The 72,089-nt window shown below is 37.6% G+C and overlaps 2 protein-coding genes across 2 annotated transcripts; both read right to left on the bottom strand.

Moving 5' to 3' along the window:
• Nucleotides 1-44,313: 44,313 nt before the first annotated feature.
• Nucleotides 44,314-44,820, bottom strand: LOC142171851 (uncharacterized). Its single transcript, XM_075235555.1, has one exon. It carries the CDS (start codon nucleotides 44,818-44,820, stop codon nucleotides 44,314-44,316), a length of 507 nt encoding a protein of 168 aa, XP_075091656.1.
• A 3,109-nt stretch (nucleotides 44,821-47,929) lies between these two features.
• Nucleotides 47,930-50,500, bottom strand: LOC107784643 (3-ketoacyl-CoA synthase 6). Its single transcript, XM_016605800.2, has 2 exons — nucleotides 49,980-50,500; nucleotides 47,930-49,135 (listed from the first exon to the last, which is right to left on the bottom strand). Exons 1-2 carry the CDS (start codon nucleotides 50,375-50,377, stop codon nucleotides 48,043-48,045), a joined length of 1,491 nt encoding a protein of 496 aa, XP_016461286.2. The 5' UTR covers nucleotides 50,378-50,500; the 3' UTR covers nucleotides 47,930-48,042.
• Between the last annotated feature and the right edge of the window lie 21,589 nt (nucleotides 50,501-72,089).

Raw genomic sequence — 72,089 nt, 5'->3', positions numbered from 1 at the left:
TACACTTTGGCCTCAATTACATATTGTAGATTGGTAACCACCAATTTAATGTGCACTTGTATATAAGAAATTGACCAAAATCTGATGGACTCCTTTCTACCACTTGATATGTCTATATTCTGAATCTACCACTTGATATGTCTATATTCTGAATATATGACAATACATACATATATTAGTTCATCTCTTATTTTGAAGATTTAATCTTAATTATAATCTTATTCACCAGAAATTTTGTTTTCAAAGAGTAAAAAGATCGATCTGACATTTCACTTTTAGATCTTTATGTTTGCAGAATCATTAGTGGTATTGACTCTTACCAACTATTTTTTTTCTCTTTCTCACACATTTAATGCTCGTTTGGTATGAGGGATAAGGGATAATTAATCCCGAAATTAAATTTGAGATGAGTTGATCTCACGTTTGGTTGAAATAAAATTGTGGTATAACTAATCTCGGGATTAATTATCCCGGAATTGTAGTATTATTTTTATCTCCATGAGAGAGTGGGATAACTAATCTCGGGAAAATTAATCATGGAATAACTTGTTTCCTAACCAAACGACCCCTTATATACTTAAATATTTTCTTAGTTGTTGTTTAATAATTGGGTATATTTTTCAATATTACACGAAAAATTAATTAAAAAATATATTATTTGAGTAGGAAAATAGTTCAAATATAATATAAAAATATATTATGGGGATATTTTTTTTTCTCAATTTCAACGTTTTATGCAGTCTATTTAGTATTACTTTTATTTTTTCTTGGTATTGGATATTATGGAGTGGTAATGTACCATCAATATGGAGGATTCTTATGAAATTGAATTTATTAAACCTTCCTACACATTTTTCATAAGAGTTTAATAGATAAAATTTTATTAATTTTAAAATATTAAATATTGAAAAAAAAGTAAAATAGAAGGTCTTGTAGTCCCAAAAAATAGGTTATTTTAGTTATGTTCTTTCGGCCCTATGAGTTCTTCTATTTAATATTTTAGGACTATTTTGATCTATTAATATTATATTCGTGCTTTTATAATAATGTAGGCTCTCCTTTTTCTAAATGTTTGGACAATATAATACATTCTCAAATTAAATTATTAATAGGACATTATAATATGTTTTCAAATTAAATTAGTAAAAGAAGTTTTTAAGAAGTATATCCTAAAAGTAACAAGATTACATGACTAAAAATCTCTATCACAAAAGTAATTATGCTAATAGAAAATCTAACGTGTTCCTAAGGAGTCATTTGGTATGAGGGATAAGGTGGGATAAGATGTGGGATTAAATTTATACTGTGTTTGGTTGAAGGTATAAATTTATCCCGGGATAATTTAGTCCGCGTACCAAACGACCCCTAAAGGTATTAGGTTTACATGCTAACATGTAGTATTATATGTCTATGCTCGAAATTAATTATACTAATAGGATTCCTAAAGGTAATTATGTAGGATTCCTAACTTGTAGTATTATGTCCTAAAACTAATAGGATTACAAGGCTAATGTCTAGAATTTTGGTTATGTCCTTTTATTGTGAGTTATTATACTTAATATTATAAGGTTACACCGATATTATATCAATGTTTTTATAATAATATAGATAGATAATAAAAAAGTAGTTACTTTTTGTAAATTTTGTATACAAACTAAAGTCTAAAATGTCCCTAGCTTATAAAAGGAACATTTGCATAAATCCGTCGTTCTTTTAGGGGGTTTTGGCATGGTATAACAACATACACATATAATTGACAGAAAATAACCCTAGTTATAGATATTGGCATCAAATAGCCAATAAACATATATCACAATAATAATATGCATATCACAACTTTTTTTTTCTTCTTTGTCTATATCAACATGTATATTAAAATTTTATTTTCATTCTTTGTATATAAATAATATTATTCTTTGTATATCGATAATATAAAATTATATATATAATTATTGCTGCCTTTATATCAATGTATATCACAATAAAAATATTGTATTATTTGTATATCACAGTGTATAGCACATCAGACATGTGTATACCAAAATAGATATCATAAGTTTATTTTTCTTCTTTGTGTATATCAAAAATTAATTTTCTTTGTATACCAAAATATCATTTACTCTCGCAATTATATTTATTATTTTTATATTTTAGAACTTGCTTAAACATGCTATATCAAAACAAAATTTCTTTTTTGATCAATAATTAATAATTATATTATTTGTATATCATAGTGTATAACATAATAATAATGTGTATATCAAAAATATTTATTAAAATTTTATTTTTCTTCTTTGTATAACACATTTTAGATTGAAAACTCAAGTTCAAGACAACTCCACATGTGTATCCCCTACTGTAACCTGTGTATATCTCTATATACATCAGTGATATCTTATGTATATTATGTGTGTCTATGTATATCCATAAAAATTTGTGTTATATATACGATATACAATGTGATATGCATGGGCGTTCATAAAATAATTGTGTTGTATACACGATATACAAAGTGATATAAACAGACGTCCTTAAAAACTTGTGTGTGATATACACTGATGTACATGATATACACATGTCGCACTTGGATTTTTAGGTCTGATGTTTTACCTGAAACCAATCTAAATCACTTCTAATATTGCTCAAATTTTGTATATAGTCTTGCTTAGGCATTTTCAACCAATTTCAATAACACCTCACTCATTCAATCCAAACAAAAAAAGGAAGAGAGAAGAAAAACGAAGTTGAAATATACTTTTTCTCTCTTAGTTTTTGCTAATCTTGCTCAAATTTTATATATAGTCTCGTTTAGGTATTTTCAACTAATTTCAATCACACCCACTCATTCAATCAACCAAAAAAAGAAGAGAGAAGAAAAACAAAGTTGAAATATATTTTTTCTCTCTTAGTTTTTGCTTCTAATTTTCTCTGATGTGAGATCAACCTTATCTTTTTATCCCACTGATATTTTTTGCATAATTTACAAGAATCTTTGCTAAACTATGAGAGAAAAGATAAGATATAGAAGAAGAAATACAAGAAGAGAAAAGGGGTGGGAAGTCAAAATAAGCGTGTAGTTTTTTTTTAGAGAGAATATAAAAGAGAGTAGTTTTTTTTAAGATTTGGCTATATAATGCCAATTGTTTGGGGCTATCTTTTCCAAACCTAATATAAGGCTAAAAAATTATCAATTCCTGTTATGTGTTGTTATAGGATGCCAAGTTTTCTTCTTTTAGATTGAGGAGACGGCCCAAACCCATAAGGTGTGTTTGGTACGATGAAAAATATTTTTCGGAAAATATTTTTCAATTTTTTCATATTTGGTTGGCTTAAATATTTTAGAAAATATTTTCTTCATGAACTCATTTCCTACAATTGGAGAAAAATATTTTCCCTATCAAGAGAAGGGAAAACATTTTCCTAAACTCTTCTTCAACCTTTCCAACCCTATTCCCCATCACCACCAACTCCCCCCACACCCCACCTATCCCACCCACTCCTATCCTCCACCCCACCCCCACAACACCCCCCCACCCTCCCCCAACCCCGCCCCACCTCCACCCTAAATAAAAATAACATTCTTTTTCATTTCAACAAAATGAGTTTTTTTCGTGATTTAAAAAAAGTATTTTCTTTCATTTATACAAAACAAAGTACCTTTTTTCATGATGTATAAAATATTTTCTTCCATTTCAAAAAAATATAGTAAAAAATATTTTCTTTCATTTTAACAAAAATGAGTATTTTCTTTTCATGATGTTGAAAAAGTATTTTCTTTCATATTAACAAAATGAGTACTTTTTTCATGTTGTAGAAAGAGTACTTTCTTTTTCAACCAAAAAAAGAGTATTTTCTTTTTAGTTATGGAGCACAAATTTCAACGTTGTTTTTACGTGAAAAAGTAAAGCATCACATTAGTCCCTTTGGGTTTGTATGAATTTTTAAAAGATTAATTAAATTATTGAAGAAAATAGAGTTCTAAAAACGTTGGATATTTGGGAGGGGGAGGGGGTACATGAAACATGGGAATTTAGGGGAAGGGGGTGAGAAGAGTAGCGTTATAAAATATTTTCTTAGAAAATATTTTCTACTCTCTAAACAAATACTAAAAAATATTTTTCGAAAAAAATATTTCACTCACCAACCACACAAAAAAAAAAAAATGATAAAACCACTTATTTTTCAGGAAATATTTTTATATATTTTCTTTCGTATCAAACACACACCCATAGCTCTGCTCATTTTCCTTGGAGCCCAGCGTCCTACTACCGGATGAGTACAAGTTGCCTTAGAAAACTAGGGTTTAGCCCAATTTCTTAGAGGGTATCTCTATTTCATTCTCATATATACTTCCTTTATGTCAAGACTCAAGGTTAATATTTTTTCTGTATTACATCCGATTTTTCTTCTTACACTCCAATATTTTTTCTATTATTACTTTAAAATAAAAAAAGTTTTACCACATTTTTAGAACCACTTTAATATTTATGTTTAATAAATTCAGCTACTATGTAAGGTCATACCCGGTGAAAATAATACACTTAAATTTGGGCGGGAGTGCTTAGAAAGCCGTTTTTTCTGTTTATTTTGCTTTATCAATTTAGAGAGAGAACCTACGATTTGTTATATTCTATTATGAGGTCAATGTAAAATCTACTTTAGTACATCATATACTAGTATAAATATTAATTTCCGTATATTTTAGACCTATAAATCATTGGAAAAATTAATGACTAATTACTTGAATTTAAGTCCTCAAAGAAGTATCTTTTTTCCGAGTAAAATAATGTGTGCCAAAGTATATATAATGCCTGAGGCGGAGCTAGCATGTATCATACGAGTTTACGTGAACGTAATAACTTTTGTCCATCACTTATATATCTATTAAGAAATTCACTAAATATTTTTAAATAATTAATTATAAATTGAGTTATTATAGAGTATATTATCACAAATATAAAATCCTAGATCATTGTCCTATAATACATTAACACCTACTCTTAATCTTTATCAATCAAATAATGGATTGTGAACTCTCAAGAACCTTGCCTAGCTTGTAGCTTCATTAATGTCTCTCCCTACCACCTCAACCACAACACCGCCCTCTTTAGTGTTGCTTTTACGAACGTTTGGCAGACACATGTCTACTTGGATAGTAGCAATAATATTTGGTAGAACTAGTGGTCCTTGCCCACCATATGAAGAGTGTATAAGTAATTAAGGTGAAATAAAAAAGTATAAACGTGTGCAGCTAACAATTACATTTTCCTCCTAACCAACCTGCATCATTTAGTCAATATACTAGGCTGGTGCACACTGCTAGAATTAAAGCATACAGAAAAAAGTAGACACTAAATTGAATAAGGATTTGTATATATTTTTGGCAGCCGAGAATTTAAAGAAAATTGCCATCAAAAAATTGTTGCAAATCTTGACTTTTGTTCCACGAACTAAATGTTTTTAAGTGACCTGTGTGTTCTGATAGATAAACCTCTTTAAAAATAGAACATATCTTTTCTGGTACATTCAATATAAGTTACCTCTCTATTTTAATTTACTAGTCTTACGAAACGCGTGTTGTGCGTATACCCTATCTAAATGAGTAGCTTTTTAAACATAATCATATAAATATTATATTAAAAATTATATTTGAGTTATTATAAATAAATGTGTAAGTTCTTTAAAACAGAGAATACTAATCATATACTCCTATATAACTCAATAAGAAAAACATTACCACATAAAAAGTGTTCTCAGTCATCGGTTGATTGAAAATATCAATCAATATACAAATACTGAAGATGTTTATAAGAATTCCTATTTTTTTAATTTCTTAACTCTTAAGTTTTCTACCATGGAAATTTTCAACTATAAGTTCCCCATCAATAATCAATTTCCGTAAATAGAGAAGCTTTTTTTTTGACCAATTTATTTTTAAAAATATTTAATTGAATTGATAAAAGATTAATTTTTTATCCATTTATAAAGTTAGAATCTCCATTTAGTATTACGTATTCATCCTCCTTTTTATCTCTATACTTTCTTAAGATAGGATCAAAATTATCACTCAATGATGTGCTCTCTCGATCCATGCAAGAAAAAATGAGTACTATTTTTCATGGATTTCAATTGACCTAACACTTGACATTTTAGAACTTTATAATACAAAAATATGTGAGAAAAAAAGGACTTCCACAACTATAATCTTTGTGATCCTTTTGTTGTATATGTGATTCAACCAAATCATACATTATACTTTCGCTCATCTTATAGAAATCTCAAAAGTTGCCTAACTGCCCCGCTCCCATCAAACCGATTCCAAATCTTATATGCTATTTACCAAAACATTTAAATACAATATATTAGCAATACTATTGGAAACATGTGGTTAGAAGGAACCTTGTTTTAAATAAATTAAATATTATGTCCAATATAATAATTTAAGAGGCAAATTTCCAAAAAAAATGAAATTACACGGACAAAAGCACAAAGCATCCTATATAATACAAGTATATTGATAGCCAAAATATATCTTTTTCTGAACTTAATTAGGAAGAATGATGGTTGCACGTCATACAATCGAAATATATTTTTTAATTTGACTACTTTAAATTATGGATAACCTTCATAGTTCACAACACAAAATACATGGCACATTATCTATGCAAAACTTTAATTAAATCATGCAGAACGGATCATCTAAAAATAATAACTTATGATTTCATTTGATGTGAAATTAAAATTTTTTAAAGAGTAAAAATATCATTCAAAACTTTGTATAGGCACGTTGCATGTGTACCTTTTCAGTGAGTATAATTTTTAAAACTAACACAAATGCCTAATAATGTATTGAAATTGTAAACTAAAATTTAAAAGAAAAAATTCAATTCCGTAAAATAATGAAGGTTAATGATATTTAGCTAACTCGATGAAAGAGAAAATTGTACTTCACGAAGTTCTCTAATATCTTATTAAATTATGTACATATATTCTTATTTCCAGAAGGCACCATAGTTTTTCTTTATAATTTATTGTCATATTTTTTAAAATTTGAGTTGATTTTTGTTACGTATATTTTTAACATGTCAAATGATAGTTATTTCAAAATTGTGTTTTGGGGTATCGAATCATTTCTATGAATTGATAAAAACAAATTCAATTTACTATATGATTAATATTATTGTGATGACCCGATAGGTCATTTATAGTTTTACCTTTTATTTTTGTGTTTCAAGACTTCGAATAGCTCCTTTTAACCTTTCTCGATTTACGTGCATAATCCGTGTCTTTTTTCCGGAAGGTATTTATGAAAAAATTGATGAAAATGTAAAATTGTGCCCTAAAATTAATTTGAATTGACTACGGTCAACGTTTTATGTAAACGGACCCAAATCAGTATTTTGATGGTCCCAGTGGGTCCGTATCGTAATTTGAGACTTGGACGTATGTCCGGAATCGAAATCGAAAGTCCCTAACCTGAATTAACACAATTTGTTGAAAAGTAGCAATTTAAAGGTTTAAACGATTCATAAGTTTGACTGTATGTTGACTTTGTTGCTACCGAGTTTAGATTTTAATTTCGGAACTTGGTATAGTTCATTACAGTATTTATGACTTGTTTGCAAAATTTGGTTCAAAACAGAATTGATTTGACGTGATTCGGACGTCTGGTTGAAAAATTGCATCTTCTTAAGTTTCATTGAAAATTTCATTCGTTTTGGTGTCCGATTCATAGCTCTAGGAGTTATTTTGGTATTTTGATCGCGCGAGCGAGTTCGTATCATATTTTTATACTTGTGTTCATGTTTGGTTTGGAGCCCGAGGGGCTCGGGTGAGTTTCGGATAGGGTAGGGATGATTTTGAACTTAGAAAAAATGTTGGTTTAGTATTTTCTGGTTTCTGGTGAATGCTTCTTCGCTACTGGGGTAGATTTTCTCATCGCGAACGCGAGGTTTTGGTCACGAACTTGGAGCAGTTGGGAGTCTTTCCTTCGCAAAAGTGGCCGCTCCATCACGAACGTATAGTGTTAGGAGGCGGGGGCTGTGAATGGAACTTACTCTACGTGAATGCGAGCCCTGGCTAGCGAACGCGATGGCGAGGTGGGGTAAGCCTACGCGAACGCGTAAAGTGTTTCACGATTGCGTAAGCCAACTCCGCAGTGCCCTTTGCGAACGCATCAGGTATCTCGCAAACTCGATGAACACCTGATGCCCAGTCATTTAAACTTCCAAAAATCGATATTTCACCCATGCTCAGCATCTTCTTATTAGATCTCGGCCTAGAGGCGATTTGGGAGAGAAATTTCATCACCCTTTCATAGGTTAGTGTAGTTTGACTTGTTTTCTTCCATTTTCATCATCATCCATTAATTTCTAACCTTAATCTATGTTCTTTCATGGTAGAAAATTAGGGATTTGGAAAGAATTGGGGGGATTTTGTAAATTTAGGATTTAGACCTCAAATTGAGATAGGATTACAAAACTAATTACATAATCGAGCTCGGGTGTGAATGGGTAAATGCATTTTGGTCAGAATATCAGGTTTTGACTAAGCAAGCACGGGGTTAAATTTTTGAGAAAAGTGTAAAGATCTTAACTTTATGTATTGTAATTGATTTCCCTAGCATTATTTGATGTTATTGAGCCGATTTTGTTTAAATTTGATTGGTTTGAAGGCGGATTTTAGAGGAAAGGCCCCGATAGAGATTTGATTTGCTTGCGGAGCGTGGTAAATGTTAGGTCTAACCTTGATTTGAAGGAATAGGAACCATTAAGCTATGTGCTATGTGAATTTCATGTGTATCGGCGTATATGCGAGATGATAAGTGTATATACGCCGTCAATTACTTGTTTCCATGCTTTTCCGTATTTCATTAATTATTTTATTCCATGTCTTTACTGTTTCATGCTTCAATTTCTTCCTATGCCTTAATTTGCTACTTGTCATTTATTATTCTAGTATTAAAAATGTTAGTTTCTTCCGTGCTTCCATGATTAATTGCTACTTGCCTTAATTGTCTTACTTGTACACTTTAACTGTCAAATATTTGGCTTGACTTGTTGCACAATTTTAATTGTAGCATTTCTTAATTTGGTACGAGATTCTTTTATGGTTTTGCTTTCATATTCGTTAATTGTAGAGATTCTTATGATTCAAGTTGTTAAGTTGATTGCACTTATTGATTTTATTTATGGATCGGGTTGCACGCCGCAACAGGTGGAATAAGGGAGGATTGATATTGATGCCATAACAAATTTTATATGTGATTTTGATATGGTGAAATAAGGAAGAAATATGGTATTGATTCTGATTATATGGTGGGATCGATGATAAGTATAGATTTTGACTACTTATTAACACCTTTTTGCTTTTATTTTAGTCCGGAAGTATTGATTTATGTTTCCGAAACTAATGAAAGTGTGCAAATTGCAGGAATGTTGTAAATTTGAGCTCCCATGATGAAATCCGACTCAAAAAGGAGTGTTCCGACTCACAAGGCAAGAAGGGGCGCAGAACTTAATAAGTGCGAACCGCAGAATTCCATCTGTGGCCGCCGATCAAGTAAAAGAGCCCACTAGAGTTTTAGCCAATATGCGGACCGCACATGAAGTGTGCGGTCGTAAAACAAGGTATGCACTGACAAATGATTTAAAGTTTAGAGAGTATGCAAAAGAGCAAGACCTAAAGCCTTGCTGAAGTGCGGACCACACAAGAATTGTGCGGTTGTAGAAGATGTTTTTCAGTCGCAATCCAAAATTGTGCGGCTGTAGAATCAAAGACCCTACAAGCTGAAGTAATCTGCGGACCGCACATGGAATTATGCGGCCGGAGAACCTCCTGAGGGGCATTTTCGTCAGTGAATTTTGGGCCACTATAAATAGACGAGATTCACATTTTTAGGTCACGTTTCGAAGTTTGAGCTGCAGTAACCATTATATTTTGCCATTTTAGGAAGTTTGTGATTATTTTAGGCTTTCAACATCATATTTTATCATTTTAATCCTAGATTATGAGTTTAATTAGAATTTCTTCTTTGTTTTCTACATTTCTCACTATGAGTAGCTAGATTCTTACTAGGGTTGTGACCCAACCCTAGTGTGTAAACCTTATGGGTATTTAATTTAATGCTTATTTATGATTTGGTGTTGATTATTTAGCTTAGTTTATGCTTCAGTTTTAGAATTAATGGTTGCAAACATTGATTCATGCCTTTTTGACTTGGTCTCTACTTGAGAAAGAAGGACCTAGTCTAGGATAACTTGGCTAACAAGGAATTGAATTGAGGGTTTCATTAGCCTAATTAAAGGGCTCAAACTAGAGATAGTGATAACCCGATTTGAGCTCATATCAACTATTTAGTTTGATACCCATTTGGGCTTGAGAAAGCCAAATTGGGCAAAATCACTCTTTGACCGAGAGGCATTGAGTGGGTAACATAGAGTTGAGAGCTATAATACACCTGAATCAACAAAATAAGTGTTAACGTATTTAACCCATTAGGAGAACACCTAGGTTACAGTCACATCCCTAGGATTTTTAACTATTTGGAAAAACACCAAAAACACGCATTCGCTTCTAGTTTCTTTTCTTAGCTTATAATTGCTAGAGTAAAATTAAAATTAGAAATCAAAAACTGTTGTTTGGAAGCATAATTTAGTTATTCCATTTTCTTTCGTCAAGTTTATACTCCTATTACCCCTAGTAACTCCCTGTGGAAATCGACTCCGATCTTGTTAGGTACTATTCTTCCAACGACCGTTTTCACTCACTATTGAGTGCGGATTAGACGTGGATCGATATTTTGGTGCCATTGTCGGGGAGTTAAAATATTGTTAGCTATATATTTGGGTTTATTTTTGGAATATCTTCATTTTCTTCCGTGTTACTAACTTGTGTGAGAAATCTTAGATACAACCATGGCGAAGTATGAGCTCCAAAATTTGCCTTTGGGGGATTTGGATGAGAACGAGGAGCACGTAGAAAAGGTACCTCATGAGACATAAGACAATCGGAGAGGCCGGGTACTTCATGACAATGTGCCCGTTCCACCCCAGCTCCATCATGAGCGGCTCCACACCGGATATTGCCCAACGAAGGTTATTCTAGTGCAATAGTCCCTCCCCGTATTAGGGCGGGCAACTTCCAAATCACCACTGATGCTCACTTTGCTTGAGCAACGGGGTTTCTTTACCGGTGATCCAACACAAAATGCTTATAGACATTTGAAGGGGTTTGTGGACATTTGTTGGAGGAGTAAGCAAACAAATGTCTCCGAGGATGCATTGAGGCTAAGGATTTTTCCCTTCTATTACATGGGGAAAAGCTTTAGATTGGTTGGAACGATTTTTGAACCATTCAATTGACACTTGGGATGAGTTGGCAAAAAAGTTCATTGCTAAATGTTTCTCTCCCGGACACATGGTTGTACTTCGATATGAGATCTTGGCATTCAAGCAAGAGCCAAATGAACCACTAAACGAGATATGGGTGCGTTATAGAACTATGGTCAAGGAATGTCCCAACAACGATATGATGGAAAATAGGATTCAACAAACCTTCTATCATGGAATTAACATGACCAACCAACTTGTAGTGAACCAACTAGCCGGTGAGAACTTTATGACTACTCCTTATGCGAAGGAGTGTGAGATTTTGGATGAGATGGCGAACACGGTGTCGTCTTGGCAATCCCGGGCCAATGTTCCACAAGGTGATCTGAATATGATCCACCTTTACAAAGAATTACAAGACCATGGGCAAGCCATTTCCGAATTGACAACTACCATGACTCAACTAGCAAAGACCCAACTAAATCAAGTGCAAACTCCTAATAAAGTCAATGCTATGGAAGGAGTAAACATGATGGCAAATAAGAGGACAACCAAGGGTCCACAAGTGAAAATTCGAGTGGAGAACTATGTGCAATAAGATGGTGGTTTTGAGCAAGATGATTCCTATAATGAACAATAAGAGAAAGTGCAATATGTGAATAATTTTCAAGGGTAAAGAAACAACTTCCAAGGCCCAAACCAACAACAATGGCGACCACAAAACAATCAATACAATTAGAATTCTAATAATCAATGAAATTGGAGTGTAGGTAACAATCAAGGGAGTTGGAATAACAACAACAATCAAGGAAATTGGAGTAGAAACAACCAAGGAAATTGGGGAGGCAATAACGAATGTGGGTGGAGTAACAATCAAGGCAACTGAGGGCTGGGTTTTCAAAGGCCCCCAATGTACCAACAACCAAGCAACCCACCTCCTTATCCTTCCCATGGTTCATGTTCTTCAAACAATGAGATGGGGCATATTGAAAATATGTTCAAGCAAACGATGGAAAAGAATGTTGATTCGGATCCCCAGCTTGCATCACACAACACATAAATCTGCAACCTCAAAGTTCAAATGGGGTAAATCTCTCAAGTTTTAAATTCTCGTCATAAGGGGGGAACTACTAAGTGACAGGGTGGTAAACCCAAAGGGTGGAAATAACACGGGACATTCCATGGCGGTTATCATAAGAAGTAGAAGAGGCGGGAATGGACCCACCTCAAGTGGAAGGCAACTTGTTGATGATGTTCAAGTAATACAAGAAGAAGAGATCCCGAACAATGTGGTGAAATCAAATGATGAAGTTCGGGTTGATATTGATGATAGTGTGAAAGAGACTCAAGAGGAGGTGAACTCGTCTAAGGAACACATTATTGACATACCGGAACTGGTAGTGCAAAAGGCTAAGGCACCATTGCCTAAGCCTCCACCTCTATACCCTAAAAGACTTGCCAACAAAAATGATGAGAATCAATTTAAGAAGTTCATACAAATGATGAAGAGTCTCTCAATCAATGTGCCAGTAGTTGAAGCTTTGAAACAAATGCCCAGTTATACAAAGTTTATGAAGGATCTTGTAGTAAAGAAGGGGTCAATGAATTTTGAAACCATCAAATTCACTCATGAAGTGGGTGCAATTGTGCATTCAATGGCTCCTATGTTGGATGATCCCGGTGCTTTCATGATTCTTTGTACAATTGGAAGTGTCTAGTTTGCTAAAGATCTATGTGATCTTGGGGCAAGTATCAATTTGATGCCCTATTCGGTTATCAATACTTTGGGAATTGGGAAACCAAGACCCACTTCTATGAGATTGCAAATGGCCGATCATACTATGAAGAGGCCCTTGGGAGTGATTGAAGATGTTTTGGTTCGTGTTGATAAATTCATTCTCCCGACAAATTTTGTCATTCTAGATTATCAGGTTGACTATGAAGTGCTGATTATTCTTGGGAGACCATTCCTTCCTACGGGTAAGGCTCTTTTGATGTTGAAGACAGAGAACTCACTTTCCAGGTTGGTGATGAAAAAGTGGCATTCCATGTATGTAAGTCCATACGACAACCAAATAACAATGATGTGTGTTCTTTTGTGGACTTGGTGACCGATGTTATTATTGATGAAACAAGTGCTACAATCAATGTTGGTGATATGTTGGAGGTCGTCTTGCTCAACTTTGATGATGACAAGATAGATGGCTTCATGGAATGTGTGAACTCTTTGCAAGGAATGGGGTCGTACAACTATGTACCCCGAAAATTGTCCTTGGATCTTGAAAATAGGACAACTCCTCCTACAAAGCCTTCTATTGAAGAGCCTCCTACCTTGGAGTTGAGGCCATTGCCTCCACATCTTCGGTATGAATTTCTTGGTCCTTGTTCTACTTTACCGATTATTATTTCCTCTTATTTGACTAACGTGTAAGTAGATTCCACATTGGCATTGCTACAAAAGAGGAAGAAGGCTATTGGGTGGACCTTGGCGGATATTCGGGGGATAAGACCTGCCTTTTGCATGCATAAGGTCAAGTTGGAGGATGGTGCCAAACCATCTATTGAACATCAAAAGAGACTCAATGAGGCTATGCAAGAAGTTGTCAAGAAAGAGATTATCAAGTGGTTGGATGCCGGGGTTGTGTACCCCATCTATGATAGTTCATGAACTTCTCCGGTTCAATGTGTCCCAAAGAAGGGGGCATGATGGTGGTTACCAATGACAAGAATGAGTTGATTTCTACTAGAATAGTGATTTATTGGAGGGTGTGTATGGACTATCGAAAGCTAACCAAGTCACAAGGAAGGATCACTTTCCACTTCCTTTCTTAGATCAAATGCTTGATAGATTGGCCGGTCGTGCTTTCTATTACTTTCTTTATGGGTACTCGGGCTACAACCAAATTCTCATTTCTCCGAAAGATCAAGAGAAAACAAACTTTACATGTCCCTATGGTGGTTTTGCTTACAAGTTGATGCCATTTGGTTTGTGCAATGCACCAACGACTTTTCAAAGGTGTATGATGGCTATTTTCAAGGACATAGTGGAGGACTACCTTGAGGTTTTCATGGTTAACTTCTTGGTGGTTGGAGATTCTTTTGATGATTGTCTTGCAAATTTGGACAAAGTGCTGGCTAGATGTGAAGAAACAAATTAGGTTCTCAATTGGAATAAATTCCATTTCATGGTAGAAGTGATTTCTAATCTTCCACTCCCTACTTTGGTGAAGGGTGTGCTGAGTTTTTACCGACGCTTCATCAAAGACTTCTCAAAGGTGGTGAACCTACTATGCAAGATTCTTGAGAAGGATGCTATGTTTAATTTCAATGATGATTACATGAGAGATTTTGAATTGTTGAAGCTCAAGTTGACAACTACTCCCATCATCACCACTCCAAATTTGAGTGTGCCTTTTGAACTCATGTGTGATGCAAGTGACATAGTGGTTGGGGCTATTTTGGGGAAACACACCAATAAGATTTTTCATCCAGTCTACTATGCTAGTAAGTCCATGAATAGTGCCCAAGTCAATTATATCGTTACGGAGAAAGAGCTCTTTACTATTGTATTTGAAATTGAGAAGTTTCGCCCGCACTTGATGGGTGCAAAGGTTATTGTCCACACAGATCATGCGGCGCTTCGTTATCTTATGAGCAAAAAGGACTTCGAATATTGGTTGATGATATGGGTTCTCTTGTTAAATTTGATATTGACATCCAAGATAGAAAAGGTAGTGAAAACCAAGTGGCAGACCACTTGTCTCGTTTGGAGGAGGAGGGGAGGCCGCATGATGGCCTTGAGATCAATGACTCTTTCCCCGATGAATAAATCTTGGCAATTTCAATGAAAGAGGTGCTATGGTTCGCGGATTTAGCAAATTTTCTTGTGTGTGAAATCATTCCGGATAAGCTCTCTTCAAGCCAAAGGAAGAAGCTCAAACGTGATTGTCAAGACTACTATTGGTATGAACCATACCATTTCTAGATTTGTACGGATGAGGTGATTAGAAGATGTGTAATGGAAGAAGAGCAAGGTGAAATTTTTGGGGCTTGTCATTCTTCGCTATATGGTGGTCATCATGGTGGAGCGAGAACAGCAACCAAAGTGCTTAGTTGTGGTTTTTATTGGCCTACTCTTTACAAAGATGCTAGTTAGTTAGTGAAAAGATGTGATGAATGTCAACGGGCCGGTGGAATCTCAAATAAAAATAAAATGCCTCTCACAACCATTTAGGAGATTGATATTTTCGATGTGTGAGGTATTGACTTCATTGGCCCTTTTGTGAGTTCTTGTGGAAACACCTACATCTTGGTCGCGGTGGATTATGTGTCCAAATAGGTTGAGGCCGTTGTTTACACAACAATGAGGCGAGAAGTGTGGTGGCTTTCTTGAAGAAGAATATTTTCACATGGTTTGATGCTCCACATGCAAATTATAAGCGATGGAGGGTCACATTTTTACAACAAGGCTTTCAACACTTTACTTAGCAAGTATGGTGTTACTCACAAAGTCACGACTCCCTATCACCCACAAGCTAGTGGGCAAGTGGAAGTCTCCAACCAGGAGATAAAGCGTATTTTGTCCAAAACAGTGAATGCTAATCGGACGGATTGGTCCGAGAAGCTTGATGATGTATTATGGGCTTATCTGACGGCATACAAAACACCAATCGGAATGTCTCCATACCGGTTGGTATTCAGAAAAGCTTGTCATCTTCGGTGGAACTAGATCACAAGGCAATGTGGGCTATAAAGAAGTTGAATCTTGATTGGGATGCAACCGCTAACTTGAGGGTTGCACATTTGAATGAATTGGATGAGTTCTGGTACCATGCTTATGTGATTTTGTCCTTGTACAAAGAAAAGATTAAATATATTCATAACAAGTACATTTGGAATAAAGAGTTCAAGGTGGGCGATCTTGTATTGTTGTTTAATTCAAGGTTGAGGATGTTTCTCGAGAAGCTGAAATCCAAGTGCAGTCGTCATTTGAAATTGTGGGTGTGACACATTTTGATGCATTAGACTTGAAGAACAAAAACAATGAAATATTCAGAGTCAATGGTCACCGGTTGAATCACTACTAGGACAAGTTTGGAGATAGCCAGGGGGTGGCAGTCATTCACTTCATTTGAGATTTTTCTGCGTCGTGCCGCGACGTTAAATAAGGCGCTTCTTGGGAGACAACCCATGTTTCTTTTCCTTTTTCTTTTGTAGTTAGGTGTTATTTGTATTCTAACTTGATTTGAAGTGTGTTATAAGGGTGAGTGTGAGTTACAAGAATTGTGGACGAAAATATGGCTAAGTGTTCAAGAGAGTGCGGACCGCACATTTTTATGTGCCGTAGTAGATGAGCATTGCAGCCGCACATTTCTCTTGTGGAACGCACATTGAAATGTCAAAAATACTAAGTCTCTGAAGTTTAAGCTTGTCAGTGCGGAGGTCAATCTGCGACCGCACGTGAAATCTGTGTCCACAACAAGAAAATGTGCGGACACAGATGGAATTTTGTGATGAAGCTCCTAGGTTAAAGAGTGCGTACCACACATGAAAATGTGTGGCCACACTCGTCTCTGATCCCTTCTCAAATTGAATGGTATAAATAGAACATTAGGGCTCATTTTACCCTTTTTCCCACTTTGAGCAAAACATTGTTCCCCTGCTAAGTTCTCTTGGAGATTTCAACTGTCTACACACACAACCTCTTAGATTAATCACTTGGTGCACTCACTTTATCTGGTATGCTTCAATTTCATGTTATTTTAATGTTAGTTTAATTTGTAGATTTTTTAGTTCTTTTTAGGTCATCTGTTATTAGAGTTCTATTGTGTGTCCATGTGGGGTAGATCTGAACTGGGTTAACTTGATACATGCTTTATTGGGATTGGGTTAGTGAAATTTCATGCTTTTACAATGTTGCCATGCCTATTTGTGTAAGAAATTGAAAAATCTTAGAATAAAAAGTTGTTGCTCGTAATTGTTAGAATTATGCGGCCGCACTTGAATTGTGTGGTCCGCAGATATGGATTTTTAGAATCTTATGGGAGTGAGGAATCTGTGGACGCAAGTTAAATTATGCGGACAACAGATTTTCTCTTGTGGTCGCAGATTGACCATTTCTCTATCATCAGAGAGTTCACAACTTTGGGACTCATAAGTGCGGCCTCAATCTCAAATGTGCGGACCGCACTTCCCTTCTGTGGCCGCACAACAAAAATGAGCGGACTACGAGTTCCCATCTTCGGTCAAAGGTCAAATTTTGCGGACCACAGATCCTTTATCATACATGCATGAATAAACTTGATAACTCCACTATATCCAATTGTTTCTCCCTTACCTACATGACTCATGTATGTGTTTGAACAATGAATTACAACTAACAATTTTCTCTACTTGATACAAACAATGGTTCGATCAAGAGGCCGAGGTGACACTTCAATTGGACGAGGTGAATCTTCCCGGGGACGAGGTAAAAGTTCCTTTCCTCTTGGCTAGTCCAAGAAAATCAGAAATAAAACAATAGCCGGCAGAATGAGAGGTGCATACCTCTCCGAGTCCAACTCATATGTCCCATCTAGGGAGGTGTTAGAGGGAAACTTATCCTCTATTCAGGAGGAGCAGATGGCCACACAGTCAAGGATGTGGGGGAGATACTAACTCAAGGATGAGCCGTCTTCATGTCATAGCACCTTAGAGGGATCGAAGAGTGCTAGTCAGTCTTCTGAGCCATCAACTACACCAGTCTCAGAGGCACAGGTTACACATGACATCCCTGATTATGGCAATGGCAGAGGGGGAGATACTACAACTACAGGGTTTGAGAGATCAAATAAGAAAGAGGTTTTGGAGGATCTTTTTGTCATATTGACCGCCTTCACCAGTTTACGTATGTGGTGGCCAGTGAGTTCGCTAACTCTCGAGCGATAGTTTCTGTTGAAGGATTTGGAGAAATACAACCTAGCTATATTAATACAGTTTAGGGAACGAAAGGGGTAGATGTGGTTCACCGAGAAAGTGGAGGATGCAAAAGAATACCTCGTCAGAGAATTGTATGCCAATGTTGCTCATATCTAGAAAGGGATGAAGGTGACCAAAGTACGTAACCTCAAGGTGCGGTTTGATCAGCATACGCTAAATGTGTATTTGGGCTTCAAAGTTATTGAGCCGAAGGAGTATCTAGAGAAGTGCGCATTGAAGAAGGAAGTCCGACCTTGGTTGGCTGAGATTGTAGCACCACCAGGGACACCACCATTATGGATTACTGTTGGGGTTCCCATTCAGCCAAGTACATTGAGCTTTGAGGCAAAAGTGTGACTGACCTTTGTTTGTAGTAGTTTAGATCCATGCCAGAATGAGACTCACCTTCCTATCCCTCAGGTAGTTCTTGTGGATTTGGCCGATTACCCAATCAACATGGGTGCCGTGATATCGGCCAATATTTTAGTGATTGCACGGCAGGACAGCTCGGCCTACCCTTATCCCAACACTATCACAGAGTACCTTACTGATGCAAAGGTAGAGCCGAGAGATTTTGACACCAAGGTAAAGCCTAAGAAGCCATTCGAATGGTATTCTCTAATGGATGTGAGCAACCCAAAGAAGAAAGTCTAGCCTTCTACCACCACAGGCAAGTCTGATGAGCCAACAGTGGTAGCTTCTGAGGCAACTGATCTTCCATCCATCTCTGTTGAACCTTCTACCAGTGCCACTGCTATGCCTCTACCATCATCTTCAGCTCCTAACACAGCCCCTAGAGTCACTCTAAAGCCAGTGCTCGTGCCCAAAATTTCCCTATCTACTCTGCGAGTTTCCCATACATTGGCGAGCCTCAATAACTGGATACAGATAACTACATCTAAATTGTCTGACTTGTCTAGTACTGTTGCAGCGTAGTCCACCTCTTAGGCACCATATGCTTCTTCTGACATTGATGAGATATGGGATAAGACTTGGTACAACATGAGTCAGTGATTAAGGATCTAGGAAATGAAGTAAAGAAGATGAGGAAGTCTCAGGTCAGCAAGAAATCAATGGACAAGCTCCGGCGGGACATGACTAGACTTGGTACAGCTGGAGATCTTCATTTTGATATGTTGCTTGACCCGCACCAGTCTGTCCCAGATCCTTCAGTACCATCTACACTGGTAGCACCAGTTGGCCAGTTTGATGAGCCAGACCTTGCTGCTGACACTACTGAGGAAGTGCATGCGATGTTCGACAACCCAGCCATGTCTAGATTTGATAATGTTAAGATTCAGTTAGCTGACCCTGAGGGAGATGACATTGCTGGGGGCACTGAGATGTCCAAGGATCCTTAGGGAGTTTTCTTCACCCTCTCCTCTTTTACTCTTATTTTTTAAGCATTGGGGATAATGCTTACTTTTACTCTTAATGCCACAATTCTTTCCAAAGGTAGTTGTTTTGTGAATCGGGTGACTCGTCCCAATGATGGATGGCGTGACTACCTTCTTAAGGGAATGAGTTTGTTTCTGTCTTTTGGTAATAATAGTAGTAGTAATGAATAAAAAGACCTAATCAAGTCATTCTCGAAGAGTTAATCATACTTCAATTGGTACCAACACACTTAACTACGTGCTTATGGTTAGAGACAAGGTTTTTGAAAGAAATAGCTCTATTTAGTGACTTTGTGACTTTTGAGTTGACTTTGGTAATCATCGAGTGGTTTAATTGGACCATAGTGATCTTTAAACTTGAATGTGGTCATTTTAGGCTCTCGACTCTATCCTCTTTTACAATCTAGTTGCGTGAGGGGTGAGATAAATTGTTGCTAGTCCAAGTATCCGTGCGAAGGGTCTAGAACTTACCCCGAATGTGTTTCAAGTCGAAATCCTAAGCTTCACTTGGTTTGAGAGGTGATTGTAGGCTTTCCTTGGACCGTTTGAGATTTTTATGGCCAACCAATGATGTTATCCATAGCCAACCACTTTAAGCCTCTAGCCTTTCTCATTTGATAACCATGTTATAAGCCTTTACCCATTTTATCGTGACCCTCTCTTGGCACTTGAACTTTCCTTAACACTCTTGTGAAACAAATGGCTTAAAACATAAGTTTAGGGGAGAGATATGGAATTTGAAAAAGGTATCAAGGCACAAAAAGAGAAAAGAAATGATCTTTATGAAGATAAAAGACAAGAAAAGAAAAGAACAAAAAGAAAAATGCAAAACGTGAATAAGTGGAAGGGTTGATGGACTCAAAAACAGGTAATGATTCCTAGGACGAGCAATCAAAAAGGGAGAAAAATAATGAAATGAACAAGAAAGAGTGATGTTAAGTTTCTCTGGTCCTCAATGAAAATAAAATGCCTCTAAGAATTAGTAATTGTGAGATGAGAAATATAAAGGTGGAGTGCTTAAGTAAAGGTATAACCATTTACCCATATGGTATCCTACCCTAATCCAAAAGCCTTCATTATAACTCGAAAGAAGTCCTACCTGATTTCAAACCAAGTGAGCTTACATTAGCAGCGACCTACATGAGGGGAAAGCCTATGGTACTTGAAGTCGCACTTGTGTCATTCTCTTGTGAGAGATGAATGGAACTTTCATGAATCTTAAGATTGAGTGCTAATTTCTTAAGTGAGCTTGGCAAATGGAAAGTAGAGGAGGAAAAGTTTGGATTCCACCATGACCTACATGATAAAACAAGAGTCCTTGATGAGTAAAGTCAATTCTTGAAGCTCAAATGTCACATTAGAACTATATGTGCATGCAAATCTGACTTGTCACCTTATTGATAATGCATGAGTAGTGTGGGTAATTATTGGTCCCAACTGATGTGTGAATGTCTCACCATTGACTCACTAAAATAATCCTTAACTCTAAGGAGATGGGAACTAATTTATTTGCTTGAGGACAAGCAAAGCATTAAGTTTGGGGGAGTTGATAAGTGTGCATTTTGACTACTTATTAACACCTTTTTTGCTTTTGTTTTAGTCCGAAAGTATTGATTTATGTTCTCGAAATTAATGAAAGTGTGCAAATTACCGGAATGTTTGACGTTTGAGCTCCCATGATAAAATCCGACTCAAAAAGGAATGTTCCGACTCACAAGGAAAGAAGGGGCGCAGAACCTAAGAAGCATGGTCCGTAGAAGGATTTCTGCAGCCGCAGAAAAAAGTACAGACCGCAGAATTCCATCTGTGGATGTAGATCAAGTAAAAGGGCCAAATAGAGTTTTAGCTAATGTGCGGACCGCACATGAATTTTACGGCCGCAGAACAAGGTCTGCATTGACAAATGATTCAAAGTTCAGAGACTATGCAAAAGAACAAAACCTGAAGCCTTGCTGAAATGCGGACCGCACAAAAATTGTGCGGTCGCAGAAGATGCTTTGCAACCGCAATCAAGAATTGTGCGGCTACAAAATCCAAGACCCTGCCAACTGAAGCAATCTGCAGACCGCACATGAAATTGTACGGCCGCACAACCTCCCGAGGGGCATTTTTGTCAGCAAATTTTGGGCCACTATAAATAGACGAGATTTACATTTTAGGTCATGTTTCGAAGTTTGAGCTGTTGTAACCGTTATATTTTTCCATTTTAGGAAGTTTGTGATTATTTTAGGTCTTAAACATCATATTTTATCATTCTAATCTTAAATTATGAGTTTAATTAGCATTTTTTCTTTGTTTTCTTCATTTCTCACTATGAGTAGTTATATTCCTACTAGGGTTGTGACCCAACCCTAGTGTGTAAACATTATGGGTATTTAATTTAATCTTTTTAATGATTTGGTATTGATTATTTAGCTTAGTTTTTAGAATTAATGGTTGCAAACATTTATTCATGCCTTTTTGACTTGGTCTCTACTTGAGAAATAGGGACCTAGTCTAGGATAACTTGGCTAATAAGGAATTGGGCTAATTGAGGGTTGATTAGCCTAATTAAAGGGTTCAAACTATAGATAGTGAGAACCCGACTTGAGCTCATATTAACTATTTAGTTTGACACCCATTTGGGCTTGCGAATGCCAAATTGGGCAAAATCACTCTTTAACCGAGAGGTATTGAGTGGATAACATAGAGTTGAGAGCTATAATACACCCCAATCAACAAAACAAGTGTTAATATAGTTAACCGATTAGGCAAACACCTAGGTTACGGTCACATCCCTAGGCTTTTTAATTATTTGAAAAAACACCAAAAACGCTCATTTGTTTCTAGTTTCTTTTCTTAGCTTATAATTGCTAGAGTAAAATAAGAATTAAGAATCAAAACCTGTTGTTTGGATGCATAATTTAGTTATTCCATTTGCTTTCGTCAAGTGTATACTCCTAACACCCCTAGTAACTCCCTGTGGAAATCAACACCGACTCTTGTTGGGTACTATTCTTCCAAAGATCATGTCCACTGACTATTGAGTGCGGATTGGAAGTGGATCAATCGGGTGGTGCACCACAATGGACTTTACATATTATTATTAATAATGATATGGTCAAATAAGGGAGGATTGTATTTGTACGGTGGGATCGGGTTGCACGCCGCAACGGGTGAAATAAGAGAAGATTGTGTTTGCACGGCGGGATCGGGTTGCGTGCCGCAATGAATTATGTGTTTTGTATTCATTGTTGTATTGTGTTATCTTTCGATACTTTCATACGAGATTCTGAGTACTGGTGCTTCTATTTTTACCGATTCCGAGGATTGAGTTTATTTTCATAATTTAACTGCCTTACTTTCATGTATTCCTTTTCTGTTATTATATTATACTGCGTACAGGTTATTGTAAGTGACCTCACTTAGCCCCGTCACTACTTTTCCGACATTAGGATTGATACTTACAGAGTACATGGGGTCGGTTGTACTCATACTACACTTTGCACTTCTTGTGGAGATTTTGGAGTCGGTCCCAGCGGCGATCAGTAGATTGCTCGGATTGACCATCGGATGGAGACTTGAGGTACAGTTGCTCAGTGTTCGCAGCCTTGAAGTCCCCTTCTACCTTATCCTAGCTATTTATTTCTTTTAAGACAGTTTACTTTCATTCAGACCATTATCTGTATTATTCTAGTGGCTCGTGCACTTGTGACGCCAGTTCTGGGATTGTACGTTATTATGTTTTTCCATACTCTATTACAGTTTTATTTCAGTTATTATGTTTAATTGGTATCAGTTATTTTGTTTTGTTAAAAATGGCTAAAAACTATTCTAACGTTGGCTTGCCTAGCAAGTGAAATATTAGACGACATCAGGTCCCGAGTGTGAGAATTTCGGGTAATAACAAGTTGGTATCAGATAACTAGGTAGGCTAGGTCTCATGAGTCACGAGCAAGCTTAGTAGAGTCTGGAGGATCGGTACGGAGATGTCTGTACTTATCTTCTAGAGGCTATGGAGTTTAGTAAAAATATCACTTCTTTCTTACTTTGTCATGTGATTTGTTTTTCTTCCATTAATGATTGAACCCTTCTATTATTGTTCTCTCGCAGATGGCGAGAACATGCACTGTATCTATAGCCAGACAGGAGCCAGAGCACCCTATGGCATTTACTACCAAGTGGAGAGGTTGAGGCCATGGCCGAGCTACATGCCGTGACAGAGGCAGAGCTCAGCCTAGAGCTCGAGCAGCAGCACCCGCAGTGGGGCCTCAGGTGGATTTTGAGGATGAGGTTCCAGCTCAGACTGTACCAATCAGACCAGCTCAGGTTCCGGAAGGGTTCATAGCCACTTCAGTACTTTAGGGCGCTCTAGTCTATTTTGTGGGCCTTATGGAGAGTGTGGCCCTGACATGTACATTTTAGGTAGTACCAGCCATCTCTTAGGCTGGGGGAGGAGCACAGACTCCTGCTACTCATACCCCAGAACAAGTGGCTCCCTGGTATCAGACTACAACACCCCCTATCATAGTTGAGGTAGTTCAGCCGGTTGTTGTGGCACAGGCCGGTAATAGGACAGCTATGTCTTCTGAGGCTACGTTGAGGTTGGATAAGTTTACCAAGATCTTTCCTGTTCATTTCAGTGGTGCATATTCTAAGAACCCACATGAATTTTTGGACCGTTGCCAAGCTGTTACCCAACATAGGTATAGTTGAGACCAATGGGGTCAATTTTGCAGCATTTCAGGTGACTGGTTTCCGCCCGGAGATGCTGGAGATATTATATGTTGACTAGAGCAGCAGGTTCGCTTGCACTTACTTGGAATCAGTTCTCACAGCTATTTCTAGATAAGTTCATTCCTGTCGCCCTAAGAGAGAAGTAACGTAGATAGTTTGAGCGCCTCCGACAGCGTAGTATGATTGTTACCCAGTACGAGACTCAATTTGTGGACCTAGCTCGCCATACCACTATCTTTCTTCCTAATGAGAGGGAGAGAGTGAGGATATTTATTAATGGGCTCACTTACACTCTCAGGCTACAGATGGCCAAGGAGACCGGGAGTGATATTTCTTTCCAGACGATCGTAGATATTCCTAGGCGGATCGACATGGTTTGTGCTCAGGAGAGGGGGTCGGTATCTGATAAGAGGCCTTGTCATTCCGGTAGTTTTAGTGGCACCTCATCTGGAGGAAGGGGTACTTTTGGTAGAGGCCATCCTACTAGGCCATTTCTTGGTGTTCCCATGTCCATCATTTCTGATCGAGGTACACAGTTTACCACGCACTTCTGGAGGTCTGTACAGCGTGAGTTAGGCACGCGGGTGTAGTTGAGTACAAAATTTTATCCCCAGACGGACAGGCAGTCCCAGCGCACTATTCAGATATTGGAGGATATGCTTTGCGCTTGTGTTATGAATTTCGGGGGTTCTTGGGATCAATTCTTGCTACTTGCGGAGTTTGCCTACAATAGCATCTACCAGTCGAGCATTCAGATGGCTCCTTATGAGGCATTATATGCGAGGTGGTGTCGTTCACCAGTTGGATGGTTCGAGCCGGGGGAGGCTTGGTTGTTGGGTACAAATTTGGTACAAGATGCCTTAGATAAGGTCAAGATTATTCAAGATCGACTTCGTACCGCTCAGTCTAGGCAGAAACGTTATGTCAACCATAAAGTTCGTGATGTTGCATTCATGGTTAGAGAGAGGGTATTTCTCCGGGTTTCACCCATGAAAGGTGTGATGAGGTTCGGAAATAAGGGCAAGTTGAGCCCTATGTATATCGGACCCTTTGAGATTTTTGAGAGAGTGGGTGAGGTGGCCAACAGGCTCGCATTGCCACATAGTTTTAGTTGTCCATCCGGTGTTCCATGTGTCCATGCTCCGAAAGTATCACGGTGATCCGTCCCATGTGTTATATATCAGCTCAGTCCAATTAGACAAGGATTTAACTTATGAGAAAGAGCTGGTGGTTATTCTAGTTTGGCAGGTCCAACAGTTGAGGTCTAAGAGTTATCCCTCAGATCGAGTATAGTGGAGAGGTCAAGCGATCGAGGCATCTACGTGGGAGTCTGAGTCGGACATACAAAATAGATATCCAAACTTTTTTACCAGTCCAAGTACCTTTCTATGTCCGTTCGAGGACGAACGTTTATTTTAGAGGTGGAGAATATGATAACCTGATAGGTCATTTATAGTTTTACCTTTCATTTATGTGTTTCGAGACCTTGAATAACTCCATTTAGCCTTCCTCGACTTGCGTGCACAGTCAGTGTCCTTTTTCCTTAAGGTTTTTGAGAGAAAATTGATGAAAAGGTGAAATTATGCCTTACATCTCATTTGAGTTGACTATGATCAATATTTTATGTAAACGGACCCGAATCAGTATTTTGACGGTCCCGGTGTGTCCGTATCGTGATTTCGGACTTGGGCGTATGCCCAGAATCGAATTCGAAAGTCCCTAGCTTTAATTAACGCAATTTGTTGAAAACTAGAAATTTAAAGGTTTAAAGAATTTATAAGTTTGACCATAGGTTGACTTTGTTGCTACCGGTTTTAGATTTCGGTTCTGGAACGTGGTATAAGTTCATTACAATATTTATGACTTGTTTGCATAATTTGGTGGAAAACGGAGTTGATTTGAAGTGATTCGGACGTCCGGTTGAAAAAATACATGTTCTTAAGTTTCATTGAAAATTTCATTTGTTTTGGTGTCTGATTCGTAGTTCTAGGTGTTATTTTGGTGTTTTGATCGCGCAAGCAAGTTTGTATGATGTTTTTACACTTGTGTGCGTGTTCGATATGGTGCCCGAGAGTCTCGAGTGAGTTTCGGATAGGCTAATGAAGATTTTTTGAACTTAGGAAAATTGCTGGTTTACTTTCTGTTGGTTTCTGGTGAATGCTTCCTCGTGATCGCGAAGATACTCCCGCGATCGCGAAGAGTAGTTTGGTATTGGAGTGGATTTGATCATTGCGAACGTGAGGTTTTGGCCGCGAAGGCAGAGCAGTGGGGGATTTGCCCTTCGCAAACGCGGCCACTCCATCGCGAACTACCAAGTTAATTGGTAATTAATTAGAATTGGACAAGGTTGATGAATCTTACCACCAACGTGGCAGCCCAGGAAGTAGTTAAAAAGCCACTAAGTGACTCATATAATACATGGAAAGGTGTCAGATTATAAGAGTACACAACAAGGTTTATATTCTCCTTATACTTTTGAATGTAAATAACATATATGTATTCGCTTTAGCATTCTTTAAGCCTTTTGAACGTGATTTACACAAATATATGGACTTTAGCAATAGAAGCTAATCTGGCCGTGAGTTTCCATCTTCCTACAACTAGTTTGATTCATGTTTCATCAATATGAATTCATATGTTGCCTTAAAAATCCAAACTGAATCTTTTATAGAAGAGTGGCTGATCGTGAGCTCATGAAAGAGCAAAACAAATATGTACCAAGAATTGATAACGTTGGTTGATTGATTTTGTAAAGCGTAAATTGCAAATTCTACGAGAATCGATTCAGGTATGTTAAGGATATCCCTTCTTTTCCTTTGGCATGATCTATACGACACGAACGAAACGAACAAATGCACAATTTCCATAAATGACTCTATTCATAGAAATATTAGGGGTGTCTATATTCTTGATTCCCCATGTGAATTATTATTATATCTTATGTTCATGGGTCTCAGAAAAATGCGTATTTGATAAAAAGTATCCGACAAGCATATTATTTTTATGACATTCCGAGAAAATCTTATTAACGTATTTCTTATGCATTTCATGCATTTATACATGTACATTGACCCATGACCAGATGCGTTATATATGCGAATATATATGTACTTAAATGTATATGGGATATGGGAAAAGGCTACGGCATTATATACGCACCACCACCTGATCAGCTGGTATACGTTGATGATTTGGCCACAATGGCCAAAATCATATGATGGGATTCCCTCATAGGCTTGATGATGTTATGAACACATATACCTATGCATGTTATGATATTTATACTCATATTCATGATGTTATAAAAATAAAATAATTCACAGAGTTATGCAGACGTACATGTCGAGTCTTTTACTCCATGTTTCTCTCATGTCTATTATTTACTGATTTTCATTCCTTACATATTCAGTACATTATTTGTACTGACGTCCCTTTTGCCTGGGGATGTTGCGTTTCATGTGCACAGGTCCTGATAGACAGGTTGAGAGTCCTCCAAGTAGGCTATCAGCTCAGCGGAAGATGTTGGTGGGCTCCATTTGCTCCGGAGTTGCTTATGTGGTCAGTAAGAGTAGGACATGTACTGATTAGTATGGCGGGGCTCTGTCCCGACCTTTATGACATTTCTGTACCCTTAGAGGTTTGTAGACATATGTCGTATACGTGAAAGATTGTACGGCCTTGTCGGCCTATGTTTTGAATTTATAAATGATCACGTTGGACTATTATGCCCGTATGTCACGTGTATATGATGATGTAATAAGAAAGATACATTACGTTGATACTCGCTTGAGTAAGGTACCGGGTGCCCGTCATGGACCATCGGTTTGGGTTATGACACCATTATATTTGTGTGATTATAAAAGATTTTCATTAAGAGTAAAATAAAAAATATAAAGTTGGATTATTTTCAAATATAAAATGTGTCATTCTTTTTTGAATGAACTGATAAAGAAAGTGTGTTATATAAATTGAAATAAATGGAGTATTTTGTGAACTTCATTAACCGCCGCTAAAATAAAACATGATTTTTTTTCTAGTAAACCTTTTATCTAATAATTTTCTTAACTTCTCCAAACGTGATTCAGAAAGTCCACATTGAGGACCCAAATTTGATTTGTTAGAAAAAATAGTTTTTGGGCCTAGTATACCCATAAGGGTGGTTAACTAATAAGTTAGCCCATTAGTCAATCTAATCCTAACCCTAGGTGTAGTCTATATAAACACCATTACGTGTGTTTGGAGACTAATACACACAATAAAGAGTGATTCGGATTAGTAGTTCTCTGCATCAAAATAAAGAGGGTTTTATGCTGTGAAGATAAGAGTTCTATCCACCACGTGAGGATTCCCGTTGACTAGTAGTTCGACCCAGGTTATTGCACTCGATCCGCTTCCACTTTGGAGATGACTACCATAAGTATCCTAAACTAGCAATTACATTATTGGTATCAGAGCCGATGAGCTCATTTTCTGCTTGTGTAATTCGTTTTTGCATAGTATATGAATTTTAGGGGTTTTTTTACATGTTAAATATGTATATTGCATGCATTATTTTATATTTAAAACTGCTTGTTTTGTATGTGAAATCTTAAAAAAATTACGATATATGTTGAACATAAAATTTGGCCTTATAGCTTGTAAGTAATTAAAGTTTTAAATTTTAGGGTTTCATAAAAACGAGTTTAATCCTAAAAACTCAATACTCTGTATTTCATGCATTTTTTGTGAAAATCAAGTTGTATAATATGTAACCCATATATTTTTAGCAAAACAATATTACGTGGCTTTGCTAATGATTTACTTCTATTTTACAAAGGAGAGCTGGAATCAGTGCAAATGCTCTTCCAGTATTTTCAACACTTTTCACAAGTGTATGGGGTGATAGCAAATGTGGACAAGAGTTCAATATATTTTGGGGGTGTAAAACCTCATATTTAGCAAACTATCCTGCAAACATTAGAATTTACAAAGGGTGAAATGCCTTTTAGATACCCCAGGATTCCACTTAGCGCTAAAAGGCTATCTATTATTCAGTGTAAACCTCTCCTTGAGAAGATGTTGGCTAGAATTAAATCCTAGACTACAAGGTACTTTTCATGTGCTGGCAGACTACAGCTGATTAAGTCTGCCTTATTTTCTATACAAGTGTTCTGGTCACAGGTATTTGTATAACCAAAGAAGGTGATTCAACTGGTGGAGACTACTTACAGAAATATTTTATGGACTTGAGGGAGTGATACTTCAAAGAAATCACTTATAGCATGGGAAAGACTCTGTCAACCAAGAGTTGCTGGCGGCCTTAATATACTGGATGTCTACACTTGGAATCAAGTTGCTATTGGCAAACTACTATGGAATGTTTGTAGGAAAAAAGATAACTTGTGGGTTAAATGGATCCATACCTATTACACAAAGGGAGGTGCAATATGGGGAACTAAAACAGTACATGCCTCTTGGATGGTGCAAAACATCTTTAAAGCAAAAGTGGTATTTGAGCAAGCAGGCTTAACAGAAGATGTGGTAGCTAGGATGAGTACTTATTCAATCAAAAAGATCCATGGGCTTATTAGAGGTAAGTACCCAAAAATACCACGGAGAAGACTACTATAAAACAATGTTGGAGTGCCAGAGTGGCTTTTCATACTCCTTCTGGCACTACATAGACAACTTCAAACGAAGGAAAGGATTGCAGGCTGGGAAAATTTAGAAGATATGATATGGCCTCTATGCTTGAGAGAAAATGAGGATATTGATCATATGTTGTTTAAATGTGATTATGCAAAAGAAATCTGGAATAAACTGTTGCAATGGCAAGATGTAAGAAGGGGGGCAGGGGACCGACAAACTGAGGTACTATGGGCAATCAGATATGCAACTAGAAAGAAGGAACATCAAGAAATCTATAGAATGGTTTTGGCTGATGGTGTTTATCACATTTGGCAGGAAAGGAATGCGAGGATATTCAAGATGCAAAGAAGGGCAGCTCATCAGGTGGTAAAGCAAGTGATACCGGAGATTCATCAGAGATCAAGTAGAAGCAGTAGGCTCGGTAGATATCTGGAAATGTTAAATTTCTACCCATAGTTACAGGTAGGTGGTGTAAATAGAGGTTACTTCCGGGGTGCAAGTTTAGGACCAATGTCTAAACTGCACACCTTCAATTTTGTTGACACAACTATAAATATTTCCAAGTGGTAATATAAAATTGTTAGTTACCCCAAAAAAAAAGCTTTTGAATTGAGAATTTCCCTTCCTAATCAACTCTGAACTTCCCGAAATTCAATTCTGACTATGCGTACAAGTCATAAAACATAAAGTGAAGATACTCCAGCCTCAAACTGCCGATCGACGTGCTAGAGCTCGAAACGACCGGTCGGGTCGTTACATTCTCCCCTACTTAAACATACATTTGTACTCGAACGTGCCAAGAATCGTTCCAGGGTTGCTCATAATCGTTGTTTAACACCTCGTGCACCTACCCGTTCCACCACAACCCATGTGAGCATGTTAGCTTAATCCAAACTGAATATCCTTCCTGCGACCTTAACCCATAAGCCTTAGAACCAAATTCCAAGATTCGAAATTGTCTGCGAGACCTGATTCTAACTTTCGAACACCGTATCAATCTAAACATGCTGAACCCAAAACATGATCATCCACCCATGTTGTAATCACACATTGCACCGCATAATTTGTATGCGCATACTAACATCTTCCAACCATAAGAGCTGCAACTTCACTAACCTGATACCTATAGTATACTTCATAACACATATAAGCCCTATTCTAATCCTCGCAAATACTACGACGATGAAAGAGATGTGTAGAATCTCATAATCACCCGCCAAATCATTAACTCGTGGAATTCCCCCACTCAACAAGAACCCTTGCCTCATCCTGAACTAAATAGTGACATTTTCCCTCTAATATACCTTATATAAATCTGATTGCATTGGTTCCAGGTCCAACAACCTCGTGTCCCCCAGTACAAGGTGCTCGGCAATAAGCCACCTTAAACGCCATCTAAAATCTCATATGACGCCACCAATGCGCCAACAAACTACAACTCCAATATGGCCCTTAAGGAATAATGAACTCTAGCAAAGAACTACCCATCCCACATAACGAATAGGACAGCCAAACGAATACTATGTACCTATCTCAAAGGTGAGAAATAGCACACACAAGCTATGTACAAGGAACTGTACCCAATATGATATCGTTGCGGCATGCAACCCGATTCGAACATCATACCCGTGGCTGCGCGCCACCCAATCCACACATAACAATTAATAAGGAAATACCTACTGATCCAAACTGCTCATACCTACAAAATACCTGAATATCGACCACAACCACACCAAGTTTATAAACACAACCCTGGGGAGACGGATAGCATCATGCGCTACAAAAGCCAAGCACGACTAAGGTGCATCAAACAACCGACATCTCGAAAACTATCTCGCTTATATAATACCACAAGCTACGCTGTATCACAACACACGCGTGAATACTCAAGTCGCCTCACAACCCATATGACATAAAAGAGTAGCACCTAAAATAGAAAATGCTAGGAATATCATCCACTACACTCGAAGAATCATCCATAAGTAATGTTATGCTGACTAACCATATCTGACATGGCATAGAATATTCATTCACATTAGGCCTACCCACAGCCCTCAAAGTTGATTCCTATCATCTCCAAATTGTTATATAACCTCCCAAAGATACGCAATGACCCTATCCATGACACATACGATCGACCGTCAAATCCGGAACAAACTTCCATAGTCCACAACCAAAGGAATAGAGTGTCTCTTAGATATAAATTTTCCAATCAGCGATAGTACTAGAATCTCCATACCTAATTCAATCACTGCCCCTTAAATGACTGACACACCATACTTATATGATCACTCGTGAGAGATACTCCCACGACCTTCCGTACCAGGTAGCAAATTATGCACATCCATACCACCAATCGTACAAATTCTATAATGCAAATCAAGAATCTGCCAAACAATACACAATGCCTCTTACGCAAAACCATCAGTACAATTAACACTACATCGGCTCGAAACCTTTCACTTAACACGTTTCAGAAGAAGAATAGCCACCCACAACCAACTTCCCACAACCGCAGAAAATGCAAACCTCATGTCGTGGTCTAAACTGCCATAACTCTTCCGGGATCTATTTAGACATAACCAAGCCATCAAAATCAAATATCTTTGAATCAATCAAATCACAGTGGTTGTCAAGCCCGCATGTACAATCACGAATCACTTGTATAGCCTTACTACACCAAAGGATCTGATCATTTCCACAACCATGATGATTCAAACCATTACTAACTGACTCAACTTCTTCCAATTTACTCTTGACTTGCCTTCAAAATAATATCCCTAAAACACATAACTGACCTCAAACGACACTCATCCTGAGTGACCCAAATCACGAGACCATATCATCTCAATAACGATAAGCCATCTCATACCCTCCTCATGCACTCAATAATATCTTCCACTTGTCCTGAATGATCTTCTACAAATCTGAAGATGTTTCCTTCCATCTTTCTAACATCGCACCGCAGACCCGATGACAACATAGAAATTCTCTAAGTATCCTTCACACTCTACCGCAAAACCAGAATCCTCAGCCACAGCACGAACCTGAGAATCCTTAAGAACCACACCTTAAATCTTGAATCCATTAGTACTATTATTGAGAGTCGCTCACTCTAATTCAGTCCTGATTATATATAACTAGACAACTAGTGCTCCGTTAGCACATGAATGCTTCAAAGAAGCAACCAAATGAATCATTTCCCTTGTACGTCACACTCTCAAAGAAATAACAATTCTGAGTCATTCCCCAACCTTCACATAAACTGATAAGGCAAAAGTATAGCAAACACCCATAAAATCCCTAGCTCAAATCACCCCATACGTTCTCTTCCCTTAGTCACAACTGATCCATCAGCGTACCGATGACCGAAAATTTCACAGGCACACAACCGCGTGACCTAATCGTAGGCAGTGTCCCCCACTTAACTTTATGCTACAATCACATAAATCAAGACCCCATAATGACTTGATGATCCCACACTGTTACTCGACCAACTTCTCGCAAGCTCTTGTTGCACTAATCATAACACATCCCGAATTATCAACCACCATCGCACGCTCAACCTCCTAGGGGACATACCATATTCTTCGAATGATCCAAGCTCACATCATAATACATGTATCCCATGATTGACACAAAGTAGAATACTTCATAGGAACCTCGTCAAAACCACGCAACCACTAACCTACTCACAAAAGATAACACACCTGTACAACCCCATATCGACATCTTCTATCGATATTGCCATGATTACAACCACCACGAAATCAGTTAATTCTCCTAAGCCCACGCTCGCTTACTAGCTATACCCACTTGTTCGTTCCCATTAACATTCGCTAAAGATTTAGCGATATGTTCAAAACTCGAAGTCGTATTACATCCCGAGAAAACTCTTCCCATCGTATCCAAACTTCCAAAGCACAAAATCCACCATCTCAAACGAAATACATGACTTAGTACTTTGTTCACCATGACCATAATCGCACCAACCTTCCTCAAAGCATGTGGTTATCCTACCACAAAATCCATACGATACACTAACATTCTCACTCCGAGTTAACCATCTTATGAAGCGAACTACTTGACCTATGTTGATCATACTCGGCCTATTAGCAATTCAACCATTACGAGATATCTCCCACCATGTCCTTACTCCTACTCCGCTGTTAAAATACAGCCTCAAATTATAATCCATCTCTGATAAGCACTTCTTAGAAACCATTCACAACATCCTTCCCCGAAGGCAAATCAAAGAAAACCCTAACACCGACGAGCTTTAATGTATTCAAACAAGGACAACGACACAACATCACAAATGAGAATTTCACCAAGTTCAAACACCCCCCATCTCACAACTCCGTCAGCTAACGCCTGAATATCCATAGTCCAGTTACCTCCCCTCTGCCGGGATTAAATGCCGAACCTCTAAACCATAAGCCGAATAATCCTTCTTACAAGTCATTCACTGTCGTGACACATAAGTAAGCACCCGACCATTTAAACCAACACAGCGGGATAACAACGCATGAACATCATAATACACTGTGCATAGCCTTGAAACTGTAGGCAACACTAACATTGAGCTAAAAGGATAGGACACGCTTTCACAAGGCGACGATAATAGCCTGCCCGAATATGCAGGGAGAAATATCTTGCACCACATCTACAGTACCACTACAACTCCTCAATAACCAATTGATTACAAGAGCTCAACATCGTATAAGAATGAGTAGGAAGGAAATGAAGGCATAAGCTTCAATGGAATCAAATCGCACGACGAGGAATCAAGAAGAAAAGTGCTCTTAACGGCCCTGTAGCCTCTCGAAGATAAGTACAGGCATTTCTGTATCGATCTGCAAGAATCTACTAGACTTGCTCATGACTCGTGAGACCCAAGTAAACCTAGAGCTTTGATACCAAGCTATCATGACCCAAAATCCACTATAGCACGCGATGGCGCCCAACGTCGCTATTAGACAAGCCAACGGTGAACTATCACATTAGTTATTCATTTTAATTACTTTCAAAATCATAAATTTTATTAAGTAAAATGTTTAATCTAATACCATAGTTGAGCCCCTCGATAAATCAATAGACTCGCTCTATGACTGTAGAAACCAAGGCAGGTGCATGTCTGGACAAATTCACTGAATCTGACTGCATACTCTAACACTGTCATAGTACCCTGACACACGTGATCAAACTCCGCGTGTCGTGCATCCCTAAGGGTCTGAGGAACAAACTCTCTCAAGAATAACTCTAAAAATCGAGTCCATGTTAGTGAAGTTGCATCGACTCAGCTACCCTCCTCGTACACTCGCCACTACTGATATGTTGCTCCCTCAACTGGAACATAGTAAAAGTAACCCCACTCGTCTTCACAATACCCATGGTGCGGAGAATACGTTGGCAGTCCTCAAGAAAACCATGTGCATCCTATGAAGCCAAACCACTGAAAATAGAAGGGTGATACTTCTTCAACATCTCAAGTCTAAGCTGCTACTCAGATGTTGTTGCCATAACCTCGAGCTGAACCGGAATAATAGACTGTACTGGTATAACCCTGCGACTTGATCAATGTAGACCCGCTACTCTGGGGTATGGGCCGTGGGAGTCTGAACTCTTCCCTCAGCCTGAGGTGCAAGTGGAATCAACCCTGTCTAAGTTAAGGTACCGAATATGCTCAAGAACTGTACGAGGGTCTCCTAAAGTACAGGGGTGGAAACAGGTGCCTCGGGTGCCTGCCGCCCAACTGGAGCTATTGGTGGCTCCTCTGTCACAACTCGGGCAGGTGCTCTGGCTGCACCACATTCCCTTCCTTGGCCTCTACCCCGTCCTCTCGCGGCTCTAGGAGGGAGGGCGAGTGTCTGATCGTCGAATCCAACAGTGTGTGTCCTCACTATCTGTGAGAGAATAGAAAGTTAAAGATTCAGTTTTCTAAGTCAACCAATTCCCACGATAAGGAATCAAAGAAGTGAAATTTTCTTAACAGTTTTGTAGCCTCTCGAAGATAAGTACAGACATCTCTGTACCGATCCGCAAGACTCTACTAAATCTGCTTATGACTTGTAACACCTATGAACCTAGAGCTCTGATATCAACTTGTCATGACCCCAATTTCTCTTCGTAGGATGTCGTGATGGCACCTAGTCTCTACAACTAGGTAAGCCTAACATTTAATATATCTTGACAGATATTATTAAAAAAAATACTAAAGCAAGTCTGATAACTGATACAATCTTCTAAAATAGAATCTCAACAACACACTTCCCAAAACTTGTAGAACTAAGTCATAAGCTCTAAAGTAATACTAGAATGACTCTGAGGCATGCTGATGCCGAGCAGGTATACCATGAAGTCTCCGGAATGCAGCTAACAGTCGATCACTAATGTCCGGCACGAGCAGACGTACCTAGATCTGCACAAAAAGATGTGCAGAAGCGTAGTATGAGTATGCCACAATGGTACTTAGTAAGTATCAAATCTAATCTCGGTAGAGTAGTGACAAGGCAAGGTCAAGACACCTACTAGGATATAATAAATAGAACAAAGACATAATAACAAGAAGCAATGAAAAGCGGAGCAATAAGTAATATGAAGCAAGTTAATAACATAGACTAATGAAATGATTGCAAGTATAGAGATAACATAAGGAAGTAATTGAAAAGAGCCACAATGTTCATATACGGACAAGAACTAGCGAAACAAGGAAGAATAAAACAAAAAAGAGTGTTCCCACCAAATAACTCTTTGCAACATGAGATAAACAACAAGAATCATAATGAGGTACCGCCTCGTGCACAATAAGAATCACAACCGAGGTATCGCCACGTATATAACAAGAATTGCAACCGAGGTACCGCCTCGTATTCACATTTCTCAGTTTCAATCACAATCTTTCCTTATACCGTCGCGTGAGCCTTACATTTAAATAGTTTTGAAAACATTTTTCCCTAAATAGCTACACGCACTTTAGCCTACCTTATGACTCTGCATTGCTTCACGTAATTGTTTTACAAGAAACACGCACATAAGTCCCACCTTATGCCGTCGCATGCATATTAACCCCATATTCTTATATCGCCCCATGCGCGTCAATATCACATCACAATAACAACTCGCACCACAAGTGTTCATATGTCACAACTTACCAACAATCAACAATATCAATGTTTCCACAATAATATCCCATGGCTCCACCACAACATGTACAAGAATATAAACAATAACAATGAATGAAATTTCTCAACAAGAAAGATGTCTCAACAATTAATACTTCACCTCAACGTGATAACGACTTTCATAACTTCAATACCCATAACTCAACAATGAGTAACATAATGTGTAACCATGATACTAAATAAGAATAACTCACAGTATAAGAGATAACTTATACCGATGACTTCAAATAAGGATAATCAATAATGAAAGAGTTAATATGTAACAATGACTTCAAATAATGATAATCAATCAATGAAAGAGATAACATGTAACAGTGACTTCAAATAATGATAATTAACAATGAAAGGGATAACATGTAACAATGAGAAAGCCAACAAGTTCAACTAAAGCATAAGAGTAAAATATCAAGTAAGATGTGAACAAGTATTAATAAAGCCATTAAGGCACGTGAAGATAGACTAGCACAAATAAGAGTAGATTGACTATGAGAATTTAGAACATGATATGACAATTCAATTAAGGCATGGAAAGAGTCTAAATTTCCTAAACCGGTCAAATACCACATACAACCCGTTTACCCACTCGTCACCTTGCGTACATAGCTTTCATATAACACAAATGACAAAATCAATCCCAAATCCTAAGGGATAGTTCCCCTACACAAAGTTAGGCAAGATACTTACCTCAACTAGGCCAATTCAACTCTCAAAAATAGCCTTTTCCTTAAAATTCGCTTCCACGCGGCTCAAATCTAACCAAAATCGACTTAATATCATCAAATAATGAGAGAATATGAGATGAAATCCCAACTTCCAGCCCTTTTGATCAACTGCTGATATCGCAATTGTGATAAGTGTTCGCAAATGCAAACCCTCGCATTTGCAAAGAATTCATCGCAAATGCGGTCTTTGACCAGCATATAAGGACTTCGTAATTGCGAGAAATTGGTTCACAAATGCGAACCCTTTCCCTTCGCAAAAGGGATAGATTAGTCTCAAATGCGAGCTACCCAAAATCATAAATCACTTCGCAATTGCGAGCCAGGTATCCCAATTGCGAGCCAAGTATCGCAATTACGATACCTGAGGCCCTCTGTTAAGCTCGCAATTGCGAACCTCGTGTTCACAAATGCGATACCTGAAGCATTAGCACACCATATTCTGCATTTCAGTTCAAAACCTTTCGAAATATGTTCGAAACGCATCCGAGCCCCCGGGGCTCCAAACCAAACATCTACACAAGTCTAAAAATATCATACGAACTCGCTCCCATGATCAAAATACAAAAATAACATCTAAAACTACAAATCAAACACTAAAATGCATAAGTTTCAAAGTAAATTTCAAGAATCTCTAGAATTACAACTAAATATCTTAATCTTATCAAATCAACTCGAATTGATACCAAATATTGCAGACAAGTTCTAAATAGCATAACAGACTTATTTCAACTCCCAAAATTAAATTACGAATTCGATAGCTAAAAGTCAACCTATAGTCAAAGTTTTCAACTTTAAATTGCCAATTTCGGCAAAACAACACAAATCCACCTACGAACTTCCGAAATCAATTCTGGGCATACGCCCAAGTGAGAAATCATGATACGAAACTATCGTATCCATAAAAATACTGTTCCGTGGTCGTTTTTTATAAAAGTCAAAGTTTGATCAACATTTCTAACTAATGCTTCTAAGTCAAGAATCAAAGGGTCTGAATCAACCCGAAAGCTTTCCGGAATAAAATTAAACAACCTGATAAGTAATAAAATCATAAACCTACATGTGTGAAGCAACAAAAGGGGTAACGGGGTGCAATTACATAAAACGACTGGTCGGGTCGTTACATATTTGCATGGAACAACCTGAGAGTTTTATTTAAAAAGGCCACGAACATAAGGTTTGTAGTCTTTTAAAGTCTATTTGCTGTCTTAGAAAATATTCTAGGCAGTGGTATGTACACTTTCATAGTGTAATAATTTCTAGTGGCTTCACAATGATCCATGAAGATCATTGCATTTATACTAAAATATATATGGGAAATTTTTTAATTATGTCATTATACGTTGATGACATATTAATAGCCAGAAATAATATGGAGTATTTAAATGAGGTTAAAGGCCTGGTTGTTATTCCATTTTAAAATGAAAGACATTGGTGAAACAACATATATTTTGGAGTAAATATTTTGAGAGAATGTTCAAGAAAATTGTTGTCTCTTTCTCAAGAGAATTACATCATAAAGGTTCCTGAAGATCTCAATATGCATAATAGTAACCCTATTGATACTCCAATCAACAAAGATAATACCTTAAGTATTAAAATATATCCTAAGACCCCATAAAAGTGGAGAAAATGAGTCGTTCCTTATGTCAATATAGTTGGTAGTCTAATGTATGCAATATTGTGCACTAGACCTGATATCTATTTCGTAATTGGCTTGGTAAGAAGATATCAATCCAACTTTGGCCCAGCACACTAGAAAGCAGTTAAGAGGATCATGAGGCACCTGAAGGAAATTTCTAATTATGCACTTTGCTATGAGGGTAATGACATGTGCTTTGGAAGAAAGAAATTCCACCTCTAGATATATTTTTCTGCTCAATAATGGTGCTATATCATATAGTAGTAAAAAGCAATCATGTGTGACCTTATCCAATGAAAGCTGAATTTCTGGCTCTATCTTCAGCTACATAAATGAGAAAATGAGAGAATGATTTTAAGATTTCCTTCTTTTGTATATTCAACAGAAATCTGTGTTTTGTCACTGTACATACCTAGGATTATATACAAAAGGGACGAAATTGTACATAAAATAAAATACAAGGAAGAAAAAAATAATTAATTAAAAATACATTGTGTAATGTGCTAGCACTATGGGAATATTATGGAACAATATAGTAATGGAAATAAACAATTAAAGTACATGGTGTAATGTGCTGAGCACTGAGAACTAGGGGAATATTCTTGAATAATGTAGTAATTGTACTTCATAATTAGAAAGTCCTAGATATTTTTCTGCAAAGCTTCATCGTCTCCAACCCCCCCCCCCCCCAAGTTGGAGGGGGAAGGATCACACCCAACTTGCCCAATAAATCACGATGAAGAGGCCCTGTGAGTGGTTTTGTGAAGAGATCTGCCAATTGGGCAGAAGATCGAACAAAAGATAATGAAATCAGCCCGGCTAAATATTGTTCTCGCACAAAATAACAGTCGATTTCAATGTGCTTCGTCCGTTCATTAAAAACGGGGTTTTTCGCTATGGGAATTGCTGCTTGGCTGTCGGAGTGAAGGGTGACTGGAAGAGAAATAGGAATTGACAAATCCTCAAAAACACGAACCAACCATGTACGCTCTGCGACCACTCACCTCATGGATCGGTATTCGGCCTCGGCCGAACTGAGTGAGATTGAAGTTTGATTCTTGGATTTCTAAGAGATTGGAGAGGTGCCAAGGGAAATGTAAAAACCACTCACCGACTTCTTCGAGTATGGGCAGGTTTCCCAATCGGAATCATAAAAGGCTAGGAGTTTGAATGATGAGAAAGAAGACATAAAGATTCCAAGCCCAAGATCTTTGAGCAAATAGCAAAGCACACAGAATGCTGCATCTAGGTGTGGCTGTCTTGGGTCCTGTATGTATTGGCTGAGGTGCTGGACCGTGAAGGACAAGTCTGGCTGGGTGTGAGTGAGGTAGTTAAGTTTTCCAAAGAGATGACGATACAAGGTGGGATCCTTCACTGGTTCCCCTGTTTGCGTAGACAGACGAGTAGATGAATCAAGTGGAGAAGAAACATGTGGAAAATGAAGGGAGTCAAATTCTTGGAGAAGGTCTAAAGAGAATTTGCGCTGAGGAAGGATGAGTCCATCTATTTCTCGGATAACTTCCATCCCTAGAAAAATATGTAAGTCCCCGAGATCTTTAATTCTGAATTCTTGATTGAGAAATTCTTTCAACGCATGCAATTCTGTACTGTCATTTCCTGTCAAGAGTATATCATCCACATAGATAGCCACTATAGAAATGGAAGAATCTGACTTTTTATAGAACAAGGAATAGTCGATTAACGAGTGAGTGAATCCCTTAAAGTTCAAAGAAGTTGTAAGTTTAGTATACCACTGTCGAGGTGCTTGTCGTAGCCCATTAAGCAATTTCTTTAACTTGCATGCATGAGTAGGTGAAGGAGGTACAATCCCAGGTGGGAATTTCAAGTACACTTCTTCGTTTAGGTCTCCATGTAGGAAAGTATTATTCATATCTAGTTGGTATAGACCCCATCCTTTCTTTACTGCAGTGGCCAATATGCATCTGATTGTGGTCATTTTAACCACGGGTGAAAAAGTTTCATTGAAGTCTATGCCCTCTTTCTGTATGTCTCCTCTAATGACTAATCTCGCCTTTAGTCTTTCCACACTGTCATCTGAATGTTGTTTAACCTTATAAACCCGTTTTCATGGTAAAGCTTTCCTCCCAGGTGGTAATTCAACCACTTCCCAAGTCTTATTAAGTTCAAGAGCCTCAATCTCTTTATCCATTGCTTTTTGCCACCCTGGGTGATGTGCTGCCTGTAAATAGTTGAGAGGTTCTTGTATATTGGACAGTGTGTTTAGCATGTGTTGATTAGTAGAAGATAGTCCACTGAAAGATATACAAGTAGGTGTAACAGGTGTGAGAAAGCAAGAGTTGCTAACATCTGTGAGTTGTAGTGCATTACAGATATAATCCTTGAGATAAGATGGAGTTGTGTGTGGTCTGGTAGACTTCCTAATAAGAACATCCATCATATGATCATAATTTAGAGGAGGAAAAGCATGTACAAATGTATGTGATTGACTAGGTGATACTGGAGAGAACATAGAAGAAGAGCTAGAGGAAATAGGTGTGCTAGGATAAATTGAAGAAATGAGAAAAGAACATAAATCAATTGATGATTCAGTAAGCTCTTGGGAAACTTCAGTGTGAGGTCTGGTAGTAAAAGGTGAAAGTTCTGGAGTCTGGTTACTTACACTAACTTTAGTAGTGGGTAAAGAAACATCAGAAGAAGAATTAGACTTAATAGAAGCAAATGAAAATAATTCTTCATGAAATACAACATCTTTAGAAATGAAGGGCTTTAAATTCTTGAGCTTCAACACTTTGTAACCCTTCTTTCCATGAGAATAACCTAAGAACACACAAGGAGTAGCCCTTGATTCAAACTTAGTTCTATGATTTGAGAGAGTGGAAGCAAAACAAAAACATTCAAAGCATCTAAGGTTAGAGTAATTTGGCTTGCTTTTAAAGAGAACTTCGTAAGGAGTTTTAAATTTTAAAATACTTGAAGGAAATCTGTTGATCAGATAGGTTGCGGTAAGAAGGAAGTCACCCCAGTATGATTTAGGTATGTGTGATTGGTATAACAAGGCTCTGATGTCTCTAATAGATGCTTGTGCTTTCTCTCCACAACTTTATTTTGTTGTGGTGTGGACACACAAGTGGTTTGATGAATAATATCTTGTGACTGAAAAAATTCTGATTGAATGTTCCCACTTCCCAATTCAAAGGCATTATCTGACCTTATAATTTTAACCTTGCTGTTAAACTGTCTTTCTACCATGGCTAGAAAGCCTTTTAAAATAGTGAATGCATTGGATTTGTTAGTTAATAGACAAGTCCATGTTCCTCTACTGAAATCATCAACAATTGTAAGAAAATATTTAAAAACCATCATATGTAGCACTATTGTATGGTCCCCAGGTATCCACGTGATTTAATTCAAACACTTTCTTGGTAGAAATAGAACTAGAGGGAAAAGAAAGTTTGGATTGCCTTGCCATAGGACAAATAATACATGGAGTGGAAAATTTAGAATAATTGGATATAGAAACTGATGAAACATTATTCATATTGCTAAGGGATATATGGCCTAATCTGTAGTGCCACAACTTTTTCTTTACACTTGAATCAGAAAAACTAAAACATAACTGTAAACCATGATTGGAAACAGAATTCCTTCTTAGAATTAAAACTCTTCTAAACTTAGGTGAACTCTTAGACACTGTTGTTGTATGTATGGATCTGAGAATGTATAGGACTCCTTCCTCTTTACCAATCTCCAGTGGGATCTTCATTGAAGGGCCCTGTAGAAGGAAACATGAAGAGGGAGTAATTAAAACATATTGCTTGAGTTGTCTGCACAACTTGTGCACAGACAACAGATTATATTTAAAGGATGGAATGTAAAGAATATTTTGCAGAATCAGATTAGGCAAAAGAGAAATAGTTCTTGAATGAGTGACTTTAACTCTGTAAAAGTTTGAGAGTTTAACCATGAGCGGTTCAGGCAAGATTTTTAAATCTGTGAAAGATCATTTGTTGAAAGACATATGTTTTGTTGCTCCACTATCCAATATCCAAGAATCATCATTGATTTAAATTTAACATGCAAAAGAGTCAAAGAGATTGGTTATACCAGCACAACTCATATTTGCTGCAACATTAGAGGTTCCTGCATTATTTTGTCCCATTTTCACTTACTGAAGGAGCTGCAGTAGTTTAGCCACATTCTCCTTGGTAAGGTTCTGACCTCCTGTTGCATTTTCTACTCCCTGATCACTTTCCTTATTTGAAAAGAAAGCGTTGTTTGCCTGGGCACCTCCCTGAAACCTTTTATGCTTTGTGAACTTGAAATCTGCTGGAAAACCATGAATCATATAGCACTTGTCTATGTTATATCCAGGCTTCTTGCAATAAGAACAAATTCCTGCATTTTTCTTAGATTCAAAACTTGTTTTCTGCATCTTGTTCTCATTAAATTTCCTGAAGTATCCCGGTTGGTTTGTAACAATAAATGAGGCAGATTCCCCTGAGTATGCAGGGGTAGCATGTATCTCCCTTTGTTTCTCATCTTGAATCACAAGAGAATATGCATGTCCAATGGAAGGTAAAGGTGATGACAACAAAATGTTGCTCCTTACCCCAATAAATATGTCATTCAGTCCCATTAAAAACTGCAGTAGTCTCTCATCTTGGTGTGCTTTCAAGCTTTTGACTTTTGCTCCACACCCACTCTTACAAACACAAGTAGAAAATGTGTTGAGTGCATCTAGTTCATCCCATAGGCTCTTCATTTTGTTGAAGTAGTTTCCATACTTGAATTTCCTTGCACCACTGAACTTAGCTCCTTTTGTAGTTGGAACAACTTTGCTCCATTTGCTTGACCAAATCTGTCTTCTAGGTCACTCCATAAATCCTTTGCACTCTGTGAATAGAGAACACTCTCAGCTATCTCTTTGGACAAGGAGTTGAGCAGCCATGAAAGTAACATGTCATTGAATCTAGCCCAAGCTTGCTGGATTCCAGTATCAGCCTTAGGGACAACCAGGGTACCATCGATAAATCCCAGCTTGTTCTTTGCAGACAAGGCAATAATGACTGCCCTTCTCCAACCTCCATATCCGTTTTCATCAAAAGCTGAGGACACAAGGTTCATCCCTGGATAGTCAGAAGGATGAAGGTAGTAAGGGTGAGTAGAGTCAATCACTCCTGAAGCAATGGTAACTACAGGTGCAGGAGCATTGGTGGTGGTAGTAGCAGAAGCTAGAGTATCAGCCGACTGTGGTGAAGAATCCATAGCAGACAGGCTTAAGAGAAGAAGAAAAATGAAGAAGGAAAGATGATTTATGAATGAGAAAGAAGAAAATGATAGCAGAATCAAACCTGCTCTGAAACCATGAGAAAATGAAAGAATGATTTGAAGATTTCCTTCTTTTGTATATTCAACAGAAACCTGTGTTTTGTCACCGTACATACCTAGGATTATATACAAAAGGGACAAAATTATACATAAAATAAAATACAAGGAAGAAGAATATAATTAATTAAAATACATTGTGTAATGTGCTAGCACTATGGGAATATTATGGAACAATGTAGTAATGGAAATAAATAATTAAAATACATAGTGTAATGTGGTGAGCACTGAGCAGTAGGAGAATATTCTTGAACAATATAGTAATTGTACTTCATAATTAGAAAATCCTAGACACTTTTCTGCAAAGCTTCATCGTATCCAACAATAAAAAGCTATTTGGTTAAAAAGGATTCTTGGTGCATTTGATTGGTGATGCAATAAGTGCTGATCAAATAACTGTCTATTTTGATAGTCAATGTGTAATATATTACAAGCACCAATGATTCGAAATATCACTCTAAAACCAAACATATTGATATCAAGTTCAATTATAAGAGACATGGTAGCACGCGAGGAAGTGAACGCACAATATATCTGCACAATAAAAAAGGTTGCAGATCTTTCACTAAGCCAATTCCTAGATGTGTGTTTATTGAACATGCTAGATCTCAAGGATTAAGTAGGCTTTGATATGTTGCCATTGGTTGATTGTTTCATTTTCCCAAACGTTCGCAGATATTTATTCTTTTTAAAATAAAATAAATTTTTAATTTTGCATACACTTATTATTTGAATGTTTGTGTACATTCTGATTATGAATGTTTTTTGTACATTCGTATTATAAATGCTTATTGTGAATAAATTTACATATTATTGAAAGGTATGTCGAGTAGATAGATGTCAACCTTCTCATACAAGTGACCGCCTCCATCAATTTAGTATTGATGGGAGATGAGATGAGATTTTGAGCAAATTATCATACAAATAATTTCAGAGCGCACGAATTAAAAATCTTTAGCGCGGATAAAGGAATGGCTAAGGTCATTTATTGTTTTTAGTGAAAATAGATTTTACCTAATCTCCCTTGAGAGGCCAAATGAGAGTTTACATTTATTGAGTAGATCAAGGAACTCAATTCATATATATATATATATATATATATATATATATATATATATATATATATATATATATATATATATATATATATATATATATATATATGATGTCTGCTTATATAGTGCAATATTATCTTATGAGATAAAGACATACGCTCCATGAGAAAGGAGAAAATATTGTAGCACATGTTTTCATATCATGTATGCAGATATCGACCAAATAGGTTAGCGTAAGTTTTATCTCAGCATATTATTGTGTGAGAATCCCAATTTGAGTACCCTTACGACTCCTATTAGTGCCTCAAAGCTTGATTCGATGTTCGCTATCTTTGTAAGTTACCAAATGACCATGGAAGATTCGGTTTGGTGAAGTATGACTAGAAAAGTGAATTGAATTCAAGTTGACACACTCGTAAGAAGAGGAAGATCATTAATGGTATCTCATTTATTTTGTGTTTGTTGGTACCCGTTAGGACTTATGAGTCATATTGTGAACACAAGAAATTATGATGCATGAGATCTAGCAGGATACTTTGATTCAAATAATCTAAGGAACTAAGCATACTTTGTATGGTCTATTTGAAGTTTTTCATGACGATGACGAGAGGTTATATATTCCTAACAAATGTATAGCAACGTGCTCTCATAGTGTGCTGGTCGCACAACCTATTTATCCACTATGAATGATGATGAGAAAGAAAGGAAATATATTTTCGCTTAGTTTGATGGAGCTTAAGCACTCCTGTGAGTTGTGTGGGCCTAGTACACCCATAAAGGGTACTAGCTAATAAGCTGGTCTATTAGGCAATCTAACCCTAACCCTAGTTATAGTCTATATAAATACCATTATGAGTATTTGGAGACTAATACACACAACAAAAGGGTGATTAAAGTTAGTAGTTATCTGCATCAAAATCAAGAGGGTTTTAGGTTGTGGCGATAGGGGTTCTATTCACCACGTGACGATTTCCTGTAATTTGAGTTAGGTTGTTGCACTCGATCCGCTTCCGCTGTGGAGAACCACGGTAAGAGTCCTAATTAAACTAGCAAGTACATCATGATTCGATCAAAATTTACTAACACATACGAAATCAAGTAAGGAAAGGAAGGGTCAAACCAGCTAAACCTTCCTCCCTTAGCAGTAGGCATTTGCTGTCTCAATCTCTTGTACAGTTTTTTTTTTTTTTTTCATTAATTCTGTTCACCAAAGATTTGTACGTTTTCAGAATTTCACCTTTCCATTTCTCCATTGTTACTATCTGGCAGGCTCAACGCACGCATATACTTAGAACGATTAATTTAAGCTACTTGAGGAAGAAAGTTACAGTCAGTGTGCCAACACCCAACAATTTTTACTGGTGGAGGACAAATATAGCCAAGTAGAATAATGTCATTTTTATGCCCTCATACAATTAATTAAAGAGGGCCGAAGCTATGTTACTTTCGCTCAACACCCAACCATTTTTACTTTCGCTCATTTTCTATATGTCGCTTTAATTAAAAATTTTGGTATAAAATATTTATCACTTTAGAAAATAAAAAAGGTATTAATTATTTTTTTCCCATTTTCACGCTTACCACTGCAAAGGCATTTAACTTTAATTACCCATTTAAAGAATAAAGATAAGGAGAATTTAATCAAATACCCCTTATGATTAATTATTTTAAATAATTTTCTTAATTGGTATGCCAAAACCTTAAACACAAATAAAAAAGGATGAGAGAGAATAGTACCTTATGAAATAATAATAAAAACTACAACCTTTAGAAACATATAGTAGAAGAAAACCCTAATAACACCCTAAACTAACTGAATTGATGTTTTTTTTTTTTTTTTTGGGTAAATAAACTGAATTATATTGATGTTATTTTGTCCGAACATTTCTCTTTCAATTAACATGTTACGGTAAAAAAATAAAAAAGAAGAAGAAGAAAAAGAAAACCACGATATATAGCATATTTATAGTAAGGAAACTACTAACAGAGACCAAGGTCTATGAACAACCTGATATATTTTCTTTTGAATAACATATAGGTTTTGTTTTTAGAGCTTGACAATCTCTGGAATGTGCACTGGATACCTATCAATGCAATCTTGCCATGGTCCATCATTTGGTGTCTTTATTGTTCTATTACATTTCCAAACAGCACTATTACACTTAAATCCACTCCCAAATGCTATCTGCCAAACTCTATCACCTTTCTTCATTCTCCCTTTAGCTTCAATATAACTCATCTCATACCATAGTGAAGAAGATGAAGTGTTACCAAATCTATGCAAAGTCATTCTTGATGCCTCTACATGTTCAGCAGACAATTGTAGCTTCTTTTGAAGCTCATCAATAACAGCCCGACCACCCGCATGAATACAAAAATGTTCAAACGCTTGTTTAAAATCTGGAATATAAGGTTTCAACTTGGGATTAAAAATTTTCCGACTAATAAGTGTGAGGAGAAAAAGGAGTTGCTCTGATGCTGGAAGAACTAAAGGACCAATTGTAGTAATGTTGGATTTTAAAGCTTCTCCTGCTATAACCATAAGGTCTTTTGATAGATTAATACCAACTTTTCCTTGTGGATCTTCTTGTTCAAATACACATTTAAATGCCTTATCATCTGCACCCTTATGTGTTCGGACCACGTGCATTAATCTGTACTTGGCTCTGTATCTATCGCGTCTTTTGCTGGACAAGAGTATGGCTGCACCACCCATACGGAACAAACAATTTGGGAGAAGCATTGCTCTCTCTGAACCTTTGTAATAATTAGGTGTGATAATCTCAGTGCTTACAACTAATGCATTTGAATTTGGATGGACTTGAAGAAGGTCTCTAGCTAAATCAATTGAGATTAAACCAGCACTACATCCCATGCCAGAAAGATTGTAACTTTTTATGTTACTTCTCAACATGTATTTGTTCACTACCATTGCTGATAAAGATGGAGTTGGAGAAAACAAGCTGCAGTTGACAATAAGAATGTCAATATCCTTTGGCTTGAGTCCTGTTTTCTTCATTAGGTCATCCACTGCTGAGAATATGACCACCTCTGCTTCACCTCTAGCAGCTTCCATAGTTGGTGTTGGAGGGATATAATGAATAGCAGGAGGCAAGCAAGTTTCTTCTCCAAGGCCAGACCTGTAAGAAAAATATAGAAAATTTACAAAGTAAGAAGAAAGGCTTGAAGCCTGAGAATAACTTTGAAAAGATACTCCTTGTCTATTTGGAAAATAGTGACAAAACATGATACAATAAAATCATGATACAACAAAATAGGCTATAGTTTCTAACATCAGCTAATTTTGAAAACGTGTTTTCTTTCTCAAAAATTATATTTTGGTGAGAAGCAATTTGTGTTTGAAAAAAAAAAAATTGAGCAGCAATTAGTGTGCCAAACTTTTTAAAAAGTAAATCTAAGTGTATTTTTCCAAAAATACTTTTCAAAAAGTGTTTCAAGGAATAAGCTATATTTTTTTACTTCTCAAAAACTACTATTGCTTCTACTCAAAAATATTCGTTTTCCTTCCACAAACTTGGAAAAACACCTTAATTTTGAAAAAAATACTTTTCACCAAAAAAAATAAATACAGATTCACACTTCAAAAAGGCATGAACTTGTAGAGTTGAAAGAAAACAATTCACAAAGTTATCTTATTTCATAAACAGACATGTTAGTGTAAATTTAAAACCAAAATTTATATGTATATTTAAATTCATATTTTAATAAGATTAAAGATACCATTTTTACATATATAAAGTCTTCAAGCTATTTTTTGTTAGATAATCTCACTTCGACATCTCTATAATATCATCTCTATATAACAGTCATTCACTATAAACTCGTAACTGATTTTTATATATATTATGTAATAATATATGTTCTCTATAACAGTATTTCACTATAACAACCAAAAAATATCAGAACAAACGATGCTATTATATACGGAGATGTTTGACTATATTACAAACTATCTAACAATACCTTTCAAGAATACGCATTTGGAACTCGACGCTCTTGGGATTATCCTTCAAAATGAGCCTAGAATGTTCCATGAAAGTTGAAAATGGGACTCGGCAGGTAACCGGAGCTTTGTAACATGAATAATCTACTAGATAAATTGATCGAGGTTTGGACATGAAGTAAACAGTGGCTATGAAGATGATGAGAAAAGAAGAGCATAGGATTTGAAGAAGATCAAAGTGGAGTGAATTCCATATTCTTAGCAATTCTTCAGGGCCAAGTCTTAATACCTCTATGGTAACACCAACCATAATAGGCACAAGCAAAAATGTTAGAATATGATTAACAAGATATTGATAGCCAAGTTTGACATATTTGAGCTTCACTGAATTAGAGAAACTTGGGACTACTTCTGGCATTTTGTCTTAAAGAAGAAGAAGGAGAAGGAGAAGAAGAAGAAGGAGGAGGAGAAGGAGAAGAAGAAGAAGAGAGGAAGAGAGGATGAATAGTGGTGTTAGAGCTAATGAGAAGAAGGGGAAGATTGTGGTGATTTAAAGAGAAGAGGGAAAGGGAAATAAATGGAGGGCAGATGAGAGGATTAAATGAAGCAACGCTCTCTTAGCTGGAGTTTTTTCTTTTGTGTCCTAACCTCATTGTGATCATTAATCTTCCAACCACTCTGCTATTTAATTTATATATTTGTCAATTTGGTTAAGATCAAATGACGAGTAGATCAATTTTACTATTCATTACAATATTCTTTTAGCTATATGATCTTTTTTTTTAATAGGAGATTGATATAAAATATAATAGTGGAGTACAAAATATCCTTAAATAAAAGTCTTTGAAAGATTATTACAATATTTTATTCAAGTTGTAACTGGCCTTACTCTGAAACCACAATAAGTTTTCAAAATTATGTAATTCATATCTTTATCCATGTAGCGTCAAATCTATGCTCTACTAGCTACCTAAGGTAATTCTACCTTTGTTTATACACAAACACATTAATAAAAGGATTTTACTTCAGAACCACTAGAGAATTCTAATTGTTCATCTTTAAGAAGGATAATCTATTTGGTCTATTTCATGGTCCATGTGAAAGAAGATGAAGCTTACTTTTGGTTTTGTTAAACCAACCAAGTTAAAAAAGTTTAATTTGGGCAACTAGCTTTTGAAGTGAATATTGATGTCATTGCATACATCAATATGGTCATTTTTCAACTATAAATAGGTGCCTCTACCTTTATTTGTAATCACACCAAAACAAAGAGAAAGAGAGTGATTTACAATGTAAGAAGCAAAATACTCTCTGAGGAAAAATATAGAGAATTTGAGCAGTATTGTAGTGAGGTGAAAAGATCAAAATAGTGTTATTTCTTTTGAGTGTTTAGTGGTCTTGGAGTATTTTACTCGGTACCACAAATTATAAAATTCTCACTATCGTAAAATCAGTTGTTCATCTCGGGCCTTAGTTTTTTCCTTATTCAGAAGAATTTTTCACGTAAAAATCTCGGTGTCCTTGTTTCACTTATTATTACCATTGGTTACAGTATTTTAGTAATCCACATTTATTATAATCGTATACCGTGAATATTATTTCTATGCGAATTAATTTTCCCAACATAATCTAACCAGATAGAAGTTCCGAAACGGAAAAACTTCAAATATTACAGATTTACAGTGATGTATGGTCATGAGCTACATGTGTTATGAGCCTTTTGAGTTTTGACCGTGAAAACACGATAAAAATTAGGTCATTTAGGTGATGGAACATAAAGGTTTGATTACTTCAAAATAATATGAGAGTACGTACCCAAAATCATACAGAAATTAGTAACTCCACAAAATAAGAAACATATTTACGTTATACTATTTATTCAAGGTTGATATTTTATATTTCAATGCCACATAAGAGAGGTGATTTGTGTGGTGTTCAATTTTTACGTGCACTGATTATAGAAGGATTTGGTTCTCTTAAGTGTTCCTTAACCTACTGTTGCTGAAATAGTAAATGTGAAAAGTAAAGAATACAAGTATTTTTATGTGAAAAACACCCGGCTCAAAAGGTGAAAAAATCACGACCTACTACTAAGTAGGATTTTTTCCAACACTTCACTAAATCGTTGAGCCAAAACAGTATTTACAAAGACTCTTTGTAAACCTAAGGATTACCTCTAATCCCGTTATGGCAATCAGTCTCTAACTGTTGTGACAACTTCAAGTTAACTCTAACTTGAATACTCAGAGTACCTATTACAATTGTTTCTAGATAAAGCTGAAAGGTACAATTTAAAAACCACCTACTACAATTGAACTAGAATAAAAGACAGACACTTTTCTTCTATCTGGTTCATGTAGCTTCAGATTCGCACACTTGAATCACTCAAGAATTGCTTGCAAAATGCCTTCCTATTTTGTTCTCAACTCACGTTTAACTTCTGCTTTTGTGCGTACCTGTAGAATGAGAACATCCTGCAATATATAGAGTTAGTAGAATAAGAAACAACTAGAGTTCTAATGTTACTCTTCCTTGGTGGAAAAGTTCTAGTTATCCTCAACTTCTAACTCCTCCCTTATCTTGGATAGTGTTCTCTTTGAGTAAGGAGTCATTCTCCTTATCAAATATGCAACCTTTTCTATCAGGAGATATCAGATATAATAACTTAAGCTTATTTCCTTCACGTGCATTCCTCATGCTCGAATCTGCCCGTGTATGTGTGCACAGGAATGAACATGGTTCATGCTTGAGCTTCCTTTGTCAATCTTCAGAACAAAACTTCACTTGGGCCAATAAATTTCCTCTTTTTGATGATGACAAACTCTGTACTTTTCATAAGCTTAGGCCGTGTTTCAACTCAGCCTAACATCAACACAATGTTAGAACATTTTACCTTTTTAAAATCACTTATCATCAAGGACCAAGTTCATTAGGTTATAAACATCACTGTCCAATGTGAAATCACAACCTTTTTTCCTTTTTGGCATCATGGAAAAGTTGCATAATAATGTTAGATAACCAGATTTTACATAGAAATTACTCATAGCCACTGGGGCTACTTCACATGTAATCATGGATTATCATCATATATCAATCTAAGGATATTAGCCATATAAGAAATATAAACAAACAGTTAGAGCAAAAGACGGTGAATTTCATTGATTGATAAGATCCTACCACAAAGCATAAGAAGAAATAAAAATATTGGAACATGAGCAAAAGAAACAAAAAAAAATCCCGAACTAGGTCACTGGTTAATCTATACTAGGCTAGGAGGCTTAAGGCTAGGAAGGACCAGGTTCTTAATTTTTGGCTTGGAGTAGTTTCAGCATATCGTGAAGAATGCCATCATTCTTCTCCTTTTCTTTTGCCAGCTCAGCTCTGAGAGCATCTCTCTGTCTCTACTTCTGCCAACCTCTTCTTTAGTCTATCAATCTCAACATCCTTATCCCCACTCTCTTGCACCAAGGCTCGCACTTTGCTATACACTAGTACCTTTTTGGATGAACCGGGTTCTTTAGGAGTGCTTTGGACTTCATAGTCACAAGCAGTCAGAGTATTTGTCCCAAAATGTTCCTTGCTTGTACCAACCTCCCATTTCTTGATGGATACCTTGAAGTGTGCAAGTACAGCCGTGAGAATAAAGCCATAGGGTATGGCATGCATATTGGTGCAAGTCAGAACCCTATCGAGAAGCTGGATAATGAATCCAGGCCAATTGATTTGCCTCCCACTGTCGAGATATTCCATATGGACCAGGTCCATGAATGTGGCAATGTGCCTCCTTTCCTGCCTAGGCAGCACAACTTTGTTAACAAATTCGAACAGAACTTTGTGGGGTGGCTTCATCTCACTTTTGTAAATAGCCGTGGGCTCAAGTTCCTCTTCATTGTCACCAAATTTCCTAGTAATGTCAAGGGCAGTTTCTTATAATCATTGTACCCTTCAGCAGGTACACCCAAGATCTCTCCCAGCTCTTTCTCATCAAAAGTTACTTTCACCCCCTTTACCACACTGGTGACCCTACCACCTTTTATCTCATAATTGGCCATAAACTCCATAATTTTATTTCTGGCCAGCCTTCCATCCATCTGAAGGACCATGTCCTTCCAGCCTTGCAACTGTAACTTCTCCAAAAGCATCACCATTGCTTCCTCCTCCAAGTCCCTAAGGAGTCTGCCTTTCAAGATAGTCCTCTTTCCAAATTTGACCATCTTGTCTTTCTCAGCATCAGAATCATCTTCTTCTTCCTCTCCACTCCATTCTTATTCCTCCACAATTTTTACTTTCCTTGATTTCACAGTAAACCTGGTTCTTTTAGCTAAATTGGATGGTTTAGCGGACTTTGACTTTGAAACAGATTTCTTTATGGAGGTTTTGGCTTTCTTAGCTTTAGGAGTCATGTAATTATCCAACCAGTCATTTAGACTTTTAGAACCCTGTTCCCCTAAATAAAATTTCTCGAATGTGCTTTCAATAATTTACGACTTGCGGGGATGGTTGGTTCGGAAGCCGCAGGTGTGGTACACCTCCACAGGTGCGAAACCATTGATTAGCAGAATGGTTAAAAATCGGGGCTCAATCATTTTGAGCCCATTTTCTTCCATGTTTGGGCGATTTCAGAGCTTTTGAGAGGGGATTTCAACTAACAGCTTAGAGGTAAGTTAATTCTACACACCTTGAGTTAAATACATAGATTATGGGTAGATTATAACCAGTAAATCTTAGAAATCAAGGGTTTAGATGAAAAAACTAAATGTGTATAAAAATGAGATTTTAACCACGAAAATGGTTATGGAATTGGATAGAAATTATATATTTGAGTTCTTGAGATTATGCGTAATGTTTTCATCTAAAAATTTTCGAAATCCGGGCACATGGGCCCTAGGTGAATTTTAGGAATTTTACCATTTTGGATAGGATAATTTATTTAATAAGTGAATTTCGAAATATTGAACATGTATTAATTATTTTACATAACTTTTGGATACTTTCGGATTTTTCAGCGCATAATTGCGGTTTTTACGCGACATTTTGATCGGAAAGTGGACTTTGAGACAAGGTAAGTCTCTTGTCTAATCCTGTGAGGGAGAAATTTACCCCATAGGTCATTAAATTAATAATTATTATTAATTGTGGGGGCTACGTACGCACGAGGTGACGAAAGTCCGTACGTAGCTACTATCTATGCTAAAGTCAGGGTAGTTTAGGACTCAAAGCATGAATTATGTATGTAAATTGTATTCTTTATTTAATTAAATTATTTGAAATATATTGTGAATTGTTAGGAAAAGATAGTCAAAGATGAGAATCTCATATACTTAATTTTCTGTTTAAATTAATTCTGGAGGTACATAAGAAAATGTCCTCTTTTATTGTGGAGCGGGCCGAACAACTCGGCAATAAAGATGCATCTATGGATCGCGCCGCACATCCCTCGGCAGTGTACACGGTATTCTGGATCGGGTCGTACAGCCTCGGCAGAAATCGTGCCTAATAATAATAATTATACGACACCTTTTATTTTAATTGCAGTTTGTGAATTTAATTAATAGATTGAAAATTGTTGCATTGAAAGGAATTTAATTATTTCTATTGGTTAAATAAAATTATTGTTAACTCTGTGAATCATGTTGATTTAAATATTATAGTTTTACTTCCATTATTATTATTGACCCTTAGTGAGTGTCAAAGTTGGTCATTTCGTCTCTACCTCTTCGAGATTAGGCTTGATACTTATTGGGTATACGTTGTTTACATATTCATGCTACACTTGTTACACCTTTTGTGTAGGACCTGAGACAGGTGCTATTGTTGGACCTATCAATGCGCACCCTCGATATCCAGAGGCTTAGTGGTGAGCTGCCCTTCTGAGCCATTCTGCAGCAACTAGTGCCTCTTCCTAAATTTTTATTCTATCTATTTCATTCCAGACAGTATTTATAATTATTTTTTGTATAATCTACTAGATGCTCATACACGTGTGACACCAGGTCTTGGCACACACACTAGTAGAATTTTATTTTTTGACTTGATTATTTTTAATTTTCTAGAATCTTTTCATATTGTTTTAAATTCCTAAAATTAAGAAGAGTTTAATTACTCGGTTAATTTTAAAAGAATTGAATATGGGTTTAAATTACTAGTTGGCTTGCCATCATGACCTATATGTGAAATTGAGTCGTGACAACATGGTATCAGAGCACTAGGTTCACGTAGGTCTCACAAGTTATGAGCAGGCCTAATAGAGTCTTGCGGATCGGTACGGAGGCGTTTGTACTTATCTTCGAGAGGCTATAGAGAGTTATGAAACTAACTTTCTTCATCTTCCATCGTGCAATTGATGTAGTACTAAATATCTTTCTCTTACTCTCTCACAGATGGTGAGAACGCGCTCAAATGAGGCTACAGACCAGGGAAGAGCTACTCCCCCAGTTGCTAGAGGCCGAGGGAGGGCTCTAGCCCATGGTAGGGGACGAGGACGTCCCAAGACTGTTCCAGTTATTCCACCAGTGGGTCCAGCAGAGAATCTCGTTATTGAGGAACATGGTGAGGTGCCTGTGGCAGAGCCAGCTCCGATGGATTTCACAACTGCACCGGGATTTTAGGATGTCATGGGTCGTATGCTGCGGTTCATGGACACTATGACTCATGCCGTTTTATTTTCCGTAGACCTAGCCACATCTCAGGCAGGCGGGGGAGCCCAGACCCCTACCGCACAGGCTCATGGGCAGGAAATTGTTGTATATCAGACCCAGGGTGCACTACCCGTGGGTGGAACCCATCCAGTGGCAGTAGCTACACCTGAGCCCAGGCCAGTTGTAGTCGCTGATCCGCAGAAACTATTGGACAAATGGACTAGACTACATCCTCCTGTCTTTGGGGGTGAGCGACATGAGGATCCCCAGGATTTCATTGATTAGTGCAAGGATAGACTGTACAACATGAGGATATTGGAGTCTGATGGGGTAGACTTTGCTACTTTTCAGCTAGAGGGCAGAGCCCGTAGATGGTGGCAGTCTTATATTTTCCTGGACAGGTATATTCCACCCTCCCAGAGGGAAGAGTTGCGGTTTCAGTTTGAGCAGCTCCAACAGGGTCAGATGTCAGTGACCGATTAAGAGGCGAGTTTCTCTGAGTTATCTCGCCATGCACTTATGATTTTCCCTACTGAGGCAGAGAGAGTGTGGAGGTTTGTTGCGGGTTTACATACTGGCATTCAGGACACTATGGCTCGAGAGGTTGAGATGGGTACTTCTTATGAGCTAGTCGTGGATATAGCCCGGAGGATTGAGGGTGTGCATCAGCAGAGCCGAGAGCAGGTTATGAGAGATAAGCGATTTAGGTATTCTGGAGAGTTCAGAGGTGCTCAGTCTAGGGACAGAGGTTAGTTCATGAGAGGGCAGTCCTGCAGGCCCCCATATCCAGCACCACTGCCTCTTCGGGGTCCTCCAGTGTGACCTTATTTCAGTGCTATGCTAGAGAGTTCTTATCGCCCACCATCTATTCAGGGTCCTTCTAGTGGGTATTCAAGTCACCAAGGCCAGATTCTTAGTCAGAAACCCATCGCACCGAAGAGTTGTTACGAGTGTGTGGATCCTAGTCACATACGGAGATTCTGCCCTAGACTTCGGGGTAGACCAGTGCAGTAGGGTCAGCAGCCTATGATTACCGCAGAAACTCCGACTATTAATTCAGTGCTTGTAGTTCGAGAGTTCTCTAATGTATTTCCTTTAGATCTTCCAGGCATGCCACCTGATCATGATATTGATTTCTATATTGATTTAGCTCCAGATACCCAGCCTATATCTATCCCACCATACTGCATGGCTCCGAAAGAATTGAAAGAACAACTTGAGGAGTTATTAGCCAAAGGGTTCGTCAGACCGAGTGTATTGATTATCACCAATTGAACAAAGTCACTATTAAGAACAAGTACTCATTGTCGCGTATTGATGATCTATTTGACCAGTTGCAGGGTGCTAGGGTGTTATCTAAGATGGATTATAGGTCGGGGTACCATCAGTTGAAGATTCGGTATTCAGATGTTCTGAAGACTGCTTTCAGGATTAGATATAGTCATTATGAGTTTCTAGTAATGTCTTTCGGTTTAACTAACGCCCCGGCAGTGTTTATGGATTTGATGAACAGGGTATTCAGATCATATATTGATTCGTTTGTCATTATCTTCATTGATGATATTTTGATTTACTCGCGCAACAAGGAAGAGCATGAGCAGTATATGAGAGTGGTGCTTCAGATGTTGCGGGAACAAAAGCTATACGCTAAGTTCTCCAAATGTGAATTCTGGCTCGAGTATGTAGCATTTTTGGGACATATTGTATCGGGCAAGGGTATTAAAGTTGATCCCAAAAAGATTGAGGCAGTTCAAAATTGGCATCGTCCCACTTCGGCGACTGAGATCAGGAGTTTCCTAGGTTTAGCAGGTTATTATCGTCGGTTCGTGGAGAGCTTCTCATCTATTGCAGCACCTTTGACCAAATTAACCCAGAAGGGTGCTCCGTTCCGATGGTCCGATGATTGTGAGGCGAGCTTTCAGAAGCTCAAGACAGCATTGACTACAGCATTAGTGTTAGTGTTGCCTTCTGGTTCGGGGATGTATACAGTGTATTGTGACGCTTCACGCGTTGGCTTGGGTTGTGTATTAATGTATGAAGGGCGAGTTATTGCATATGCTTCACGTCAGCTGAAGCCCCTCGAGAAGAATTATTCAGTGCATGATTTGGAGTTAGCTGCAATTGTTCACGCTCTTAAAATTTGGAGGCATTATCTTTATGGGGTGTCTTGTGATGTTTACACTAATCATCGTAGTTTGCAGCATTTGTTCAAGCAGAGGGACCTAAATTTGAGACAGCGCAGATGGCTTGAGTTACTAAAAGATTAAGATATTACTATTTTGTATCATCCGGGCAAAGCAAATGTGGTTGCAGACGCCTTGAGTAGAAAGGCGGAGAGTATGGGTAGTTTGGCTTTCATTTCAGTAGAGGAGAGGCCATTAGCTTTGGATATTCAGTCCTTGGCTAACCGACTTGTGAGATTGTACATTTCAGAGCCTAGTCGATTTCTTGTATGTGTTGTAGCTCAGTCTTCACTATTTAAACAAATCAAGGCTCACCAGTATGATGATCCACACTTATTGGTTCTTCGATAAATGGTACTACAAGGTGGTCCCAAGGAGGTTACTATAGGCGGAGATGATGTTCTGCGACTCCAGGATCGTCTATGTGTTCCTAATATAGATGGAATGAAGAAAAAGATCCTAGAAGAGGAAGACAGTTCTCGGTATTCTATTCATCTAGGTGCTACGAAGATGTATCATGACCTGAGGTAGCATTATTGGTGCAGACGAATAAAAAAGGACATAGTTGAGTATGTAGCTAGGTGTCTAAATTGCCAACAAGTTAAATATGAGCACTAGAGGTCAGGTGGCCTACTTCAGCAGATGGCTATACCGGAGTGGAAATGGGAACGCATTACTATGGACTTTATAGTCGGGTTGCCGCGGACCTTGCGGAAATTTGATGCAGTTTGGGTGATTGTTGTTAGGTTGACCAAGTCGGCACACTTTATACCTGTAGTGACTACGTATACTTCAGAGAGGTTGGCCCAGATATATATATTCAGGAGATTGTTTGATTGCACGGTGTGCCAATTTTTATCATATCAGATAGAGGCCCTTAGTTTACTTCACATTTCTGGAGAGCAGTACAAAGTGAATTGGGGACCCGTGTAGAGCTCAACAGAGCCTTTCATCCGCAGACCGATGGGCAGTCAGAGCGGACAATTCAGATTTTGGAGGATATGCTCATGGCATGAGTGATTGACTTTGGAGGTCAGTGGGATTGTTTCTTGCCTTTGGCCGAGTTTGCTTATAATAACAGTTACCAATCCAGTATCGAGATGGCTCCATTTGAGGCTTTATATGGTCAGCGATGTCGTTTGCCCATCGGATGGTTTGAGCCCGTTGAAGCTAAGTTATATGGTACTGATTTGGTGAAGGATGCCTTGGAAAAGGTAAAGTTGATTCAGGAGCGACTTTGTACAACACAGTCCAGATAGAAGAGTTACGCAGATCAGAAAGCACGTGATTTATCATTTATGATGGGTGAAAAAGTTCTCTTGAAGGTTTCACCGATGAAGGGAATCATGAGATTCGGGAAGAAGGGCAAGTTGAGCCCAAGGTTTATAGGCCCATTTAAGGTGTTGAGACAAGTTGGGGAGGTTGCTTATGAGCTTGCCTTGCCTCCTAGTCTATCAGGAGTTCATCTGATTTTCCATGTATATATGCTTCAAAAAGTATCATGCCGACCTGTCACGTGTGTTAGACTTCGGCACAGTTCAGCTAGATAATAGCTTGGGTTATGAAGAGGAGCCAGTTGCCACTGTTGATAAACATGTTTGCCATTTGAGGTCCAAGAGGATTTCTACAGTGGAGGGGCCAACCAATCGAGGAAGTGACTTGGGAGGACGAGGAAAATATGCGGAACAGATATCCACACTTATTCAGAACTCCAGGTACAATTCTATACTCGTTCGAGGATGAACGTTTGTTTCAGAGGTGGAGAATGCAATGACCCAACCGGTCATTTTGACTTTTAGAACCTCGTTCCCCTAAATAACACTTTCTGAATGTGCTTTTAATAATTTACGACTTGCGGGGATGGTTGGTTCAGAATTTGGAAGTGATAGGGTTGAAATTGGAACAATTATTTCCTTAGTTTGGCTTTAAAAGGCCGAGTTTGACTTCGGTCAACATTTTTAGAAAACTACCCCGGAATCGGAATTTGACGGTTCTAATAAGTTCGTATGATAATTTCGGACTTGGGCGTATGTTCGAATCGAGTTTTGGATAACCCGGGAGCGTTTTAACACTTAATAGTGAAAATCAACTATTTGATGGTCTAAAGTTCTTTAAATTTGGTTTGGAAAAGGTTTTGGAATAATCGAGGTCCATTTAAAATTCCGAGTTTGGGAATAGTTCCGTATGGTGATTTAAGACTTGCATGCAAAATTTGGTGTCATTCCGAGTAGTATAAGTATATTTCAGCGCGTTCAGAGTAAGTTTGAAGAATTTGAAATTTCTAACTTGAATCAATTTGGTTTGGGGTATGATTCTTAGATTTAATGTTGTTTTACATGTTCTGAGAGTTCGAGCAAGTCCGTTTTACGATTTCAAACCTGTTGGTATGATCGGGCGGGGCCCCGGGTGCCCCGAGTGTTAACCGAACGAGGCTCGGACCTATTTTAGAATTTGGAGGAAGAACTGAAGTTTTCTACTTCTAGTACATTCACACCTGCACTTGGACAGCCGCAGGTATGACCATCGCAGATGTGACTTTGTCTTGTAGATGCGGAAAGGGAAGGGGGCAATCGACCGCAGATGCGGATGTTTATGCGCACCTGCGAACTCGCAGGTGCGAGGCAATGCACGCAGATGCGAGAGAGGGGCAGTCAAGTGAAACTCAGACCTACGAGGCTTTTCCACAGGTGCGGTACACCTCCGCATGTGCGAAACCACTGCTTGGCAGAATGGTTAAAAATCGGGACTCCGTCATTATGAGCCCATTTGCTTCCAAGTTTGGGCGATTTCAGAGCTTTTGAGAGAGGATTTCAACTAACAACTTGAAGGTAAGTTAATTTTAACACACCTTGAGTTAAATACATAGATTATAGGTAGATTATAACTGGTAAATCTTAGAAATCAAGGGTTTAGATAAAAACCTAAATTTGTATAAAAATGAGATTTTACCCACGAAAATGGTTATGGAATTGGATAGAAATTATATATTTGAGTTATTGAGATTATGAGTAATGTTTTCATTCGAAAATATTTGGAATCCGGGCACGTGGGCCCGAGGTGAATTTTAGGAATTTTACCATTTTGGATAGGGTAATTTATTTAATAGATGAATTTCGAAATATTGAATATATATTAATTATTTTATATAAATTTTGGATAGTTTGGAATTTTTTGGCACAAAATTGAGGTTTCTACGCGACATTTTGATCTGAAAGTGGACTTTGAGACAAGGTAAGTCTTTTGTCTAATCTTGTGAGGGGGAAATTTACCCCATAGGTGATTAAATTAATAATTGTTATTAATTGTGGGGGCTACGTACGCACGAGGTGACGAGAGTCCGTACGTAGCTACTATCTATGCTAAAGTCCGGGTAGTTTAGAACTCAAAGCATGAATTATGTGTGTAAATTGTATTCTTTATTTAATTAAATTATTTGAAATATATTGTGAATTGTAAGGGAAAGATAGTAAAATATGGAAATCTCATATACTTAATTTTCTTCTTAAATTAATTAATTGTTAAAAGAAATTTTTCATCCTCTCGAATTAATCTTCTAATAAATACACTCTCATTCCTGAGGTACATAAGAAAATGTCCTCCTTTCGTGTGGAGCGGCTCGAACGCCTCGGCAGTATAGATGCATCTATGGATCGTGTCGCACATCCCTCGGCAGTGTACACGACACTCTAGATCGGGCCGTCAGAAATCATGCCTAATAATAATAATAATAATACGATACCTTTTATTTTAATTGCAGTTTGTGAATTTAATTAATAGATTGTAAATTGTTGCATTGGAAGGAATTTAATTATTTATGTTGGTTAAATAAAATTATTGTTAACTCTGTGAATCATGTTGATTTAGATATTCTAGTTTTACTTCCATTATTATTATTGACCCTTAGTGAGTGTCAAAGTCGGCCATCTCGTCTCTACCTCTTCGAGATTAGGCTTGATACTTACTGGGTACACGTTGTTTACGTACTCATGCTACACTTGTTGCACTTTTTGTGCAGGACGTGAAACAAGTGCTATTGTTGGACCTATCGGCGCGCACCCTCGATATCCAGAAGCTTAGTGGTGAGCTGCCCTTCTGAGCCATTCTGCAGCAACTAGTACCTCTTCCTGAATTTTTATTCTATCTATTTCATTCTAGACACTATTTATAATTATTTTTGTATAATCTACTAGAGGCTCATAAACTTGTGACGCCAGGTCTTGGCACACACTAGTAGAATTTTTTTATTTTTTGACTTGATTATTTTTAATTTGCTAGAATCTTTTCATATTGTTTTAAATTCCTGAAATTAAGAAGAGTTTAATTACTCGGTCAATTTTAAAACAATTGAATATGGGTTTAAATTACTAGTTGGCTTGCCTAGCTGTAGTGTTGGGAACCAACATGAGTTATACGTGAAATTGAGTCGTGACAAGTCAGAACCTCCACTTATTCTGTCTCATCTTCACCTCGAAGGACCAGGTCTATCTCATCAATTTCAATACCCTCAACAGGAACACCCACCTTCTTTTTTCCTTTAGCAACAATTTTTCTTTTACTTTCTTCTAAGGATTTCTCCTGTTCAGCCTCACTCTGCTTCTTCTGACTTCTTGTGGCTCTTCCTCTTGTGGGAGGAATTTCAACAAGGATAGAAGAGGCAGCCTTCCTTTTCTTGTTTTTCCTAGCAGTGCCAGGGGTGTTAACTCCTAAACTTCCTTTCTTCTTCGGATTGTAACTTCCAATCACCCTTTTCAGTAGGTCTACGAGAGTTTCTTGTTCAGATGGAACAGGTTTATCTACATTTTTCCCAAGTTGAACCAGCCCCTCAGTAGCTTCACCAGACCCACTTCCCCCTATTTTTCTCATACTTTCCTCTATTCCAGCAGATTCCTCACCCCAAACAACCATTGCACCTGATTTTTTAGTTAGACTTACGAGAGTGGGTGAAGAACCAACCACTTTTTTTCCCTTTCCCCTCACAGTACTCCGAGAGCCCTCATTCTCTTTTTCTTTTCCTTTTTCATTTTTACCACCAACCTTTCCAGACTCGGTAGTTTCAACACCTTCCATGGATCCTACCAGCACAAACCTATTCTCCAAATTTGCAGCATCCTCAGAAATAGTTTCAGGAGTAACTTTAGGGCCAGATGATACATGCTCAGTCTCAGAAGAAACCATTTCTTCCCCCTCAGTAGCAGACTTAAATGAGTCTTCAGATTCTTGAGGTTCCTGAACCTGGCTATCTTTCAATTGTTTATATAAGTTCTTAGATAATGCGCTCCCAGCCACAGTCTTGCGAGCAAGCCTATTAGTTCTTCCTTTCTTAGACAGAGGTGTGGTTGAAGGTGTGATAGATGGTGTGGGTGTGGTTTCCTTGGGTGGGTATGAAAGATTTTCATAAGGGTTTTCCATTTGTGAGTTTGAGAGCTTTAGAAAACGAGTTTGTGTGAGAGTAGAAGAGGAGAGATGTTTGAAAGAATTTAGACGGCTTGAAAATTTAGAAGTGAAGAAACAAATGAATCCTATTCAATATAAAGTGGAGGAGTTCACGTGTGTAATGGTAGCTTTTGCAGAAGTCTAGTCAAACTGCAAGTCAGTTTGAAAAGACGTTCAAGACTATCCCTAGAATCTAGGCACTTAATGCGGTTAGGACTTCTTTTGAACAAAACTGGTTCATTTTATAACGGAAAAAAAAGGATTTGGGATTAGATGGGACTCTTCTTTTAATCATGATCCAAATATAATTATTCCAAATTATGCAGAGTGTAGAATACATAGCAAGTAATCTTGATGAACCAGGTTCTTCACTAAGATATCTCTTGTGTAAGTCTGAATTTTTCAAGAAAATAGAGATAATATTATTAGAGATTAATGAGTCATTTTAGCACATGGCACAGGAATATACTATTGAAAGTATGAGACTGAGCAAAATCTAATCTAACTATATACAAAATTTACAGATTTTCTAACAAAAAAAAATCATTTTTTTTATTTTTTTATTTTTTTCGATTGTGAAATTTTGAACTGGTCCTTTTAGGTGATCTTAATCATCCCTAATTCTAACTTTTTCTTTTCAAAGTGATCTCTACTTAGAGATTTTGTAAAGATGTCAGCTATTTGCTTGTCAGTAGTACAAAATTTCACAGTTATCAAACTCTTTTTATAGTTGTCCCTCAAAAAGTGATGCCTAACATCTATGTGCTTAGTTCTCTAGTGATGAACCGGGTTCTTGGTCATACTAATTGCACTAGTGTTATCACAAAAGATGGGCATACAACCAACATTAATTCCAAAGTCCATTACTTATTGTTTGATCCACAATAATTGAGCACAACATGAAGCATCAACAACATACTCAGCTTCAGCAGTAGATAAGGCCAAAGAAAATTTGCTTTTTGGTGTCCCAAGACACAAGACATGAGCCAAGAAAGTGTACCATACCTGAGGTGCTCTTTCTATCCACAAAAAAACCTGCATAATCAGCATTAGAATTTCCCACTAGATTTAAATTACTATCTTTTGGATACCATAGACAAAGGTCAATGGTGCCTTTTAGGTATCTCAAAATCCTCTTGACAAAAGTCAAGTGAGACTTCTTTGGATTCGCCTAAAATCTTGCACAACGGCCTACACTGAAAACAATGTGAGGTCTGCTAGCATTGAGATACAATAATGAGCCAATCATTCCCCTATACAACTTCTGATCAACAGATGTACCAAGTTCATCTATATCCAACTTTGTAGTTGTTGCAATAAGAGTGTCAATTTCTTTAGAATCTTTTATTTTAAACCTTTTAAGCAACTCTTTTACATACTTCTGGTGATAGATCATAGTTCCATTTGAATTTTGTTTAATTTGTAAGCCTAAAAAGAAATTAAGCTCACCCATCATGCTCATTTCAAATTCACTCCCCGTTAGTTTAGCAAAATTCTTTACTTAACTTATCAGTGGTTTCTCCAAAGATTATATCATCAACATATATTTGAACTACTAAGAGATCTTTGCCTTTTTCTTTCAAGAATAAAGTATTGTCAATTTTACCTCTCTTGTAGACATGATCAAGCAAATATTTTGATAATCTTTCATACCATGCTCTTGGAGCCAGCTTGAGCCCATAAAGAGCCTTGTCAAGCTTGTACACATGATCAGGACATTCCTTGCTTTCAAAGCCCGGAGGTTGCTTGACAAACACTACTTCCTTTAGATAGCCATTGAGGAAGGCACTCTTGACATCCATCTGATGGAGAGTGAATTCCATATAAGCAGCACAGGCTATGAGGAGTCGAATCGCTTCAAATCTTGTAACTGGCAAAAGTCTCATCATAGTCTATGCCTTCCTCTTGACTATATCCTTAAACCACCAATCTTGCCTTGTTCCTTGTAATTGTTACATCTTCATCAAGTTTATTTCTGAAGACCCATTTAGTGCCAATTAGTGATCTATCCTTGGATCTTGGTACCATATGCCAAACTTGACTTCTCTCAAATTGGTTGAGTTCATCTTGCATTTCATTTACCTGGTCTGCATCCTGCAAAGCCTCAGCAATATTTTTAGGTTCAATGAGAGATAGAAACGCATCAAAAGCACAAAGATTCTTCAAAGAAGATCTGGTTTTGATTCCAGAGGTTGGATCAGTAATTGTGTTCTCAATGGGATGAGAACTTTGGTACTTATAGGGTTTCACAACCAGCTGGTTTCCTTTATATGTTCCTTCAGTGTTTTGTTGCTGAGGAACATGTTCATGGATAGGTTCCCTCAGGGTTTGAGGATCAGTTCTTCTTTGTTCAGTTCCCCCTGTCAGGTTGCCCTAGGTAGAAGGACTTGTTCCTTCATTTGGTGCAGCTTCAGTCTGGGTTGTGGTTTCATTTGAGTTTTTAACCAGCCCAATTGCTTCATCTTCATTCTCTTGTCTCTCAAAAGGAATGTTAGTTTCATCAAAAACTACATGTACACTTTCTTCTACACACATAGTTCTTTTGTTATAAATCTTGTTGCTTTACTATGTGAAGAATACTCCCTCATCACTTCTGGGATCAAACTTACCTAAGGAGTCTTTACCATTATTGTGCACAAATCACTTGCATCCAAGTGCCCTAAGATGGAATATGTTTGGATTTTTCCCTTTAAGTAACTTATAAGGAGTCTTCTCTATAAGATGTCTAGTCATGCACCTCTTTATGATGTAACATGCAGTATTCACAGCTTCTGCCCAGAATCTATGGGACAGTTTACTAGAAAGAAGCATAGTCGTAGCCATATCTTCAAGTGTCCTATTCGTTTTTTCAACTACTTCATTTTGTTGTGGAGTCCTAGGAGCAGAAAAGTTATGATCTATGCCATGTTCATCACAAAATTCAGCAAATTTAGCATTCTCAAATTCAGTACCATGATCTGACCTAATTGATGCAAGTTGATTACCTAGTTGTTTCTGAGTTTTTATAACAAACGAAGTGAACATGTCAAATGCTTCATTTTTAGATGTTAAAAACAATGTCAAAGTAAACCTAGAGTTATCATCAACAAGAGCCATCACATATCTCTTACCACATGTGCTTAATGTACTCATTGGTCCACAAAGATCCATATGGACCAGTTCCATCGTCCTGGTGGTGCTTACCACTTTCTTGCTTTTAAAAGAGGATCGTACCTGTTTCCCCCTTGCACAGGCCTCACAAACCTTATCTTCCTTGAACTTAATGTTAGGCAGTCATATCACCAAGTCCTTGGAGACAAGTTTGTTAAGTTGACTTAGACTGGCATGTCCAAGTCTCTTGTGCCAAAGGAGGGGATCATTATCCGACACTCTTAAGCAAGTGAGTTTATTTTCTGAAAGTGTGGACAGATCTACAACATATATGTTGTTCTTTCCCTGCAAAACTATTTTGTCAGTGGTAAGATTAATCACAATGCATTTGGTAGATGTGAATGCTACTATGTTATCTCTATCACACAGTTGTGATACACTTATTAGACTGTAATTTAGTCCATCTATCAAGTAGACGCTCTCAATAGAATGAGAATCATTCTTGCGTACCTTTTCAACCCCAATGATCTCACCTTTCTTCCTATTTCCAAAGGAGACATTACCTCATTTAAGGTCCTCAAGTGAAAGGAACTGGTTCTTATTTCCTGTCATGTGCTTTGAGCAGCCACTATCCATGTACCATATTTAACTGCTTTCCTTCACTTGGACCTCAGTTTACTCATCAGATTCTCCAATGGCCATAAGTGCTTGTTCTTCATCATTTGTGCTTTCATTTGAGCTTTCTTCCCCAGCAGCGACTATAGCCTTGGTTGATCCTTTGTTTTCTTGTGTTGAACCTGTTCTTTCTTCCTATTCCTTCATTCAGCTCTTTCCTTATTCCATTCAATTTCCCATTGGGGACAGTTTTTGATGTGGTGATCAGTCTTTCCACACTTATAGCATCCATCATTGGTTTTCTTTTCAGGAACTTTTGATTTACTATAGCTTCCACTTCTTGAAGGACCATTTCCTCTCCTCAAGTATTTCTTGAAATCCTTAGTGATCATAGCCATTTCATCATCTTCAAGATCAGAACCTTCAGTGATTCTGAGTACCAGGCTCCCTTCCTTCTTTAATACATCCATTTTCATAGTTTGTCTCCTAAGTTCATAAGCAGTGAGATTTCCAATTAATTCATCTAGTGGGAAGGTGTCAATGTTCTTTGATTCCTGAATGGCAGTAATTTTTCTCTCCCAAGTAACAGGCAAAACCCTTGTCCATATTTTCTCGACTCTATCTTCTTCAGAAATAATCCTTCCAAGAGACTTTAGTTCATTTGTCAATGTAGTGAACCTTGTGTACATCTCTTGAATGGTTTCTCCTTCCTTCATAGTAAAGTTCTCATATTGAGAATACAGTAGAGTTCCTCTGAACCTTTTCATCTGAGGTGTTGCTTCGTGAGCCACTTGCAGAGTGTCCGAGATTTACTTGGTAGTGGTACAACTTTGGATTCTGCTATACCCATCTAGACCAAGTCCACAAACAAGCCACTTCTTGGCTTTGGCATTCTTCTCCTATTTCTTCAAGTCCTCAACTGTGCAATCTGCTCTTGCCTTTGGTACCTCTACTCCTTCAGCATTTATCTTCATGGTAGCCAGTGGGCCATCTGTGACAACGTCCCACAACTCATAGTCTTCTCCTATGATGTGATCTCTCGTCCTCTTTTTCCACCAGGAGTAGTTTTGGCCGTTGAAGAGTGGTGGCCTAGCAGTGGATTTTCCTCCCCAGTTTTCATGTGGTGCACTCATCTTGATCTTCTCCTAAGGTGTTAACCTCTTCAAGGGTAACATTCCCTGATACCAATTGATATTTTATATGTCAATGCCACACAAGAGGGGGGTGATTTGTGTGGCATCCAATTTTCACGTGTACTGATTATAGAAAGACATGGTTCTTCTAAGTGTTCATTAACCTACTATTGCTGAAATAGTAAATGCGAAAAGTAAAGAACACAAGTATTTTTACGTGGAAAACTGTCACGACCAAATTTTCCCTATGTTGAGTATCGTGATGGCACCTAGTCTTAGGGACTAGGTAAGCCTAACAATAATTAAAACAACAACATTATTTAAATAGAATCTCTTAAAATTTCCAAAACCGGTAGTACAAGTCATAAGCTCTACAGAGTGTTTGCTAGAAAACTTCTAAATATAACTGTCCAAAAATAAGAATAAACAGTGCAAAATGAAAACTAGAAGGTGACTCTGTAGCCTGCGAACGCAGCAGCAAGTTTACCTTGAGTCTTCACAGCAACAATCCACACAGATAGCTAACGAACAAGTACCTGGATCTACACAAAAATGTGCATAAGAGTAGAATGAGCACACCATAGTGGTGCCCAGTAAGTATCAAGACTAACCTCGGTGGAGTAGTGACGAGGAACAGTCAAGACACCCACTGGTCTAATAAACCGAACAGATATAAGTACATGAATAACAAAATTATGATGTCTACATAAAGACTATGCAATATGGCTCACAATACAGTAATGGCATTAAAGCAAGAAACAACAAGTATCAGTAGAATATCATGAAAATGATGCAGACAAAGTGAATGGAACACAACCTAAATCCGGAATCACGAATACAACAAGGACAAGTAATAACTCAGTAAGTACAACCGCTTTTACCTCAGGTTTTAGTCAACAACTCCACGAGGTACCGAACCTCGGACAATTCAAAACTCACGGGTCTCAATACCTGAACCCTAACACTGGGCACCCTAACACCTCATAACCACATTGACGACTCACGTGCCAATAGATCCATTCTCACATAGAAGACAAGTAAACAAGGGTGAGAATCTATGCTCAACATTATCAAGAACACCTCATATCCGATAAGAGTGCTTAACTATGTGTATGCTTGTGCAAGTGTCCTAACATAGTGTGTACCAGAAAATAAGCATAAGGAATAAGAAGAACGGACAACACGTAGAATATTTTCTCACAGCTTTCACAAGATAAAGCTCACACAGGTACATATACCACTACACAAATATCAACAACAAGAATGCCCCCAGGCCATAAATCATCACAAATCAATTCCTGACACAACCCACCTTGTCTCACCACATGTGCAATAGTAACATAAATGTGTGCCTTGTCTCACCACACGTGCATAATAATGTTCCCACCTTGTCTCGCCACATGTGCAACCCACACATATATATATCCCACCTTGTCACGCCGCATGTGCAAATATCAATAGTAACAATAGCACGGCAGAAACCTCGTGCAATCCCAAAACAACAACCGCACAACAGAAACCTCGTGCATCACATTAATAACCACCGCACGGCAGAAACCTCGTGCACCACCACAACAAATACAACAACAGCAATGGAAATAATACAAAGTACGGCAAGTAAATCAACTAAAGAACTTTTAAATCACAGGAAAAATATAGGACCAAATCACAAGGAATAACCACAGTAAAGAATGCTCGGCGTAAAGAGAACAACTCAACAAACGGAAACTAATGTGTATCAACGATCCCACTATATACATTTCAACAACAGGGAAACTAAGACGAGTCAAATAAATCCAAATAAAACAAGTCGACCAAGATATAGGATATCTAAAACTTCTTTTAAGGTTGAGAAATTACTAAGGATTTTAAACAATTTTATTAAGGATAAGCAGTTATGAAAAGATAGCATGACAATAGAGGATGTAAAATCTTTAGTTAAGTCAAATAAGAGTCCAATAGGCAATAAGAGTGAATCCTGCAAGAAATTAATTCTAATTAAAGCATGTAGAGGTGAAACTAGTAAATAGGAACTTAATAATATCAAGAACAACTTCATACTCAGTGAATATAAGGACCTAAGAATCCTAAAAGGCCAACTTTCCGCAAAATAAGTCTGTGCACGCACTCGTCACCTCGTGCACACGGGCTACAATCAACATAGAAGACTCAAATCCAAAGGGGAAAATCCCGCACACATGGTTAGGGCAGATACTTACCTCGAACCAGCACAAACAGTCCGTAAGAATGTCCTTTCCTTAATTATCCGATTACAAATGGTCCAAATCTAACCAAACACAATTGCATATCATGAATACAACAATAATAGACTCATCTAATTAAAGAAATCAATATTTTAACAAAAATTTCGAAATTTGCCCTAAAACGTCGACTCGGGCCCACGTCTCGGAATCGGGTAAAAATCACAAAATATGAACACTCATTCACTCACGAGTCCAACCATATAAGAATTACTCAAATCCGACCACAAATCCCCCTTCAAAACTCGAAATCTTTATTGAAGAAGTTCTTCCAATATTTCCCAACAACCCCAAAAATACGAAACAAAATGGAGAAAATAAATATAGATTAATGGAATACAACCAAAAATAAGTTAGGAATCATTACCCCAAAGTTTCCTTTGAAATTTCCTCAAAGAATCGCCAAATTCCGAGCTCTCAAGTCCAAAAATGAAGAATGAAACCAAACCCTCGGATTTCTCTCTTCTGCCCAGGCGTGACCGCACCTGCGCATAATTAGCCGCATCTGTACGACCGCAGGTGCGCACGTCCAAACCACACCTACGCTTTCTCTCACTTCTAGGGCCAAAATTCGCTTCTGCGGAGCTTCTGATGCGCACAATTTCTCTGCATCTGCGGAGACTGTCGAGTCCAGCTTTTCTCGCACCTGCGCCTCAACCTTCGCATCTGCAGGCATCGCAGATGCGGAATTTTTCTCGCACTTGCGTCCCCTGGCACTCCTCCACCTTTCCTCTTCTACGCTTGCCTCTCCGCATGTGCGCTCTCGCACCTGCGGCT

This window comes from Nicotiana tabacum, chromosome 17 (assembly GCF_000715075.1).
Source record: "Nicotiana tabacum cultivar K326 chromosome 17, ASM71507v2, whole genome shotgun sequence".
In the NCBI taxonomy this organism is placed as follows: Eukaryota; Viridiplantae; Streptophyta; class Magnoliopsida; order Solanales; family Solanaceae; genus Nicotiana; species Nicotiana tabacum.
The sequence above is the reverse complement of the archived record's forward strand: the minus strand, read 5'-3'. Positions and strand labels throughout refer to the sequence as shown.

What these genes read in the sequence shown, in the direction of transcription:
- LOC142171851 (XM_075235555.1), bottom strand. Translation starts at nt 44,820, where the DNA reads ATGGATTCTTCACCACAGTCGGCTGATACTCTAGCTTCTGCTACTACC.
- LOC107784643 (XM_016605800.2), bottom strand. Translation starts at nt 50,377, where the DNA reads ATGCCAGAAGTAGTCCCAAGTTTCTCTAATTCAGTGAAGCTCAAATAT. An exon ending in CAAATGCGTATTCTTGAAAG is followed by an intron (nt 49,136 to 49,979) that starts GTATTGTTAGAT and finishes TTTTTCTTACAG; the next exon opens with GTCTGGCCTTGGAGAAGAAA.